A 72,089-nucleotide genomic window follows, 5' to 3' on the forward strand; every position below is an offset into this window, starting at 1 on the left:
TCAACGCTTTTCCAAGGGGCATTTAAACCATCTTATTAAGCTACTGCGACCTGCACGTCTCTTCCAAGGGGCAATTAAACCATCTTGTTAAGCTACTACGACCTGCACGTCTCTTTCAAGGGGCATTTAAACCGTCTTGTTAAGCTACTGCGACCTGGATGTCTCTTCCAATGGGTATTTAAGCCTTCTTGTTAAGCTACTGCGACCTGCACGTCTCTGACAAGTGGCATTTAAACAATCTTGTTAAGCTGCTGTGACCTGCATGTCTGTTCCAAGGGGCATTTAAACAGTCTTGTTAAGCTACTGCGACCTGCACGTCTCTTCCAAGGGGCATTTAAACTGTCTTGTTAAGCTACAGTGACCTCCACCGCTCTTAAAAGGGGCATTTAAACAGTCTAGTTAAGCTACTGTGACCTGCATGTCTCTTCCAAGAGGCATTTAAACTGTCTTGTTAATCTGCTACGACCTCCACCGCTCTTCCAATTGGCATTTAAAACGTCTTGTTAAGCTACTGCGACATGCACGTCTCTTCCAAGGGGCATTTAAACTGTCTTGTTAAGCTAATGCGACCTCCACCGCTCTTCCAAGTGGCATTTAAACCGTCTTGTTTAGCTACTGCGACCTGCACATCTCTTCCAAGGGGCATTTAAACTGTCTTGCTAAGCTACTGCGACCTCCACAGCTCTTCCAAGGTGCATTTAAACCATATTGTTAAGCTACTGCGACTTGCACATCTCTGCCAAGGGGCATTTAAATTGTCTTGTTAAGCTACTGCGACTTGCACTTCTCTTCCAATTGACATTTAAACGGTCTTGTTAAGCTACTGTAACCTCCACCACTTTTCCAAGGGGCATTTAAACCGTCTTGTTAAACTACTGCGACTTGCACGTCTCTTCCAAGGGGCATTTAAACTGTCTTTTTAAGCTACTGCGACCTTCAATGCTCTTCCAAGGGGCATTTAAACCGTCTTATTAAGCTACTGCGACCTGCACATCTCTTCCAAGGGGCAATTAAACCGTCTTGTTAAGCTACTGCGACCTGCACTTCTCTACCAAGGGTCATTTAAACCGTCTTGTTAAGCTACTGCGACCTACACGTGTCTACCAATGGTCATTTAAACCGTCTTGTTAAGCTACTGTGACCTGCATGTCTCTGCTAAGGGGCATTTAAATGGTCTTTTTAAGGTACTGCGACCTGCACTTCTCTTCCAAGGGGCATTTAAACAGTGTTGTTAAGCTGCTGCGACCAGCATGTCTCTTCCAAGGGGCATTTAAACAGTTTTGTTAAGCTACTGCGACCTGCACGTCTCTTCCAAGGGCCATTTAAACCGTCTTGGTAAGCTACTGCGACCTGCAAGCCTCTTCCAAGGCCCATTTATACCGTCTTGTTAAGCTACTGCGACCTGCACGTTTCTTCCAAGGGGGATTTAAAACATCTTGTTAAGCTACTGCGACCTGCACGTCTTTTCCACGGGTCATTTAAACAGTCTTGTTAAGCTACTGTGACCTCCACCGCTCTTCCAAGGGGCATTTAAACCATCTTGTTAAGCTACTGCGAACTGCACGTCTCTTCCAAGGGGCATTTAAACCGTCTTGGTAAGCTACTGCGACATGCAAGCCTTTACTAAGGGGCATTTAAACCCTTTTGTTAAGCTACTGCGACCTGCACGTCTCTTCCAAGGGGCATTTAATCTGTCTTGTTAAGCTACTGCGACCTCCACCTCTCTTCCAAGGGGCATTTCAACCGTCTTGTTAAGCTACTGCGACCTGCACGTCACTTCCAAGGGGCATGTAAACCGTCTTGGTAAGCTACTATGATCTGCATGTCTCTTCAAAGGGGCATTTAAACCGTCTTGTTAAGCTACTGCGACTTGCACGTCTCTTCCAAGGGGCATTAAAACTGTCTTGTTAAGCTACTGCGACCTGCAACGCTCTTCCAAGGGGCATTTAAACCATCTTATTAAGCTACTGCGACCTCCACCGCTCTTCCAAGGGCCATTTCAACTGTCTTGGTAAGCTACTGCGACCTGCAAGCCTTTTCTAAGGGGCATTTAAACCGTCTAATTAAGTTACTGCGACCTGCACGTCTCTTCCAAGGGGCATTTAAACCGTGTTGTTAAGCTACTGTGACCTGAACTTCTCTTCCAAGTGGCATTTAAACCGTCTTATTAAGCTACTGCGACCTGCACGTCTCTTCCAAGGGGCATTTAAACTGTCTTGTCAAACTAATGCGACCTGCACGTCTCTTCCAAGGGGCATTTAAACTGTCTTGTTAATCTACTGCGACCTCCACCGCTCTTCCAATTGGCATTTAAAACGTCTTGTTAAGCTACTGCGACCTGCACGTCTCTTCCAAGGGGCATTTAAACTGTCTTGTTAAGCTACTGCGACCTCCAACGCTCTTCCAAGTGGCATTTAAACCGTCTTGTTAAGCTACTGCGACCTGCACGTCTCTTCCAAGGGGCATTTAAACCGTCTTATTAAGCTACTGCAACCTCCACCGCTCTTCCAAGTGACATTTAAACCGTCTTGTTAAGCTACTGCGACCTGCACGTCTCTTCCAAGGGGCATTTAAACTGTCTTGTTAAGCTAATGCGACCTCCACCGCTCTTCCAAGGGGCATTTAAACCGTCTTGTTAAGCTACTGCGACCTGCACGTCTCTTCCAAGGGCCTTTAAATGTTCTTGTTAAGCTACTGCGACCTGCACTTCTCTTCCAAGGGACATTTAAATGGTCTTGTTAAGCTACTGCGACCTGCACGTCTCTTCAGTGGGGCATTTAAACCATCTTGTTAAGCTACTGCGACCTGCACGTCTCTTCCAAGGGGCATTTCAACTGTCTTTTTAAGCTATTGCGACCTCCACCGCTCTTCCAAGGGGCATTTAAACCGTCTTGTTAAGCTACTGCGACCTGCACGTCTCTTCCAAGGGGCATTTAAATTGTCTTGTTAAGCTACTGCGACTTGCACTTCTCTTCCAAGGGACATTTAAAAGGTCTTGTTAAGCTACTGCGACCTGCACGTCTCTTCAATGGGGCATTTAAACCATCTTGTTAAGCTACTGCGACCTGCATGTCTCTACCAAGGGGCATTTCAACCGTCTTGTTAAGCTACTGCGACCTGCACGTATCTTCCAAGGGCCATTTAAATAGTCTTGTTAAGCTGCTGCGACCTGCATGTCTCTTCCAAAGGGCATTTAAACAGTCTTGTTAAGCTACTGCGACCTACACCGCTCTTCCAAGGGGCATTTAAACCGTCTTGTTAAGCTACTGCGAACTGCACGTCTCTTCCAAGGGTCATTTAAACCGTCTTGTTAAGCTAATGCGACCTGCACGTCTCTTTCAAGGGACATTTAAACTATCTTATTAAGCTACTGCGACCTGTACGTCCCTTCCAAGGGGTATTTAAACTGTCTTGTTAAGCTACTGCGAACTCCACCGCTCTTCCATGGGGCATTTAAACCATCTTGTTAAGCTACTGCGACCTGAACGTCTCTTCCAAGGGGCATTTAAACTGTCTTGTTAAGCTACTGCGACCTCCACCGCTCTTCCATGGGGCATTTAAACCATCTTGTTAAGCTACTGCGACCTGCACATCTCTTACAAGCGGCATTTAAACTGTCTTGTTAAGCTACTGCGACCTCCACCGCTCTTCCAAGGGGCATTTAAACCGTCTTGTTAAGCTACTGCGACCTGCACGTCTCTTCCAAGGGGCATTTAAATTGTCTTGTTAAGCTACTGCGACTTGCACTTCTCTTCCAAGGGACATTTAAACGGTCTTGTTAATCTACTGCGACCTGCATATCTCTACCAAGGGGCATTTAAACCGTCTTGTTAAGCTACTGCGACCTGCACGTATCTTCCAAGGGGCATTTAAATAGTCTTGTTAAGCTGCTGCGACCTGCATGTCTCTTCCAAAGGACATTTAAACTGTCTTGTTAAGCTACTGCGACCTACAAAGCTCTTCCAAGGGGCATTTAAACCGTCTTTTTAAGCTACTGCGACCTGCATGTCTCTGCCAAGGGGCATTTAAACCATCTTTTTAAGCTGCTGCGACCTGCATGTCTCTTCCAAGGGGCATTTAAACAGTCTTGTTAAGCTACTGTGACCTGCACGTCTCTTCCAAGGGGCATTTAAACAGTCTTGTTAAGCTGCTGCGACCTGCATGTCTCTTCCAAGGGGCATTTAAAAAGTCTTGTTAAGCTACTGTGACCTGCACGTCTCTTCCAAGGGCCATTTACACCGTCTTGGTAAGCTACTGTGACCTGCAAGCCTCTTCCAAGGCGCATTTATACCATCTTGTTAAGCTACTGCGACCTGCACGTCTCTTCCAAGGGGGATTTAAAACATCTTATTAAGCTACTGCGACCTGCACGTCTCTTCCAAGGGGGATTTAAAACATCTTGTTAAGCTACTGCGACCTGCACGTCTCTTCCAATGGGTATTTAAGCCTTCTTGTTAAGCTACTGCGACCTGCATGTCTCTACAAAGGGGCATTTAATCTGTCTTGTTAAGCTACTGCGATCTGCACATCTCTTCAAAGGGGCATTTAAACCGTCTTGTTAAGCTACTGCGACCTGCACGTCTCTTCCAAGGGGCATTTAAGCCGTCTTGTTAAGCTACTGCGATCTGCACATCTCTTCAAAGGGGCATTTAAACCGTCTTGTTAAGCTACTGCGACTTGCACGTCTCTTCCAAGGGGCATTTAAACTGTCTTGTTAAGCTGCTGCGACCTTCAACGCTTTTCCAAGGGGCATTTAAACCATCTTATTAAGCTACTGCGACCTGCACGTCTCTTCCAAGGGGAAATTAAACCATCTTGTTAAGCTACTACGACCTGCACGTCTCTTTCAAGGGGCATTTAAACCGTCTTGTTAAGCTACTGCGACCTGCACGTCTCTTTCAATGGGTATTTAAGCCTTCTTCTTAAGCTACTGCAACCTGCATGTCTCTACCAAGGGGCATTTAAACAGTCTTGTTAAGCTACTGCGACCTGCACGTCTCTGACAAGTGGCATTTAAACAGTCTTGTTAAACTGCTGTGACCTGCATTTCTGTTCCAAGGGGCATTTAAACAGTCTTGTTAAGCTACTGCGACCTGCACGTCTCTTCCAAGGGGCATTTAAACTGTCTTGTTAAGCTACAGCGACCTCCACCGCTCTTACAAGGGGCATTTAAACTGTATTCTTAAGCTACTGCGACCTGCACGTCTCTTCCAAGGGCCATTTACACCGTCTTGGTAAGCTACTGCGACCTGCAAGCCTCTTCCAAGGCGCATTCATACCGTCTTGTTAAGCTACTGCGACCTGCACGTCTCTTCCAAGGGGGATTTAAAACATCTTGTTAAGCTACTGCGACCTGCACGTCTTTTCCACGTGGCATTTAAGCAGTCTTGTTAAGCTACTGCGACCTCCACCGCTCTTCCAAGGGGCATTTAAACCATCTTGGTAAGCTACTGCGACATGCAAGCCTTTACTAAGGGGCATTTAAACCCTTTTGTTAAGCTACTGCGACCTGCATGTCTCTTCTAAGGGGCATTTAATCTGTCTTGTTAAGCTACTGCGACCTCCACCTCTCTTCCAAGGGGCATTTCAACCGTCTTGTTAAGCTACTGCGACCTGCACGTCTCTTCCAAGGGGCATTTAAACCGTCTTATTAAGCTACTGCGACCTGCACATCTCTTCCAAGGGGTAATTAAACCGTCTTGTTAAGCCACTGCGACCTGCACGTCTCTTTCAAGGGGCATTTAAACCTTCTTGTTAAGCTACTGCGACCTGCACTTCTCTACCAAGGGTCATTTAAACCGTCTTGTTAAGCTACTGCGACCTGCACGTCTCTACCAATGGTCATTTAAACCGTCTTATTAAGCTACTGTGACCTGCATGTCTCTGCTGAGGGGCATTTAAACCGTCTTTTTAAGCTACTGCGACCTGCACGTCTCTTCCAAGGGGCATTTAAACAGTCTTGTTAAGCTGCTGCGACCAGCATGTCTCTTCCAAGGGGCATTTAAACAGTCTTGTTAAGCTACTGCGACCTGCACGTCTCTTCCAAGGGCCATTTAAACCGTCTTGGTAAGCTACTGCGACCTGCAAGCCTCTTCCAAGGCCCATTTATACCGTCTTGTTAAGCTACTGCGACCTGCACGTCTCTTCCATGGGGGATTTAAAACATCTTGTTAAGCTACTGCGACCTGCACGTCTTTTCCACGGGTCATTTAAACAGTCTTGTTAAGCTACTGCGACCTCCACCGCTCTTCCAAGGGGCATGTAAACCATCTTGTTAAGCTACTGCTAACTGCACGTCTCTTCCAAGGGGCATTTAAACCGTCTTGGTAAGCTACTGCGACATGCAAGCCTTTACTAAGGGGCATTTAAACCCTTTTGTTAAGCTACTGCGACCTGCACGTCTCTTAGAAGGGGCATTTAATCTGTCTTGTTAAGCTACTGCGACCTCCACCTCTCTTCCAAGGGGCATTTCAACCGTCTTGTTAAGCTACTGCGACCTGCACGTCACTTCCAAGGGGCATTTAAACCGTCTTGGTAAGCTACTATGATCTGCATGTCTCTTCAAAGGGGCATTTAACCCGTCTTGTTAAGCTACTGCGACTTGCACGTCTCTTCCAAGGGGCATTAAAACTGTCTTGTTAAGCTACTGCGACCTGCAACGCTCTTCGAAGGGGCATTTAAACCATCTTATTAAGCTACTGCGACCTCCACCGCTCTTCCAAGGGCCATTTCAACTGTCTTGGTAAGCTACTGCGACCTGCAAGCCTCTTCTAAGGGGCATTTAAACAGTCTAGTTAAGTTACTGCGACCTGCACGTCTCTTCCAAGGGGCATTTAAACCGTGTTGTTAAGGTACTGTGACCTGAACTTCTCTTCCAAGTGGCATTTAAAGCGTCTTATTAAGCTACTGCGACCTGCACATCTCTTCCAAGGGGCATTTAAACTGTCTTGTCAAGCTAATGCGACCTGCACGTCTCTTCCAAGGGGCATTTAAACTGTCTTGTTAATCTACTGCGACCTCCACCGCTCTTCCAATTGGCATTTAAAACGTCTTGTTAAGCTACTGCGACCTGCATGTCTCTTAAAAGGGGCATTTAAACTGTCTTGTTAAGCTACTGCGACCTCCACCGCTCTTCCAAGTGGCATTTAAACCGTCTTGTTAAGCTACTGCGACCTGCACGTCTCTTCCAAGGGGCATTTAATCCGTCTTATTAGGCTACTGCAACCTCCACCGCTCTTCCAAGTGGCATTTAAACCGTCTTGTTAAGCTACTGCGACCTGCACGTCTCTTCCAAGGGGCATTTAAACTGTCTTGTTAAGCTAATGCGACCTGCACGTCTCTTCCAAGGGACATTTAAACCATCTTATTAAGCTACTGTGACCTGCACGTCTCTTCCAAGGGGTATTTAAACTGTCTTGTTAAACTTCTGCGACCTCCACCGCTCTTCCATGGGGCATTTAAACCATCTTGTTAAGCTACTGCGACCTGCACGTCTCTTCCAAGGGGCATTTAAACTGTCTTGTTAAGCTACTGCGACCTCCACCGCTCTTCCAAGGGGCATTTAAACCGTCTTGTTAAGCTACTGCGACCTGCACGTCTCTTCCAAGGGGCATTTAAATTGTCTTGTTAAGCTACTGCGACTTGCACTTCTCTTCCAAGGGACATTTAAACGGTCTTGTTAATCTACTGCGACCTGCATATCTCTACCAAGGGGCATTTAAACCGTCTTGTTAAGCTACTGCGACCTGCACGTATCTTCCAAGGGGCATTTAAATAGTCTTGTTAAGCTGCTGCGACCTGCATGTCTCTTCCAAAGGACATTTAAACTGTCTTGTTAAGCTACTGCGACCTACAAAGCTCTTCCAAGGGGCATTTAAACCGTCTTTTTAAGCTACTGCGACCTGCATGTCTCTGCCAAGGGGCATTTAAACCATCTTTTTAAGCTGCTGCGACCTGCATGTCTCTTCCAAGGGGCATTTAAACAGTCTTGTTAAGCTGCTGCGACCTGCATGTCTCTTCCAAGGGGCATTTAAAAAGTCTTGTTAAGCTACTGTGACCTGCACGTCTCTTCCAAGGGCCATTTACACCGTCTTGGTAAGCTACTGCGACCTGCAAGCCTCTTCCAAGGCGCATTTATACCGTCTTGTTAAGCTACTGCGACCTGCACGTCTCTTCCAAGGGGGATTTAAAACATCTTATTAAGCTACTGCGACCTGCACGTCTCTTCCAAGGGGGATTTAAAACATCTTGTTAAGCTACTGCGACCTGCACGTCTCTTCCAATGGGTATTTAAGCCTTCTTGTTAAGCTACTGCGACCTGCATGTCTCTACAAAGGGGCATTTAATCTGTCTTGTTAAGCTACTGCGACCTCCACCTCTCTTCCAAGGGGCATTTCAACCATCTTGTTAAGCTACTGCGACCTGCACGTCTCTTCCAAGGGGCATTTAAGCCGTCTTGTTAAGCTACTGCGATCTGCACATCTCTTCAAAGGGGCATTTAAACCGTCTTGTTAAGCTACTGCGACTTGCACGTCTCTTCCAAGGGGCATTTAAACTGTCTTGTTAAGCTGCTGCGACCTTCAACGCTTTTCCAAGGGGCATTTAAACCATCTTATTAAGCTACTGCGACCTGCACGTCTCTTCCAAGGGGAAATTAAACCATCTTGTTAAGCTACTACGACCTGCACGTCTCTTTCAAGGGGCATTTAAACCGTCTTGTTAAGCTACTGCGACCTGCACGTCTCTTTCAATGGGTATTTAAGCCTTCTTCTTAAGCTACTGCGACCTGCATGTCTCTACCAAGGGGCATTTAAACAGTCTTGTTAAGCTACTGCGACCTGCACGTCTCTGACAAGTGGCATTTAAACAGTCTTGTTAAACTGCTGTGACCTGCATTTCTGTTCCAAGGGGCATTTAAACAGTCTTGTTAAGCTACTGCGACCTGCACGTCTCTTCCAAGGGGCATTTAAACTGTCTTGTTAAGCTACAGCGACCTCCACCGCTCTTACAAGGGGCATTGAAACTGTCTTGTTAAGCTACTGCGACCTGCACGTCTCTTCCAAGGGCCATTTACACCGTCTTGGAAGCTACTGCGACCTGCAAGCCTCTTCCAAGGCGCATTCATACCGTCTTGTTAAGCTACTGCGACCTGCACGTCTCTTCCAAGCGGGATTTAAAACATCTTGTTAAGCTACTGCGACCTGCACGGCTTTTCCACGTGGCATTTAAGCAGTCTTGTTAAGCTACTGCGACCTCCACCGCTCTTCCAAGGGGCATTTAAACCATCTTGTTAAGCTACTGCGACCTGCACGTCTCTTCCAAGGGGCATTTAAACCATCTTGGTAAGCTACTGCGACATGCAAGCCTTTACTAAGGGGCATTTAAACCGTTTTGTTAAGCTACTGCGACCTGCATGTCTCTTCTAAGGGGCATTTAATCTGTCTTGTTAAGCTACTGCGACCTCCACCTCTCTTCCAAGGGGCATTTCAACCGTCTTGTTAAGCTACTGCGACCTGCACGTCTCTTCCAAGGGGCATTTAAACCATCTTATTAAGCTACTGCGACCTGCACATCTCTTCCAAGGGGTAATTAAACCGTCTTGTTAAGCCACTGCGACCTGCACGTCTCTTTCAAGGGGCATTTAAATCTTCTTGTTAAGCTACTGCGACCTGCACTTCTCTACCAAGGGTCATTTAAACCGTCTTGTTAAGCTAATGCGACCTGCACGTCTCTACCAATGGTCATTTAAACCGTCTTATTAAGCTACTGTGACCTGCATGTCTCTGCTGAGGGGCATTTAAACCGTCTTTTTAAGCTACTGCGACCTGCACGTCTCTTCCAAGGGGCATTTAAACAGTCTTGTTAAGCTGCTGCGACCAGCATGTCTCTTCCAAGGGGCATTTAAACAGTCTTGTTAAGCTACTGCGACCTGCACGTCTCTTCCAAGGGCCATTTAAACCGTCTTGGTAAGCTACTGCGACCTGCAAGCCTCTTCCAAGGCCCATTTATACCGTCTTGTTAAGCTACTGCGACCTGCACGTCTCTTCCAAGGGGGATTTAAAACATCTTGTTAAGCTACTGCGACCTGCACGTCTTTTCCACGGGTCATTTAAACAGTCTTGTTAAGCTACTGCGACCTCCACCGCTCTTCCAAGGGGCATGTAAACCATCTTGTTAAGCTACTGCTAACTGCACGTCTCTTCCAAGGGGCATTTAAACCGTCTTGGTAAGCTACTGCGACATGCAAGCCTTTACTAAGGGGCATTTAAACCCTTTTGTTAAGCTACTGCGACCTGCACGTCTCTTAGAAGGGGCATTTAATCTGTCTTGTTAAGCTACTGCGACCTCCACCTCTCTTCCAAGGGGCATTTCAACCGTCTTGTTAAGCTACTGCGACCTGCACGTCACTTCCAAGGGGCATTTAAACCGTCTTGGTAAGCTACTATGATCTGCATGTCTCTTCAAAGGGGCATTTAACCCGTCTTGTTAAGCTACTGCGACTTGCACGTCTCTTCCAAGGGGCATTAATACTGTCTTGTTAAGCTACTGCGACCTGCAACGCTCTTCCAAGGGGCATTTAAACCATCTTATTAAGCTACTGCGACCTCCACCGCTCTTCCAAGGGCCATTTCAACTGTCTTGGTAAGCTACTGCGACCTGCAAGCCTCTTCTAAGGGGCATTTAAACAGTCTAGTTAAGTTACTGCGACCTGCACGTCTCTTCCAAGGGGCATTTAAACCGTGTTGTTAAGGTACTGTGACCTGAACTTCTCTTCCAAGTGGCATTTAAACCGTCTTATTAAGCTACTGCGACCTGCACATCTCTTCCAAGGGGCATTTAAACTGTCTTGTCAAGCTAATGCGACCTGCGCGTCTCTTCCAAGGGGCATTTAAACTGTCTTGTTAATCTACTGCGACCTCCACCGCTCTTCCAATTGGCATTTAAAACGTCTTGTTAAGCTACTGCGACCTGCATGTCTCTTAAAAGGGGCATTTAAACTGTCTTGTTAAGCTACTGCGACCTCCACCGCTCTTCCAAGTGGCATTTAAACCGTCTTGTTAAGCTACTGCGACCTGCACGTCTCTTCCAAGGGGCATTTAAACCGTCTTATTAGGCTACTGCAACCTCCACCGCTCTTCCAAGTGGCATTTAAACCGTCTTGTTAAGCTACTGCGACCTGCACATCTCTTCCAAGGGGCATTTAAACTGTCTTGTTAAGCTAATGCGACCTGCACGTCTCTTCCAAGGGACATTTAAACCATCTTATTAAGCTACTGTGACCTGCACGTCTCTTCCAAGGGGTATTTAAAGTGTCTTGTTAAACTTCTGCGACCTCCACCGCTCTTCCATGGGGCATTTAAACCATCTTGTTAAGCTACTGCGACCTGCACGTCTCTTCCAAGGGGCATTTAAACTGTCTTGTTAAGCTACTGCGACCTCCACCGCTCTTCCAAGGGGCATTTAAACGGTCTTGTTAAGCTACTGCGACCTGCACGTCTCTTCCAAGGGCCTTTAAATGGTCTTGTTAAGCTACTGTGACCTGCACTTCTCTTCCAAGGGACATTTAAACGGTCTTCTTAAGCTACTGTAACCTCCACCGCTCTTCCATGGGGCATTTGAACCATCTTGTTAAGCTACTGCGACCTGCACGTCTCTTCCAAGGGGCATTTCAACTGTCTTTTTAAGCTACTGCGACCTCCACCGCTCTTCCAAGGGGCATTTAAACCGTCTTGTTAAGCTACTGCGACCTGCACGTCTCTTCCAAGGGGCATTTAAATTGTCTTGTTAAGCTACTGCGACTTGCACTTCTCTTCCAAGGGACATTTAAAAGGTCTTGTTAAGCTACTGCGACCTGCACGTCTCTTCAATGGGGCATTTAAACCATCTTGTTAAGCTACTGCGACCTGCATGTCTCTACCAAGGGGCATTTCAACCGTCTTGTTAAGCTACTGCGACCTGCACGTATCTTCCAAGGGCCATTTAAATAGTCTTGTTAAGCTGCTGCAACCTGCATGTCTCTTCCAAAGGGCATTTAAACTGTCTTGTTAAGCTACTGCGACCTACACCGCTCTTCCAAGGGGCATTTAAACCGTCTTGTTAAGCTACTGCGAACTGCACGTCTCTTCCAAGGGTCATTTAAACCGTCTTGTTAAGCTAATGCGACCTGCACGTCTCTTTCAAGGGACATTTAAACTATCTTATTAAGCTACTGCGACCTGCACGTCCCTTCCAAGGGGTATTTAAACTGTCTTGTTAAGCTTCTGCGAACTCCACCGCTCTTCCATGGGGCATTTAAACCATCTTGTTAAGCTACTGCGACCTGCACGTCTCTTCCAAGGGGCATTTAAACTGTCTTGTTAATCTACTGCGACCTCCACCGCTCTTCCAATTGGCATTTAAAACGTCTTGTTAAGCTACTGCGACCTGCATGTCTCTTAAAAGGGGCATTTAAACTGTCTTGTTAAGCTACTGCGACCTCCACCGCTCTTCCAAGTGGCATTTAAACCGTCTTGTTAAGCTACTGCGACCTGCACGTCTCTTCCAAGGGGCATTTAAACCGTCTTATTAGGCTACTGCAACCTCCACCGCTCTTCCAAGTGGCATTTAAACCGTCTTGTTAAGCTACTGCGACCTGCACGTCTCTTCCAAGGGGCATTTAAACTGTCTTGTTAAGCTAATGCGACCTGCACGTCTCTTCCAAGGGACATTTAAACCATCTTATTAAGCTACTGTGACCTGCACGTCTCTTCCAAGGGGTATTTAAACTGTCTTGTTAAACTTCTGCGACCTCCACCGCTCTTCCATGGGGCATTTAAACCATCTTGTTAAGCTACTGCGACCTGCACGTCTCTTCCAAGGGGCATTTAAACTGTCTTGTTAAGCTACTGCGACCTCCACCGCTCTTCCAAGGGGCATTTAAACCGTCTTGTTAAGCTACTGCGACCTGCACGTCTCTTCCAAGGGCCTTAAAATGGTCTTGTTAAGCTACTGCGACTTGCACTTCTCTTCCAAGGGATATTTAAACGGTCTTCTTAAGCTACTGTAACCTCCACCGCTCTTCCATGGGGCATTTGAACCATCTTGTTAAGCTACTGCGACCTGCACGTCTCTTCCAAGGGGCATTTCAACTGTCTTTTTAAGCTACTGCGACCTCCACCGCTCTTCCAAGGGGCATTTAAACCGTCTTGTTAAGCTACTGCGACCTGCACGTCTCTTCCAAGGGGCATTTAAATTGTCTTGTTAAGCTACTGCGACTTGCACTTCTCTTCCAAGGGACATTTAAAAGGTCTTGTTAAGCTACTGCGACCTGCACGTCTCTTCAATGGGGCATTTAAACCATCTTGTTAAGCTACTGCGACCTGCATGTCTCTACCAAGGGGCATTTCAACCGTCTTGTTAAGCTACTGCGACCTGCACGTATCTTCCAAGGGCCATTTAAATAGTCTTGTTAAGCTGCTGCAACCTGCATGTCTCTTCCAAAGGGCATTTAAACTGTCTTGTTAAGCTACTGCGACCTACACCGCTCTTCCAAGGGGCATTTAAACCGTCTTGTTAAGCTTCTGCGAACTGCACGTCTCTTCCAAGGGTCATTTAAACCGTCTTGTTAAGCTAATGCGACCTGCACGTCTCTTTCAAGGGACATTTAAACTATCTTATTAAGCTACTGCGACCTGCACGTCCCTTCCAAGGGGTATTTAAACTGTCTTGTTAAGCTTCTGCGAACTCCACCGCTCTTCCATTGGGCATTTAAACCATCTTGTTAAGCTACTACGACCTGAACGTCTCTTCCAAGGGGCATTTAAACTGTCTTGTTAAGCTACTGCGACCTCCACCGCTCTTCCATGGGGCATTTAAACCATCTTGTTAAGCTACTGCGACCTGCACGTCTCTTACAAGCGGCATTTAAACTGTCTTGTTAAGCTACTGCGACCTCCACCGCTCTTCCAAGGGGCATTTAAACTGTCTTGTTAATCTACTGCGACCTCCACCGCTCTTCCAATTGGCATTTAAAACGTCTTGTTAAGCTACTGCGACCTGCATGTCTCTTAAAAGGGGCATTTAAACTGTCTTGTTAAGCTACTGCGACCTCCACCGCTCTTCCAAGTGGCATTTAAACCGTCTTGTTAAGCTACTGCGACCTGCACGTCTCTTCCAAGGGGCATTTAATCCGTCTTATTAGGCTACTGCAACCTCCACCGCTCTTCCAAGTGGCATTTAAACCGTCTTGTTAAGCTACTGCGACCTGCACGTCTCTTCCAAGGGGCATTTAAACTGTCTTGTTAAGCTAATGCGACCTGCACGTCTCTTCCAAGGGACATTTAAACCATCTTATTAAGCTACTGTGACCTGCACGTCTCTTCCAAGGGGTATTTAAACTGTCTTGTTAAACTTCTGCGACCTCCACCGCTCTTCCATGGGGCATTTAAACCATCTTGTTAAGCTACTGCGACCTGCACGTCTCTTCCAAGGGGCATTTAAACTGTCTTGTTAAGCTACTGCGACCTCCACCGCTCTTCCAAGGGGCATTTAAACCGTCTTGTTAAGCTACTGCGACCTGCACGTCTCTTCCAAGGGGCATTTAAATTGTCTTGTTAAGCTACTGCGACTTGCACTTCTCTTCCAAGGGACATTTAAACGGTCTTGTTAATCTACTGCGACCTGCATATCTCTACCAAGGGGCATTTAAACCGTCTTGTTAAGCTACTGCGACCTGCACGTATCTTCCAAGGGGCATTTAAATAGTCTTGTTAAGCTGCTGCGACCTGCATGTCTCTTCCAAAGGACATTTAAACTGTCTTGTTAAGCTACTGCGACCTACAAAGCTCTTCCAAGGGGCATTTAAACCGTCTTTTTAAGCTACTGCGACCTGCATGTCTCTGCCAAGGGGCATTTAAACCATCTTTTTAAGCTGCTGCGACCTGCATGTCTCTTCCAAGGGGCATTTAAACAGTCTTGTTAAGCTGCTGCGACCTGCATGTCTCTTCCAAGGGGCATTTAAAAAGTCTTGTTAAGCTACTGTGACCTGCACGTCTCTTCCAAGGGCCATTTACACCGTCTTGGTAAGCTACTGCGACCTGCAAGCCTCTTCCAAGGCGCATTTATACCGTCTTGTTAAGCTACTGCGACCTGCACGTCTCTTCCAAGGGGGATTTAAAACATCTTATTAAGCTACTGCGACCTGCACGTCTCTTCCAAGGGGGATTTAAAACATCTTGTTAAGCTACTGCGACCTGCACGTCTCTTCCAATGGGTATTTAAGCCTTCTTGTTAAGCTACTGCGACCTGCATGTCTCTACAAAGGGGCATTTAATCTGTCTTGTTAAGCTACTGCGACCTCCACCTCTCTTCCAAGGGGCATTTCAACCATCTTGTTAAGCTACTGCGACCTGCACGTCTCTTCCAAGGGGCATTTAAGCCGTCTTGTTAAGCTACTGCGATCTGCACATCTCTTCAAAGGGGCATTTAAACCGTCTTGTTAAGCTACTGCGACTTGCACGTCTCTTCCAAGGGGCATTTAAACTGTCTTGTTAAGCTGCTGCGACCTTCAACGCTTTTCCAAGGGGCATTTAAACCATCTTATTAAGCTACTGCGACCTGCACGTCTCTTCCAAGGGGAAATTAAACCATCTTGTTAAGCTACTACGACCTGCACGTCTCTTTCAAGGGGCATTTAAACCGTCTTGTTAAGCTACTGCGACCTGCACGTCTCTTTCAATGGGTATTTAAGCCTTCTTCTTAAGCTACTGCGACCTGCATGTCTCTACCAAGGGGCATTTAAACAGTCTTGTTAAGCTACTGCGACCTGCACGTCTCTGACAAGTGGCATTTAAACAGTCTTGTTAAACTGCTGTGACCTGCATTTCTGTTCCAAGGGGCATTTAAACAGTCTTGTTAAGCTACTGCGACCTGCACGTCTCTTCCAAGGGGCATTTAAACTGTCTTGTTAAGCTACAGCGACCTCCACCGCTCTTACAAGGGGCATTGAAACTGTCTTGTTAAGCTACTGCGACCTGCACGTCTCTTCCAAGGGCCATTTACACCGTCTTGGAAGCTACTGCGACCTGCAAGCCTCTTCCAAGGCGCATTCATACCGTCTTGTTAAGCTACTGCGACCTGCACGTCTCTTCCAAGCGGGATTTAAAACATCTTGTTAAGCTACTGCGACCTGCACGTCTTTTCCACGTGGCATTTAAGCAGTCTTGTTAAGCTACTGCGACCTCCACCGCTCTTCCAAGGGGCATTTAAACCATCTTGTTAAGCTACTGCGACCTGCACGTCTCTTCCAAGGGGCATTTAAACCATCTTGGTAAGCTACTGCGACATGCAAGCCTTTACTAAGGGGCATTTAAACCCTTTTGTTAAGCTACTGCGACCTGCATGTCTCTTCTAAGGGGCATTTAATCTGTCTTGTTAAGCTACTGCGACCTCCACCTCTCTTCCAAGGGGCATTTCAACCGTCTTGTTAAGCTACTGCGACCTGCACGTCTCTTCCAAGGGGCATTTAAACCATCTTATTAAGCTACTGCGACCTGCACATCTCTTCCAAGGGGTAATTAAACCGTCTTGTTAAGCCACTGCGACCTGCACGTCTCTTTCAAGGGGCATTTAAATCTTCTTGTTAAGCTACTGCGACCTGCACTTCTCTACCAAGGGTCATTTAAACCGTCTTGTTAAGCTAATGCGACCTGCACGTCTCTACCAATGGTCATTTAAACCGTCTTATTAAGCTACTGTGACCTGCATGTCTCTGCTGAGGGGCATTTAAACCGTCTTTTTAAGCTACTGCGACCTGCACGTCTCTTCCAAGGGGCATTTAAACAGTCTTGTTAAGCTGCTGCGACCAGCATGTCTCTTCCAAGGGGCATTTAAACAGTCTTGTTAAGCTACTGCGACCTGCACGTCTCTTCCAAGGGCCATTTAAACCGTCTTGGTAAGCTACTGCGACCTGCAAGCCTCTTCCAAGGCCCATTTATACCGTCTTGTTAAGCTACTGCGACCTGCACGTCTCTTCCAAGGGGGATTTAAAACATCTTGTTAAGCTACTGCGACCTGCACGTCTTTTCCACGGGTCATTTAAACAGTCTTGTTAAGCTACTGCGACCTCCACCGCTCTTCCAAGGGGCATGTAAACCATCTTGTTAAGCTACTGCTAACTGCACGTCTCTTCCAAGGGGCATTTAAACCGTCTTGGTAAGCTACTGCGACATGCAAGCCTTTACTAAGGGGCATTTAAACCCTTTTGTTAAGCTACTGCGACCTGCACGTCTCTTAGAAGGGGCATTTAATCTGTCTTGTTAAGCTACTGCGACCTCCACCTCTCTTCCAAGGGGCATTTCAACCGTCTTGTTAAGCTACTGCGACCTGCACGTCACTTCCAAGGGGCATTTAAACCGTCTTGGTAAGCTACTATGATCTGCATGTCTCTTCAAAGGGGCATTTAACCCGTCTTGTTAAGCTACTGCGACTTGCACGTCTCTTCCAAGGGGCATTAATACTGTCTTGTTAAGCTACTGCGACCTGCAACGCTCTTCCAAGGGGCATTTAAACCATCTTATTAAGCTACTGCGACCTCCACCGCTCTTCCAAGGGCCATTTCAACTGTCTTGGTAAGCTACTGCGACCTGCAAGCCTCTTCTAAGGGGCATTTAAACAGTCTAGTTAAGTTACTGCGACCTGCACGTCTCTTCCAAGGGGCATTTAAACCGTGTTGTTAAGGTACTGTGACCTGAACTTCTCTTCCAAGTGGCATTTAAACCGTCTTATTAAGCTACTGCGACCTGCACATCTCTTCCAAGGGGCATTTAAACTGTCTTGTCAAGCTAATGCGACCTGCGCGTCTCTTCCAAGGGGCATTTAAACTGTCTTGTTAATCTACTGCGACCTCCACCGCTCTTCCAATTGGCATTTAAAACGTCTTGTTAAGCTACTGCGACCTGCATGTCTCTTAAAAGGGGCATTTAAACTGTCTTGTTAAGCTACTGCGACCTCCACCGCTCTTCCAAGTGGCATTTAAACCGTCTTGTTAAGCTACTGCGACCTGCACGTCTCTTCCAAGGGGCATTTAAACCGTCTTATTAGGCTACTGCAACCTCCACCGCTCTTCCAAGTGGCATTTAAACCGTCTTGTTAAGCTACTGCGACCTGCACATCTCTTCCAAGGGGCATTTAAACTGTCTTGTTAAGCTAATGCGACCTGCACGTCTCTTCCAAGGGACATTTAAACCATCTTATTAAGCTACTGTGACCTGCACGTCTCTTCCAAGGGGTATTTAAAGTGTCTTGTTAAACTTCTGCGACCTCCACCGCTCTTCCATGGGGCATTTAAACCATCTTGTTAAGCTACTGCGACCTGCACGTCTCTTCCAAGGGGCATTTAAACTGTCTTGTTAAGCTACTGCGACCTCCACCGCTCTTCCAAGGGGCATTTAAACGGTCTTGTTAAGCTACTGCGACCTGCACGTCTCTTCCAAGGGCCTTTAAATGGTCTTGTTAAGCTACTGTGACCTGCACTTCTCTTCCAAGGGACATTTAAACGGTCTTCTTAAGCTACTGTAACCTCCACCGCTCTTCCATGGGGCATTTGAACCATCTTGTTAAGCTACTGCGACCTGCACGTCTCTTCCAAGGGGCATTTCAACTGTCTTTTTAAGCTACTGCGACCTCCACCGCTCTTCCAAGGGGCATTTAAACCGTCTTGTTAAGCTACTGCGACCTGCACGTCTCTTCCAAGGGGCATTTAAATTGTCTTGTTAAGCTACTGCGACTTGCACTTCTCTTCCAAGGGACATTTAAAAGGTCTTGTTAAGCTACTGCGACCTGCACGTCTCTTCAATGGGGCATTTAAACCATCTTGTTAAGCTACTGCGACCTGCATGTCTCTACCAAGGGGCATTTCAACCGTCTTGTTAAGCTACTGCGACCTGCACGTATCTTCCAAGGGCCATTTAAATAGTCTTGTTAAGCTGCTGCAACCTGCATGTCTCTTCCAAAGGGCATTTAAACTGTCTTGTTAAGCTACTGCGACCTACACCGCTCTTCCAAGGGGCATTTAAACCGTCTTGTTAAGCTACTGCGAACTGCACGTCTCTTCCAAGGGTCATTTAAACCGTCTTGTTAAGCTAATGCGACCTGCACGTCTCTTTCAAGGGACATTTAAACTATCTTATTAAGCTACTGCGACCTGCACGTCCCTTCCAAGGGGTATTTAAACTGTCTTGTTAAGCTTCTGCGAACTCCACCGCTCTTCCATGGGGCATTTAAACCATCTTGTTAAGCTACTGCGACCTGCACGTCTCTTCCAAGGGGCATTTAAACTGTCTTGTTAATCTACTGCGACCTCCACCGCTCTTCCAATTGGCATTTAAAACGTCTTGTTAAGCTACTGCGACCTGCATGTCTCTTAAAAGGGGCATTTAAACTGTCTTGTTAAGCTACTGCGACCTCCACCGCTCTTCCAAGTGGCATTTAAACCGTCTTGTTAAGCTACTGCGACCTGCACGTCTCTTCCAAGGGGCATTTAAACCGTCTTATTAGGCTACTGCAACCTCCACCGCTCTTCCAAGTGGCATTTAAACCGTCTTGTTAAGCTACTGCGACCTGCACGTCTCTTCCAAGGGGCATTTAAACTGTCTTGTTAAGCTAATGCGACCTGCACGTCTCTTCCAAGGGACATTTAAACCATCTTATTAAGCTACTGTGACCTGCACGTCTCTTCCAAGGGGTATTTAAACTGTCTTGTTAAACTTCTGCGACCTCCACCGCTCTTCCATGGGGCATTTAAACCATCTTGTTAAGCTACTGCGACCTGCACGTCTCTTCCAAGGGGCATTTAAACTGTCTTGTTAAGCTACTGCGACCTCCACCGCTCTTCCAAGGGGCATTTAAACCGTCTTGTTAAGCTACTGCGACCTGCACGTCTCTTCCAAGGGCCTTAAAATGGTCTTGTTAAGCTACTGCGACTTGCACTTCTCTTCCAAGGGATATTTAAACGGTCTTCTTAAGCTACTGTAACCTCCACCGCTCTTCCATGGGGCATTTGAACCATCTTGTTAAGCTACTGCGACCTGCACGTCTCTTCCAAGGGGCATTTCAACTGTCTTTTTAAGCTACTGCGACCTCCACCGCTCTTCCAAGGGGCATTTAAACCGTCTTGTTAAGCTACTGCGACCTGCACGTCTCTTCCAAGGGGCATTTAAATTGTCTTGTTAAGCTACTGCGACTTGCACTTCTCTTCCAAGGGACATTTAAAAGGTCTTGTTAAGCTACTGCGACCTGCACGTCTCTTCAATGGGGCATTTAAACCATCTTGTTAAGCTACTGCGACCTGCATGTCTCTACCAAGGGGCATTTCAACCGTCTTGTTAAGCTACTGCGACCTGCACGTATCTTCCAAGGGCCATTTAAATAGTCTTGTTAAGCTGCTGCAACCTGCATGTCTCTTCCAAAGGGCATTTAAACTGTCTTGTTAAGCTACTGCGACCTACACCGCTCTTCCAAGGGGCATTTAAACCGTCTTGTTAAGCTTCTGCGAACTGCACGTCTCTTCCAAGGGTCATTTAAACCGTCTTGTTAAGCTAATGCGACCTGCACGTCTCTTTCAAGGGACATTTAAACTATCTTATTAAGCTACTGCGACCTGCACGTCCCTTCCAAGGGGTATTTAAACTGTCTTGTTAAGCTTCTGCGAACTCCACCGCTCTTCCATTGGGCATTTAAACCATCTTGTTAAGCTACTACGACCTGAACGTCTCTTCCAAGGGGCATTTAAACTGTCTTGTTAAGCTACTGCGACCTCCACCGCTCTTCCATGGGGCATTTAAACCATCTTGTTAAGCTACTGCGACCTGCACGTCTCTTACAAGCGGCATTTAAACTGTCTTGTTAAGCTACTGCGACCTCCACCGCTCTTCCAAGGGGCATTTAAACCGTCTTGTTAAGCTACTGCGACCTGCACGTCTCTTCCAAGGGGCATTTCAATTGTTTTGTTAAGCTACTGCGACTTGCACTTCTCTTCCAAGGGACATTTAAACGGTCTTGTTAATCTACTGCGACCTGCATATCTCTACCAAGGGGCATTTAAACCGTCTTGTTAAGCTACTGCGACCTGCACGTATCTTCCAAGGGGCATTTAAATAGTCTTGTTAAGCTGCTGCGACCTGCATGTCTCTTCTAAAGGGCATTTAAACTGTCTTGTTAAGCTACTGCGACCTACAAAGCTCTTCCAAGGGGCATTTAAACCGTCTTTTTAAGCTACTGCGACCTCCACCTCTCTTCCAAGGGGCGTTTAAACCGTCTTGTTAAACTACTGCGACCTGCACGTCTTTTCCAAGGGGCATTTAAACCATCTTGTTAAGCTACTGCGACTTGCACTTCTCTTCCAAGGGTCATTTAAACCGTCTTGTTAAGCTACTGCGACCTGAACGTCTCTACCAATGGTCATTTAAACCGTCTTGTTAAGCTACTGCGACCTGCATGTCTCTGCCAAGGGGCATTTAAACCATCTTTTTAAGCTACTGCGACCTGCACGTCTCTTCCAAGGGGCATTTAAACAGTCTTGTTAAGCTGCTACGACCTGCATGTCTCTTCCAAGGGGCATTTAAACAGTCTTGTTAAGCTACTGTGACCTGCACGTCTCTTCCAAGGGCCATTTACACCGTCTTGGTAAACTACTGCGACCTGCAAGCGGGCATTGATAATGTCTTTTTATTCCACTGTGACCTCTACCACTCTTCCAAGGGGCATTAAAACTGTCTTGTTAAGCTACTATGTACTCCACGTCTCTTCCAGGAGGCATTGATATTGTCTTTTTATTCCACTGCGACCTCCACCACTCTACCAAGGGGCACTGATATTGTCTTTTTATTCCACTGCGACCTCCACCACTGTTCCGAGGGGCATTAAAACCGTCTTGCTAAGATATTGTGACCTCCACGTCTCTTTCATGGGGCATTGATATTGTCTATTTATTCCACTGTAACCTCCACCACTCTTCCAAAGGGCATTAAAACCGTCTTTTTAAGCTACTTTGACCTCCACGTCTCTTCGAAGGGGCCTTAAAACAGTCTTGTTAAACCTCTCTGATTTCCATAACTCTTCCAAGGGGCATAATAACCATCTTGTAAAGCTACTGTGACCTCCACGTTTCTACCACGGGGTATTGGTATTGTCTTTTTATTCCACTGCGACCTCCACCACTCTTCCAAGGGGCATTGATATTGTCTTTTTAATCCATTGCGACCTCCACCACTCTTCCAAGGAGCATTGATATTGTGTTTTTATTCCACTGCGACCTCCACCACTCTTCCAAGGGGCATTAAAACCGTCTAGTAAGCTACTCTGACCTCCAAGTCTCTTCCATGGGGCATTGATATTTTTTTATTCCACTGAAACCTCCACCACTTTTCCTAGGGGCATTAAAACCGTGTTGTTAAGCTACTGTGACCTCCATGTCTCATCCAAGGGCCATTAAAAGCGTCTTGTCAAACTGCTCTGAATTCGACAGCTTTTTCAAGGGGCATTAAAACCGTCTTGTTTTGCTACTGTGACCTCCACGTCTCTTCCACGGGGCATTGATATTGTTTTTTTATTCCACTGCGACCTCCACCACTCTTCCAAGGGTCATTAAAACAGTCTTGTTAAGCTACTGTGACCTCCACGTCTCTTCTATGTGGCACTGATATTGTTTTTTTATTGCACAGTAATCTCCACCGCTTTTCCAATGGCTTTAAAGACGTCTTGTTAAGTTTCTGTGACCTATACGTCTTTTCCACGGGGCATTGATATTGTCTTTTTATTCCACTGCGGCATCCACCACTTTTCCAAGGGGCATTAAGACCGTCTTGTTAAGATACTGTGAGATCCATGTCTCTTCCAGGGGGCATTGATATTGTTTTTTGGTCCAAAGTGACCTCCACCACTCTTCCAAATGGCAATAAAACCATCTTGTTAGGCTACTGTGACCTCCACGTCTCTTCCACGGGGCATTGATATTGTCTTTTTATTCCACTGTGACCTCCACCACTCTTCCAAGGGGCATTAATAATGTCTCTTTATTCCACTGTGACCTCCACCACTCTTCCAAGGGGCATTAAGACCGTGTTGTTAAGCTACTGTGACCTCCACGTCTCTATCATGGGGCATTGATATTGTTTTTTTCTCCACTGTGACCTCTGTCACTCTTCCAAGAGGCATTAAAACCAACTTGTTAAGCTTCTATGACCTCCACGTCTCTTCCACGGGGCACTGATATTGTCTTTTTATTCCACTGCGACCTCCACCACTCTTCCAAGGGGCATTGATATTGTCTTTTTATTCCACTGCAACCTCCACCTCTCTTTCAAGGGGCATTAAAACTGTCTTGTCAAGCTACAGTGACCTTTACGTCTCTTCCACCGGACATTGATATTGTCTTTTTATTCCACTGCGACCTCCACCACTCTTCCAAGGGGAATTAAAACCAACTTGTTAAGCTACTGTGACCTCCACGTCTCTTCCACGGGGCATTGATATTGTCTTTTTATTCCACTGTGACCTCCACCACTCTTCCAAGGGGCATTAATAATGTCTCTTTATTCCACTGTGACCTCCACCACTCTTCCAAGGGGCATTAAGACCGTGTTGTTAAGCTACTGTGACCTCCACGTCTCTATCATGGGGCATTGATATTGTTTTTTTCTCCACTGTGACCTCTGTCACTCTTCCAAGAGGCATTAAAACCAACTTGTTAAGCTTCTATGACCTCCACGTCTCTTCCACGGGGCACTGATATTGTCTTTTTATTCCACTGCGACCTCCACCACTCTTCCAAGGGGCATTGATATTGTCTTTTTATTCCACTGCAACCTCCACCTCTCTTTCAAGGGGCATTAAAACTGTCTTGTCAAGCTACAGTGACCTTTACGTCTCTTCCACCGGACATTGATATTGTCTTTTTATTCCACTGCGACCTCCACCACTCTTCCAAGGGGAATTAAAACCAACTTGTTAAGCTACTGTGACCTCCTCGTCTCTTCCTCGGGGCGTTGATATTGTCTTTTTATTCCACTGCGACCTCCACCACTCTTCCAAGGTGCATAGATTTTGTCTTTTTATTTCACTGCCACCTCCACCACTCTTCCAAGGGCCATTATAACTGTCTTGTTAAGCTACTGTGACATCCACGTCTCTTCCATGGGGCATTGATATTGTCTTTTTATTGCACAGTAACCTCCACCTTTCTTCCAAGGAGCATTAAAACCATCTTGTTAAGCTTCTGTGACCTCCACGTCTCTTCCAAGGGGCATTAATATTGTCTTTTTATTCCACTGCAACCACCACCACTCTTCCATGGGTCATTGATATTGTCTTTTTATTCCACTGCAACCTACACCACTCTTCCAAGGGTCATTAAAACCTACTTGTTAAGCTCCTTTGACCTTCATGTCTCTTCCACGGGGCATTGATATTGTCTTTTTATTTCACTGTAACCTCCACCACTCTTCCAAGGGGCATTAAAACTGTCTTGTTAAGCTACTGTGACCTGCACGTCTCTTCCCCAGGGCATTGATATTGTCTTTTTATTTCAATGAGACCTCCACCACTCTTCCAAGGGGCATTGATATTATCTTTTTATTCCACTGCTACCTCCACCACTCTTCCAAGGGGTATTAAAATGTTCTTGTTAAACTACTGTGACCTTCAAGTCTCTCCCACGGGGAATTTATATTGTCTTTTTATTCTGCTGTGACGTCCACCTCTTTTCCAAGGTGCATTAAAATCATTTTGCTAAGCTACTGTGACCATCACGTCTCTTCCACGGGGCATTAAAATTGTCTTTTTATTCCACTGTATCCTCCACCACTCTTCCAAAGGACTTTAAAACCGTCTTGTTAAACTACTCTGACCTCCACGTCTCTTCCATTGGGCATTGATATTGTCTTTTTATTCCACTGTAACCTCCGCCACTCTTCCAAGGGGCATTAAAACCATCTTGTTAAGCTACTGTGACATCCACGTGTCTTCCACGTGGCACTGATATTGTCTTTTTATTCCACTGTAACCTCCACCACTCTTCCATCGGGCGTTAAAACTGTTTTGTTAAGCTACTGTGACCTCCATGTCTCTTCCAAGGGTCATTGATATTGTCTTTTTATTCAACTGCGAACTCCACGACTCTTCCACGGGTCATTGATATTGTCTTTTTATTCCACTGCAACCTACCCAACTCTTCCAAGGGACATTAAAACCTTCTTTTTAAGCTACTGTGACCTCCATGTCTCTTAAACGGGCCATTGATATTGTCTTTTTATTCCACTGTAACCTCCACCACTGTTCCAAGGTGCATTAAAACTGTCTTGTTAAGCTACTGTGACCTCCACATCTTTTCCACTGGGCATTGATATTGTCTTTTTATTCCTCTGCGACCTCCACCGTTCTTGAAAGGGGCATTGATAATGTCTTTTTATTCCACTGCGACCTCCACCACTCTTGCAAGGTGCATTAAATCCATCTTGTTAATTTACTGTGACTTCCAAGTCTCTTCCACGGGGCATTGATATTGCTTTTTAATTCCACTGCGACATCTACCACTCTATCAAGGGGCATTGATATTGTCTTTTTATTCCACTGTGACCTCCACCACTCTTCCATGAGGCATTAAAACCGTCTTGTTAAGCTACTGTGACCTCCACGTCTCTTCCACGGGGCATTGATATTGTTTTTTAATTCCACTGCGACATCTACCACTCTACCAAGGGGCATTAATATTGTCTTTTTATTCCACTTCGACCACCACCACTCTTCCGAGGGGAATTAAAACCGTCTTGCTAAGATACTGTGACCTCTACGTCTCTTTCAAGGGGTATTGATATTGTCTTTTTGTTCCACTGTAACCTCTATCAGTTTTCCAAAGGGCATTAAAAGAGGCTTGTTAAGCTACTGTGACCTCCACGTCTCTTCCATGGGTCATTGATATTGTCTTTTTATTCCCCAGCGACATCCACCAACCTTCCAAGGGGCATTAAGAATGTCTTGTTAAGCTACTGTGACCTCCACGTCTCTTCCAGGGGGCATTGATATTGTTTTTTTGTTCCAAAGTGACCTCCACCACTCTTCCAAATGGCCTTAAAACCATCTTGTTAGGCTACTGTGACCTCCACGTCTCTTCCACGGGGCATTGATATTGTCTTTTTATTAAACTGCGACCTCCACCACTCTTCCAAGGGGCATTGATAATGTCTTTTTATTCCACTGCGACCTCCACCACTCTTCCAAGGGGCATTAAAACTGTCTTGTTAAGCTACTGTGTACTCCACGTCCCTTCCATGAGGCATTGATATTGTCTTTTTATTCCACTGCGACATCCACCACTCTTCCAAGGGGCACTGATATTGTCTTTTTATTCCACTGCGACCTCCACCACTCTTCCGAGGGGCATTAAAACCGTCTTGCTAAGATATTGTGACCTCCACGTCTCTTTCATAGGGCATTGATATTGTCTATTTATTCCACTGTAAGCTCCACCACTCTTCCAAAGGGCATTAAAACCGTCTTTTTAAGATACTGTGACCTCCACGTCTCTTCGAAGGGGCATTAAAACCGTCTTGCTAAACCTCTGTGAATTCCACAGCTCTTCCAAGGGGCATTAAAACCAGCTTGTAAAGCTACTGTGACCTCCACGTTTCTACCACGGGGTATTGGTATTGTCTTTTTATTCTACTGCGACCTCCACCACTCTTCCAAGGGGCATTGATATTGTCTTTTTAATCCATTGCGACGTCCACCACTCTTCCACGGGGCATTGATATTGTCTTTTTATTCCACTGCGACCTCCACCACTCTTCCAAGGGGCATTAAAACCATCTAGTAAGCTACTCTGACCTCCAAGTCTCTTCCATGGGGCATTGATATTTTTTTATTCCACTGAAACCTCCACCACTTTTCCTAGGGGCATTAAAACCGTGTTGTTAAGCTACTGTGACCTCCATGTCTCATCCAAGGGCCATTAAAAGCGTCTTGTCAAACTGCTCTGAATTCGACAGCTTTTTCAAGGGGCATTAAAACCGTCTTGTTTTGCTACTGTGACCTCCACGTCTCTTCCACGGGGCATTGATATTGTTTTTTTATTCCACTGCGACCTCCACCACTCTTCCAAGGGTCATTAAAACAGTCTTGTTAAGCTACTGTGACCTCCACGTCTCTTCTATGTGGCACTGATATTGTTTTTTTATTGCACAGTAATCTCCACCGCTTTTCCAATGGCATTAAAGACGTCTTGTTAAGTTTCTGTGACCTATACGTCTTTTCCACGGGGCATTGATATTGTCTTTTTATTCCACTGCGACATCCACCACTTTTCCAAGGGGCATTAAGACCGTCTTGTTAAGATACTGTGAGATCCATGTCTCTTCCAGGGGGCATTGATATTGTTTTTTTGTTCCAAAGTGACCCCCACCACTCTTCCAAATGGCATTAAAACCATCTTGTTAGGCTACTGTGACCTCCACGTCTCTTCCACGGGGCATTGATATTGTCTTTTTATTCCACTGTGACCTCCACCACTCTTCCAAGGGGCATTAATAATGTCTCTTTATTCCACTGTGACCTCCACCACTCTTCCAAGGGGTATTAAGACCGTGTTGTTAAGCTACTGTGACCTCCACGTCTCTATCATGGGGCATTGATATTGTTTTTTTCTCCACTGTGACCTCTGTCACTCTTCCAAGAGGCATTAAAACCAACTTGTTAAGCTTCTATGACCTCCACGTCTCTTCCACGGGGCACTGATATTGTCTTTTTATTCCACTGCGACCTCCACCACTCTTCCAAGGGGCATTGATATTGTCTTTTTATTCCACTGCAACCTCCACCTCTCTTTCAAGGGGCATTAAAACTGTCTTGTCAAGCTACAGTGAACTTTACGTCTCTTCCACCGGACATTGATATTGTCTTTTTATTCCACTGCGACCTCCACCACTCTTCCAAGGGGAATTAAAACCAACTTGTTAAGCTACTGTGACCTCCTCGTCTCTTCCTCGGGGCGTTGATATTGTCTTTTTATTCCACTGCGACCTCCACCACTCTTCCAAGGTGCATAGATTTTGTCTTTTTATTTCACTGCCACCTCCACCACTCTTCCAAGGGCCATTATAACTGTCTTGTTAAGCTACTGTGACATCCACGTCTCTTCCATGGGGCATTGATATTGTCTTTTTATTGCACAGTAACCTCCACCTTTCTTCCAAGGAGCATTAAAACCATCTTGTTAAGCTTCTGTGACCTCCACGTCTCTTCCAAGGGGCATTAATATTGTCTTTTTATTCCACTGCAACCACCACCACTCTTCCATGGGTCATTGATATTGTCTTTTTATTCCACTGCAACCTACACCACTCTTCCAACGGTCATTAAAACCTACTTGTTAAGCTCCTTTGACCTTCATGTCTCTTCCACGGGGCATTGATATTGTCTTTTTATTTCACTGTAACCTCCACCACTCTTCCAAGGGGCATTAAAACTGTCTTGTTAAGCTACTGTGAACTGCACGTCTCTTCCCCAGGGCATTGATATTGTCTTTTTATTTCAATGAGACCTCCACCACTCTTCCAAGGGGCATTGATATTATCTTTTTATTCCACTGCTACCTCCACCACTCTTCCAAGGGGTATTAAAATGTTCTTGTTAAACTACTGTGACCTCCAAGTCTCTCCCACGGGGAATTTATATTGTCTTTTTATTCTGCTGTGACGTCCACCTCTTTTCCAAGGTGCATTAAAATCATTTTGCTAAGCTACTGTGACCATCACGTCTCTTCCACGGGGCATTAAAATTGTCTTTTTATTCCACTGTATCCTTCACCACTCTTCCAAAGGACTTTAAAACCGTCTTGTTAAACTACTCTGACCTCCACGTCTCTTCCATGGGGCATTGATATTGTCTTTTTATTCCACTGTAACCTCCGCCACTCTTTCAAGGGGCATTAAAACCATCTTGTTAAGCTACTGTGACATCCACGTGTCTTCCACGTGGCACTGATATTGTCTTTTTATTCCACTGTAACCTCCACCACTCTTCCATTGGGCGTTAAAACTGTTTTGTTAAGCTACTGTGACCTCCATGTCTCTTCCAAGGGTCATTGATATTGTCTTTTTATTCAACTGCGAACTCCACGACTCTTCCACGGGTCATTGATATTGTCTTTTTATTCCACTGCAACCTACCCAACTCTTCCAAGGGACATTAAAACCTTCTTTTTAAGCTACTGTGACCTCCATGTCTCTTAAACGGGCCATTGATATTGTCTTTTTATTCCACTGTAACCTCCACCACTGTTCCAAGGTGCATTAAAACTGTCTTGTTAAGCTACTGTGACCTCCACATCTTTTCCACTGGGCATTGATATTGTCTTTTTATTCCTCTGCGACCTCCACCATTCTTGAAAGGGGCATTGATAATGTCTTTTTATTCCACTGCGACCTCCACCACTCTTGCAAGGTGCATTAAATCCATCTTGTTAATTTACTGTGACTTCCAAGTCTCTTCCACGGGGCATTGATATTGCTTTTTAATTCCACTGCGACATCTACCACTCTATCAAGGGGCATTGATATTGTCTTTTTATTCCACTGTGACCTACACCACTCTTCCATGAGGCATTAAAACCGTCTTGTTAAGCTACTGTGACCTCCACGTCTCTTCCACGGGGCATTGATATTGTTTTTTAATTCCACTGCGACATCTACCACTCTACCAAGGGGCATTAATATTGTCTTTTTATTCCACTTCGACCACCACCACTCTTCCGAGGGGAATTAAAACCGTCTTGCTAAGATACTGTGACCTCTACGTCTCTTTCAAGGGGTATTGATATTGTCTTTTTGTTCCACTGTAACCTCCATCAGTTTTCCAAAGGGCATTAAAAGAGGCTTGTTAAGCTACTGTGACCTCCACGTCTCTTCCACGGGTCATTGATATTGTCTTTTTATTCCCCAGCGACATCCACCAACCTTTCAAGGGGCATTAAGACCGTCTTGTTAAGCTACTGTGACCTCCACGTCTCTTCCAGGGGGCATTGATATTGTTTTTTTGTTCCAAAGTGACCTCCACCACTCTTCCAAATGGCCTTAAAACCATCTTGTTAGGCTACTGTGACCTCCACGTCTCTTCCACTGGGCATTGATATTGTCTTTTTATTAAACTGCGACCTCCACCACTCTTCCAAGGGGCATTGATAATGTCTTTTTATTCCACTGCGACCTCCACCACTCTTCCAAGGGGCATTAAAACTGTCTTGTTAAGCTACTGTGTACTCCACGTCCCTTCCATGAGGCATTGATATTGTCTTTTTATTCCACTGCGACATCCACCACTCTTCCAAGGGGCACTGGTATTGTCTTTTTATTCCACTGCGACCTCCACCACTCTTCCGAGGGGCATTAAAACCGTCTTGCTAAGATATTGTGACCTCCACGTCTCTTTCATGGGGCATTGATATTGTCTATTTATTCCACTGTAAGCTCCAGCACTCTTCCAAAGGGCATTAAAACCGTCTTTTTAAGATACTGTGACCTCCACGTCTCTTCGAAGGGGCATTAAAACCGTCTTGTTAAACCTCTGTGAATTCCACAGCTCTTCCAAGGGGCATTAAAACCAGCTTGTAAAGCTACTGTGACCTCCACGTTTCTACCACGGGGTATTGGTATTGTCTTTTTATTCTACTGCGACCTCCACCACTCTTCCAAGGGGCATTGATATTGTCTTTTTAATCCATTGCGACGTCCACCACTCTTCCAAGGGGCATTGATATTGTCTTTTTATTCCACTGCGACCTCCACCACTCTTCCAAGGGGCATTAAAACCGTCTAGTTAAGCTACTCTGACCTCCAAGTCTCTTCCATGGGGAATTGATATTTTTTTATTCCACTGAAACCTCCACCAATTTTCCAAGGGGCATTAAAACCGTGTTGTTAAGTTACTGTGACCTCCATGTCTCTTCCAAGGGGCATTAAAACCGTCTTGTCAAACCGCTCTGAACTCGACAGCTTTTCCAAGGGGCATTAAAACTGTTTTTTTATGCTACTGTGACCTCCACTTCTCTTCCACGGGGCAGTGATATTGTCTTTTTATTCCACTGCGACCTCCACCACTCTTCCAAGGGTCATTAAAACAGTCTTGTTAAGCTACTGTGAACTCCACGTTTCTTCCACGGGGCATTGATATTGTCTTTTTATTCCACGGCGACGTCCACCACTCTTCCAAGGGTCATTGATATTGTCTTTTTATTCCACTGTGAGCTCCACCACTCTTCCAAGGGGCTTTAAATCCGACTTGTTAAGCTACTGTGACCAGCACGTCTCTTCTATGGGGCACTGATTTTGTTTTTTTATTGCCCAGTAATCTCCACCACTTTTCCAAGGGGCTTTAAAGACGTCTTGTTACGTTTCTGGAACCCATACGTCTTTTCCACAGGGCATTGATATTGTTTTTTTATTCCACTGCGACCTCCACCACTCTTCCAAGGGTCATTAAAACAGTCTTGTTAAGCTACTGTGACCTCCACGTCTCTTCTATGGGGCACTGATATTGTTTTTTTATTGCACAGTAATCTCCACCGCTTTTCCAATGGCATTAAAGACGTCTTGTTAATTTTCTGTGACCTATACGTCTTTTCCACGGGGCATTGATATTGTCTTTTTATTCCACTGCGACATCCACCACTTTTCCAAGGGGCATTAAGACCGTCTTGTTAAGATACTGTGACATCCATGTCTCTTCCAGGGGGCATTGATATTGTTTTTTTGTTCCAAAGTGACCTCCACCACTCTTCCAAGGGGCATTAATAATGTCTCTTTATTCCACTGTGACCTCCACCACTATTCCAAGGGGCATTAAAACCGTGTTGTTAAGCTACTGTGACCTCCACGTCTCTATCAGGGGGCATTGATATTGTTTTTTTCTCCACTGTGACCTCTGTCACTCTTCCAAGAGGCATTAAAACCAACTTGTTAAGCTTCTATGACCTCCACGTCTCTTCCACGGGGCACTGATATTGTCTTTTTATTCCACTGCGACCTCCACCACTCTTTCAAGGGGCATTGATATTGTCTTTTTGTTCCACTGCAACCTCCACCTCTCTTTCAAGGGGCATTAAAACTGTCTTGTCAAGCTACAGTGATCTTTACGTCTCTTCCACCAGACATTGATATTGTCTTTTTATTCCACTGCGACCTCCAACACTCTTCCAAGGGGCATAGATTTTGTCTTTTTATTCCACTGCCACCTCCACCACTCTTCCAAGGGGCATTATAACTGTCTTGTTAAGCTACTGTGACATCCACGTCTCTTCCATGGGGCATTGATATTGTCTTTTTATTGCACAGTAACCTCCACCTTTCTTCCAAGGAGCATTAAAACCATCTTGTTAAGCTTCTGTGACCTCCACGTCTCTTCCAAGGGGCATTAATATTGTCTTTTTATTCCACTGCAACCACCACCACTCTTCCATGGGTCATTGATATTGTCTTTTTATTCCACTGCAACCTACACCACTCTTCCAAGGGTCATAAAAACCTACTTGTTAAGCTCCTTTGACCTTCATGTCTCTTCCACGGGGCATTGATATTGTCTTTTTATTTCACTGTAACCTCCACCACTCTTCCAAGGGGCATTAAAACCGTCTTGTTAAGCTACTGTGACCTCCACGTCTCTTCCCCAGGGCATTGAAATTGTCATTTTATTTCAATGAGACCTCCACCACTCTTCCAAGGGGCATTGATATTATCTTTTTTTTCCACTGCTACCTCCACCACTCTTCCAAGGGGTATTAAAACGTTCTTGTTAAACTCCTGTGACCTCCAAGTCTCTCCCACGGGGAATTTATATTGTCTTTTTATTCTGCTGTGACGTCCACCACTTTTCCAAGGTGCATTAAAATCATCTTGCTAAGCTACTGTGACCATCACGTCTCTTCCACGGGGCATTGAAATTGTCTTTTTATTCCACTGTATCCTCCACCACTCTTCCAAAGGACTTTAAAACCGTCTTGTTAAACTACTCTGACCTCCACGTCTCTTCCTTGGGGCATTGATATTGTCTTTTTATTCCACTGTAACCTCCGCCACTCTTCCAAGGGGCATTAAAACCATCTTGTTAAGCTACTGTGACATCCACGTGTCCTCCACGTGGCACTGATATTGTCTTTTTATTCCACTGTAACCTCCACCACTCTTCCATCTGGCGTTAAAACTGTTTTGTTAAGCTACTGTGACCTCCATGTCTCTTCCAAGGGTCATTGATATTGTCTTTTTATTCAACTGCGAACTCCACGACTCTTCCACGGGTCATAGATATTGTCTTTTTATTCCACTGCAACCTACACAACTCTTCCAAGGGACATTAAAACCTTCTTGTTAAGCTACTGTGACCTCCATGTCTCTTAAACGGGCCATTGATATTGTCTTTTTATTCCACTGTAACCTCCACCACTGTTCCAAGGTGCATTAAAACTGTCTTGTTAAGCTACTGTGACCTCCACATCTTTTCCACTGGGCATTGATATTGTCTTTTTATTCCTCTGCGACCTCCACCATTCTTGAAAGGGGCATTGATAATGTCTTTTTATTCCACTGCGACCTCCACCACTCTTCCAAGGTGCATTAAATCCATCTTGTTAATTTACTATGACTTCCAAGTCTCTTCCACGGGGCATTGATATTGTTTTTTAATTCCACTGCGACATCTACCACTCTACCAAGGGGCATTGATATTGTCTTTTTATTCCACTGTGACCTCCACCACTCTTCCATGAGGCATTAAAACCGTCTTGTTAAGCTACTGTGACCTCCACGTCTCTTCCACGGGGCATTGATATTGTTTTTTAATTCCACTGCGACATCTACCACTCTACCAAGGGGCATTAATATTGTCTTTTTATTCCACTTCGACCTCCACCACTCTTCCGAGGGGAATTAAAACCGTCTTGCTAAGATACTGTGACCTCTATGTCTCTTTCAAGGGGTATTGATATTGTCTTTTTGTTCCACTGTAACCTCCATCAGTCTTCCAAAGGGCATTAAAAGAGGCTTGTTAAGCTACTGTGACCTCCACGTCTCTTCCACGGGTCATTGATATTGTCTTTTTATTCCTCAGTGACATCCACCAACCTTCCAAGGGGCATTAAGACCGTCTTGTTAAGCTACTGTGACCTCCACGTCTCTTCCAGGGGGCATTGGTATTGTTTTTTTGTTCCAAAGTGACCTCCACCACTCTTCCAAATGGCATTAAAACCATCTTGTTAGGCTACTGTGACCTCCACGTCTCTTCCACGGGGCATTGATATTGTCTTTTTATTAAACTGCGACCTCCACCACTCTTAAAAAGGGGCATTGATAATGTCTTTTTATCCCACTGCGACCTCCACCACTCTTCCAAGGGGCATTAAAACTGTCTTGTTAAGCTACTGTGTACTCCACTTCTCTTCCATGAGGCATTGATATTGTCTGTTTATTCCACTGCGTCCTCCACCACTCTTCCAAGTGGCACTGATATTGTCTTTTTATTCCACTGCGACCTCCACCACTCTTCCGAGGGGCATTAAAACCGTCTTGTTAAGATACGGTGACCTCTACGTCTCTTTCACGGGGTATTGATATTGTCTTTTTGTTCCACTGTAACCTCCATCAGTCTTCCAAGGGGCATTAAAACCGTCTTGTTAAGCTACTGTGACCTCCACGTCTCTTCCACGGGGCATTGATATTGTCTATTTATTCCACAGCGACATCCACCACCCTTCCAAGGGGCATTAAGACCGTCTTGTTAAGCTACTGTGACCTCCACGTCTCTTCCAGGGGGCATTGATATTGTTTTTTTGTTCCAAAGTGACCTCCACCACTCTTCCAAATGGCATTAAAACCATCTTGTTAGGCTATTGTGAACTCCACGTGTCTTCCACAGGGCATTGATATTGTCTTTTTATTAAACTGCGACCTCCACCACTCTTCCAAGGGGCATTGATAATGTCTTTTTATTCCACTGCGACCTCCACCACTCTTCCAAGGGGCATTAAAACTGTCTTGTTAAGCTACTGTGTACTCCACATCCCTTCCATGAGGCATTGATATTGTCTTTTTATTCCACTGCGACATCCACCACTCTTCCAAGGGGCACTGATATTGTCTTTTTATTCCACTGCGACCTCCACCACTCTTCCGAGGGGCATTAAAACCATCTTGCTAAGATATTGTGACCTCCACGTCTCTTTCATGGGGCATTGATATTGTCTATTTATTCCACTGTAACCTCCACCACTCTTCCAAAGGGCATTAAAACCGTCTTTTTAAGATACTGTGACCTCCACGTCTCTTCGAAGGGGCATTAAAACCGTCTTGTTAAAACGCTCTGAATTCCACAGCTCTTCCAAGGGGCATTAAAACCAGCTTGTAAAGCTACTGTGACCTCCACGTTTCTACCACGGGGTATTGGTATTATCTTTTTATTCCACTGCGACCTCCACCACTCTTCCAAGGGGCATTGATATTGTCTTTTTAATCCATTGCGACGTCCACCACTCTTCCAAGGGGCATTGATATTGTCTTTTTATTCCACTGCGACCTCCACCACTCTTCCAAGGGGCATTAAAACCGTCTAGTTAAGCTACTCTGACCTCCAAGTCTCTTCCATGGGGAATTGATATTTTTTTATTCCACTGAAACCTCCACCACTTTCCCAAGGGGCATTAAAACCATGTTGTTAAGCTACTGTGACCTCCATGTCTCTTCCAAGGGGCATTAAAACCGTCTTGTCAAACCGCTCTGAACTCGACAGCTTTTCCAAGGGGCATTAAAACCGTTTTGTTATGCTACTGTGACCTCCACTTCTCTTCCACGGGGCATTGATATTGTCTTTTTATTCCACTGCGACCTCCACCACTCTTCCAAGGGTCATCAAAACAGTCTTGTTAAGCTACTGTGACCTCCACGTTTCTTCCACGGGGCACTGATATTGTCTTTTTATTCCACGGCGACGTCCACCACTCTTCCAAGGGTCATTGATATTGTCTTTTTATTCCACTGTGAGCTCCACCACTCTTCCAAGGGGCTTTAAAACCAACTTGTTAAGCTACTGTGACCTCCACGTCTCTTCTATGGGGCACTGATATTGTTTTTTTATTGCCCAGTAATCTCCACCACTTTTCCAAGGGGGTTTAAAGATGTCTTGTTACGTTTCTGGAACCCATACGTCTTTTCCACAAGGCATTGATATTGTCTTTTTATTCCACTGCGACATCCACCACTTTTCCAAGGGGCATTAAGACCGTCTTGTTAAGCTACTGTGACCTCCACGTCTCTTCCAGGGGGAATTGATATTGTTTTTTTTGTTCCAAAGTGACCTACACCACTCTTCCAAATGGCATTAAAACCATCTTATTAGGCTACTGTGACCTCCACGTCTCTTCCACGGGGCATTGATATTGTCTTTAAATTCCACTGCGACCTCCACCACTCTTCCAAGGGGCATTGATAATGTCGTTTTATTCCACTGCGACCTCCACCACTCTTCCAAGGGGCATTAAAACCGTGTTGTTAAGCTACTGTGACCTCCACGTCTCTATCAGGAGGAATTGATAATGTTTTTTTCTCCACTATGACCTCTGTCACTCTTCCAAGAGGCATTAAAACCAACCTGTTAGGCTTTTATGACCTCCACGTCTCTTCCACCGGGCACTGATATTGTCTTTTTATTCCACTGCACCCTCCACCTCTCTTCCAAGGGGCATTAAAACCGTCTTGTCAAGCTACAGTGACCTTTACGTCTCTTCCACCGGACATTGATATTGTCTTTTTATTCCACTGCGACCTCCACCACTCTTCCAAGGGGAATTAAAACCATCTTGTTAAGCTACTGCGACCTCCAAGTTTCTCCCACGGGGAATTTATATTGTCTTTTTATTCTGCTGTGACGTCCACCACTTTTCCAAGGTGCATTAAAATCATCTTGCTAAGCTACTGTGACCATCACGTCTCTTCCACGGGGCATTGAAATTGTCTTTTTATTCCACTGTATCCTCCACCACTCTTCCAAGGTGCATTAAAATCATCTTGTTAAGCTACTGTGAACTCCACGTGTCTTCCACGTTGCACTGATATTGTCTTTTTATTCCACTGTAACTCCACCACACTTCCAAGGGGCGTTAAAACTGTTTTGTTAAGCTACTGTGACCTCCATGTCTCTTCCAAGGGTCATTAATATTGTCTTTTTATTCCACTGCGAACTCCACGACTCTTCCTCGGGTCATTGATATTGGTTTTATATTCCACTGCAACCTACACAACTCTTCCAAGGGACATTAAAACTTTCTTGTTAACCTACTGTGACCTCCATGTCTCTTAAACGGGGCATTGATATTGTCTTTTTATTCCACTGTAACCTCCACCACTCTTCCAAGGGGCATTAAAACTGTCTTGTTAAGCTGCTGTGACCTCCACTTCTTTTCCACGGGGCTTTGATATTGTCTTTTTATTCCTCTGCGACCTACACCACTCTTGAAAGGGTCATTGATAATGTCTTTTTATTCCACTGCGACCTCCACCACTCTTCCAAGGGGCATTAAATCCATCTTGTTAATTTACTGTGACTTCCAAGTCTCTTCCACATGGCATTGATATTGTTTTTTAATTCCACTGCGACATCTACCACTCTACCAAGGGGCATTGATATTGTCTTTTTATTCCACTGTGACCTCCACCACTCTTCCATGAGACATTAAAACCGTCTTGTTAAGCTACTGTGACCTCCATGTCTCTTTCACGGGGCATTGATATTGTCTTTTTGTTCCACTGTAACCTCCATCAGTCTTCCAAGGGGCAATAAAACCGTCTTGTTAAGCTACTGTGACCTCCACGTCTCTTCCACGGGGCATTGATATTGTCTTTTTATTCCACAGCGACATCCACCACCCTTCCAAGGGGCATATAGACCGTCTTCTTAAGCTACTGTGACTTCCATGTCTCTTCCAGGGGGCATTGATATTGTTTTTTTGTTTCAAAGTGACCTCCACCACTCTTCCAAATGGCATTAAAACCATCTTGTTAGGGTACTGTGACCTCCACGTCTCTTCCACGGGGCATTGATATTGTCCTTTTATTCCACTACGACCTCCACCATTCTTCCAAAGGGTCATTGATAATGTCTTTTTATTTCACTGCGACCTCCACCACTCTTCCAAGGGGCATTTAAACCATCTTGTTAAGCTACTGTGTACTCCACGTCTCTTCCACGAGGCATTGATATTGTATTTTTATTCCACAGCGACCTCCACCACTGTTCCAAGGGGCACTGATATTGTCTTTTTATTCCACTTCGACCTCTACCACTCTTCCGAGGGGAAATAAAACCGTCTTGCTAAGATACTGTGACCTCTACGTCTCTTTCACGGGGTATTGATATTGTCTTTTTGTTCCACTGTAACCTCCATCAGTCGTCCAAGGGGCATTAAAACCTTCTTGTTAAACCACTCTGAACTCCACAGCTTTTCCAAGGGGCATTAAAACCGTCTTGTTAAGCTACTGTGACCTCCATGTCTCTACCAAGGGGCATTGATATTGTCTTTTTATTCCACTGCAACCTCCACCACTCTTCCAAGGGGCATTAAAACCATCTTGTTAAGCTACTGCGAACTCCTCGTCTCTTCCAAGGGGAATTAAACCATCTTGTTAAACCACTCTGAACTCCACAGATCTTACAATGGGCATTAAAACCGTCTTGTTAAGCTACTGTGACCTCCACCTCAATTCCATGAGGCATTGATATTGTCTTTTTATTCCACAGCGACATCCACCACCCTTCCAAGGGGCATTAAGACCGTCTTGTTAAGCTACTGTGACCTCCACGTCTCTTCCAGGGGGCATTGATATTGTTTTTCTGTACCAAAGTGACCTCCACCACTCTTCCAAATGGCATTAAAACCATCTTTTTAAGCTACTGTGACCTCCACGTCTTTTACAAGGGGCACTGAAACCATCTTGTTAAACCACTCTGTACTACACATCTCTTCCAAGGGGCATAAAAACCGTCTTGTAAAGCTACTGTGACCTCCATGTCTCTTCCTTGGGGAATTGATATTGTCTTTTTTTTCCACTGCGACTTCCACCACTCTTTCATGGGGCATTAAAACTGTCTTGTTAAGCTACTGGGACTTCCACGTCTCTTCCACGGGGCATTGATATTGCCTTTTTATTCCATAGTGACCTCCACCACTCTTCCAAGGGGTATTAAAACCGTCTTGTTAAGCTACTGTTACCTCCATGTATCTTCCCGTGGGCATTGATATTGTCTTTTTATTCCACTGTAACATCCACCACTTTTCCAAGGGTCATTAAAACCATCTTGTTAAGCTATTGTGACCTTCACGTCTCTTCCACAGGGTATTGATATTGTCTTTTTATTCCACGTCTCTTCCACAGGGCATTAATATTGTCTTTTTATTCCACTGCGACCTCCACCACTCTTCCAAGGGGCATTGATTTTGTCTTTTTATTCCACTGCGACCTCCACCATTCTTCCAAGGGGCATTATAACTGTCTTGTTAAGCTACTGTGACATCCACATATCTTCCATGGGGCATTGATATTGTCTTTGTATTGCACAGTAACCTCCACCTTTCTTCCAAGGGGCATTAAAACCATCTTGTTAAGCTTCTGTGACCTCCACGTCACAGAAGCTTCCAATGCCAAGGGGCATTAATATAGTCTTTTTATTCCACTGCGACCACCACCACTCTTCCATGTGTCATTGATATTGTCTTTTTATTCCAGTGCAACCTACACCACTCTTCCAAGGGGCATTAAAACCTACTTGTTAAGCTATTGTGACCTTCATGTCTCTTCCACGGGGCATTGATATTTGTAACGGGTCTGGGAGGTGGAACCTCTGAGCTACTATACAAGGGGGCGGTCCTTGTAAGGGAGCGGGTGGCGACCAGGGTAGACGGGCAGGCAGTCACAGCAGGTGACTGGGACAGTCTCTGAATGAACGGACAGGAGGTCACGGCAAGTGACCGGGACAGTCTCTGGATGAACGGGCAGGAGGTCACGGCTAGTGACCGGGGCAGTCTCTGGATGAACGGGCAGGAGGTCACGGCAAGTGACCGGGGCAGTCTCTGGATGAACGGGCAGGAGGTCACGGCAAATGACCGGGGCAGTCTCTGGGTAAAGGATTGGTACGACCTGTGGCGGCAGATGATAGACGTGAGCTCCCAGGTGAGCAGGCGAGAGTCTCTGGATAATCGGGTGGTCACAGCATGTGACGGCGGAGCCTCCAGGAAGACCAACAGACAGGTAGCAGATGAGCGCTCCCAGGTGAGCGGGCAGGAGTCTCTGGACAAGCGGGTGGTCACAGCACGTGACGGCAGAGCCTCCTGGTAGGCTAGCAGACAGGCAGCAGATGAGCGCTCCCAGGTGAGCGGGCAAGCTGGTCCTTAGACAGACTGACAGGAGTTGGAAGGCAGACCGTCGGACCTCAGGCAAGCAGGCAGGTAGAAGATGTGTGCTCCCAGGTGAGCGGGCAAGCTGGTCCTTAGACAGACTGACAGAAGTTGGAAGGCAGACCGTCGGACCTCAGGCTAGCAGGCAGGTAGCAGGATATCAGGCAGGAATTAGACAGTAGACTGGCAGGAATCTGGCAGGAATCTGTCAGGTATCTGGCAGGTATCTGGCAGGTAACTGGCAACGGGACCTGAGGGCTGAAGCAGAGCAGTGAACAGTGCTACAACATTGCTCGGGCACCTCCATTTTGGAGGAGGTGCCTTTTATATGGGAGGTCCTCCGGCAATTGGCCAGGGACTCCTTAGGACGGCGCGTGCGGTCCCTTTAAGAGAGGGGGAGCGCGCGCGCGTGCGCCCTAAGCACACTGCCGGGGAAGGAGCGCGTGCCGGAAGCAGCGGGGAGAGAAGCGCTGGAGGATGCCGCGCCAGGAGCGGGGAGGTGAGAGGGACGGCGTCTCTGCCTAGAACGGGGCAGAGACGCCGATGCTACATTACCCCCCCCTTTAGGCCCCCTCTTTTTTTGGCCAGAAAGAAATTTCTCAAGGAGAAGCGGGGCGTTGATGTTCTCCCTGGGTTCCCAAGTTCTCTCCTCAGGACCAAACCCCTTCCAATCAACCAGAAAAAAGGTTTTTCCTCTTACCCTCTTGGAGGCCAGAATACTCTTTACCTCAAAGATGTCATCAGCGGAAACCAGAGCAGGAGGGGCACCTGGATTTTTGGAAAAAAAGTTAAAGACAACGGGTTTGAGGAGAGATACGTGGAAGGAGTTGGGGATCCGTAGGGTGGCCGGGAGTTTTAATTTGTAGGCCACAGGGTTAATTTGCCTGAGGACTTCGAAGGGGCCGATGAATCGAGGACCCAACTTGTAGGAGGGTACTTTGAGCCGCACATGTTTGGATGAGAGCCAAACCTTGTCTCCCGGACGGAATTTGGGCGGATCCAGACGTCTCTTATCAGCATATTTCTTCATCCGCTCAGAGGAGAGAAGAAGAGCGGACCTGGTGCTCTCCCAAATAGTAGAAAATTCGCTGACAAGAGACTCCGCAGCAGGGTTGTCCACAGAAACGGAGACAGGAAGTGGAATCCGGGAATGTTGGCCACCGACTATAAAGAAAGGGGATTTGGAAGAGGACTCGCTCTCATGGTTGTTATAAGAGAACTCGGCCCATGGTAGGAGATCCACCCAGTCCGAGTGGTGAGCATCAACGAAGTGCCGGAGGTAGCTGGACAAGATCTGATTGATCCGCTCCACTTGACCATTGGACTGAGGGTGGTAAGCGGAGGAGAAATCCAGGGTAATGTCCAGCAGCTTACATGTGGCTCTCCAGAAGCGAGAGGTGAACTGAACCCCACGATCCGACACGATGTGGAGGGGCAGACCATGGAGACGGAAGATGTGACGGATAAAGTCTTTAGCCAGCTCGGGTGCAGACGGAAGACCAGGCAGGGGAATGAAGTGGGCCATCTTAGAAAAACGGTCAGCGACAACCCAAATGACAGTACAACCGGCAGAAACTGGAAGGTCGGTGATAAAGTCCATAGCGATGTGTTGCCAAGGAGCAGCAGGTACGGGAAGGGGCAGGAGATGGCCGGCAGGTAGATGTCGGGGAACTTTGTTACGGGCACAGGACGAACAGGCCGCGACGAAGTCTACCACGTCCTTACGCAGGGTAGGCCACCAGTAATGCCGGGTAATTAGTTGGAAGGTCTTCTTTTGGCCAGCATGGCCAGCTAGTTTAGAAGAATGTCCCCAGCGAAAAACCCTCTCCCGATCTGGCACAGCTACGAACGTCTTACCTGGTGGAAGACGAGTCAGATCCAAGGGGGCCACATTCATCACCTTGGAGGAGTCGATGATGTGCGTAGGTTCCTCCTCTTGATCGGAGGACAGGAAGGACCGGGACAAGGCATCAGCTTTGACGTTCTTGTCCGCCGGACGGAAATGAAGAATGAAGTCGAAGCGGGCAAAAAACAACGACCACCGGGCCTGGCGAGGATTGAGTCTCTGGGCATTTTGGAGATATGCCAGGTTTTTGTGATCCGTGTAGATAATTACCGGGTAGAGAGCCCCTTCAAGCAGATAGCGCCACTCTCCCAGTGCCAATTTGATGGCTAGCAATTCCCGGTCTCCAATGGAGTAGTTGCGCTCCGACGAGGAGAAGATTTTGGAGAAGAAGCCGCACGTTACCATTCTCCCGGTAGAAGACTTCTGGGTGAGCACCGCTCCGGCTCCGGAGGAGGAGGCATCAACCTCCAGGTAGAATTGTTTATTACAGTCCGGACGGTGCAGGACGGGAGCAGAGGCGAAGGCTTTCTTTAGGGAAAGGAAGGCCTCCTCGGCTTCAGGCGACCATGTCCTGGGGTTAGCCCCCTTACGGGTAAGTGCAGATATGGGAGCAGTCCGAGACGAGAAGTGTGGGATGAAAAGACGATAATAATTAGCGAAGCCCAGGAATCGCTGTATCGCCTTCAAACCTTCAGGACGAGGCCATTTTAGAACGGAAGAGAGCTTCTCGGGATCCATTTGCAGACCTGTTTGGCAGATCACATAGCCCAAGAACGGAAGGGAGGTCTGATCGAAGAGGCACTTCTCGTATTTGGCGTAAAGGTGGTTCTGCCGAAGCCTAAGCAGGACCTGCCGAACATCCCTCCGGTGTGTGGGGAGATCCGGAGAGAAGACCAAGATATCGTCCAGGTATACCACTACGCAGGAGTACAGGAGGTCACGGAAGATGTCGTTGACTAGTTCCTGAAAGACCGCGGGAGCATTACACAGACCGAAGGGCATCACAAGGTACTCGTAGTGACCGTCCCGGGTATTGAATGCCGTCTTCCACTCGTCTCCTTGACGGATACGGACCAGATTATACGCTCCTCATAGATCCAGCTTGGAGAAGATCCTGGCGCCCTTGAGACGGTCAAACAATTCGGAGATGAGTGGGAGGGGATATTTGTTTTTTACCGTGATGAGATTGAGTCCTCTGTAGTCAATACAGGGACGTAGCGAGCCGTCTTTCTTTTTGACAAAGCAGAATCTGGCTCCAGCCGGGGAGGTAGATTTTCGGATAAATCCCCTAGCCAGATTCTCTTCAATGTACTCAGACATGGCTCGGGTCTCGGCTGCAGACAACGGGTAGATACGCCCACGGGGAGGAGTGGTGCCAGGTACCAGGTCGATCGGGCAATCGTATGGCCTATGGGGTGGCAACGTCTCAGCTTCCTTTTTACCGAAGACGTCCGCATAGGGCCAGTAGGGAGCCGGGAGACCAGGTAAGTTAGCTGGAGTAGGCTGAGGGCGAAGTGGACGGACCGGGACCAGGCAGGTCCTATGGCAGTCAGGACCCCATCGGAGTACTTCACCGGACCGCCAGTTCAATACGGGTTCATGTGTCTGGAGCCAAGGTAGACCTAGAAACAGGGAGTGAGAAAGTCCGGACAGCACATGGAATGAGATCTCCTCAGAGTGCAGCATTCCCACCTGCAGGGTTATGGGTTCGGTGACGAGCAGGATGGTCTCCGAGAGAAGTCTTCCATCCACGGAGGCGACTGACAATGGTTCAGCCAGGGACTTGGTGGGAATATGGTATCTCTCTACCAGAGACTGGGAGATGAGGTTTACAGCAGCTCCAGAATCCAGATGGGCGAGTTCAAAGAGACGGTTTTCTCCCCAAGCAATAGAGACCGGTAAGGTCAGAGACGGAGAGGGCTTACTTTTGTCTAGGACGACCTCTCCGAGTGGTCCTAGACACTGGCGTTTCCCGGCTTTTCCGGGCAGGAACGGATGAAGTGCTTCATACCGCCACAATAGAAACAGCTTCCCTCGGCTCGGTGAGATTCTTGGCGAGAACCGACCATCTTGGTCTGGTCGACCTGCATAGGCTCAGGAGAGTGTAGCTGAGGAGAGACGGAGGGAGTGACGGGTTTCTGAAAAGTAGGAGCTAGACGTGGAAACCTCCTCTCACGGGTGACCTCTTTGGCACGCTCCTGGAACCGCAGGTCACTCCGGGTGGCAAGAGTTATTAGGTCATCGAGAGTGGTAGGAATGTCCCGACCGGCAAGTTCATCTTTAATACGGCCGGACAGACCCTCCCAGAAGACGGAAACCAGAGCGTCATTATCCCAGGCCAGCTCTGAGGCAAGGGTATGGAACCGTATGGCATATTGGCCCACGGTGAGACTTCCCTGACAGAGGCGTAGCAGAGATGATGCGGATGAGGTCTTCCGTCCGGGTTCGTCGAAGACTTTCCGGAAAGCCGTGAGAAAGGCAGGCAAGTCGGACACCAGGGGGTCTCCTCTCTCCCATAGAGGATTTAGCCAGGCCAGGGCCTCTCCGGTGAGATGGGACATGATGAAGGCAATTTTGGCCCGGTCGGAGTTAAACTGGTGAGACAGGAGTTCAAAGTGCAGGGTGCACTGATTTATGAAGCCCCGAGCCTGGGCGGAGTCGCCTCCGAAACGAGGAGGTGCAGAAAGCCGGGGTCCGGGGTAGGATACCATGTTATTAGTGGGCAGTGGAGCTGCCGGATTGCGAGTCATGGCACTGGCGGTGGTTGCAGGCAGAGCAGTCAGAGTGTCCAGGCGAGAATTGACATTCCGCAGGTGACCCAGGATGGACTCCTGTTGGGACCTCTGATGGGACAGTTCATGACACAGGTCCGAGAGCGAGGGAGCTTGGGTGCCACCGGGTTCCATGGCCCGAGCAAACTGTAACGGGTCCGGGAGGCGGAACCTCTGAGCTACTATACAAGGGGGCGGTCCTTGTAAGGGAGCGGGTGGCGACCAGGGTAGACGGGCAGGCAGTCACAGCAGGTGACTGGGACAGTCTCTGAATGAACGGACAGGAGGTCACGGCAAGTGACCGGGGCAGTCTCTGGATGAACGGGCAGGAGGTCACGGCAAGTGACCGGGGCAGTCTCTGGATGAACGGGCAGGAGGTCACGGCAAGTGACCGGGGCAGTCTCTGGATGAACGGGCAGGAGGTCACGGCAAGTGACCGGGGCAGTCTCTGGGTAAAGGATTGGTACGACCTGTGGCGGCAGATGATAGACGTGAGCTCCCAGGTGAGCAGGCGAGAGTCTCTGGATAATCGGGTGGTCACAGCATGTGACGGCGGAGCCTCCAGGAAGACCAACAGACAGGTAGCAGATGAGCGCTCCCAGGTGAGCGGGCAGGAGTCTCTGGACAGGCGGGTGGTCACAGCACGTGACGGCAGAGCCTCCTGGTAGGCTAGCAGACAGGCAGCAGATGAGTGCTCCCAGGTGAGCGGGCAAGCTGGTCCTTAGACAGACTGACAGGAGTTGGAAGGCAGACCGTCGGACCTCAGGCAAGCAGGCAGGTAGAAGATGTGCGCTCCCAGGTGAGCGGGCAAGCTGGTCCTTAGACAGACTGACAGAAGTTGGAAGGCAGACCGTCGGGCTAGCAGGCAGGTAGCAGGATATCAGGCAGGAATTAGACAGTAGACTGGCAGGAATCTGGCAGGAATCTGGCAGGTATCTGGCAGGTAACTGGCAACGGGACCTGAGGGCTGAAGCAGAGTAGTGAACAGTGCTACAACATTGCTCGGGCACCTCCATTTTGGAGGAGGTGCCTTTTATATGGGAGGTCCTCCGGCAATTGGCCGGGGACTCCTTAGGACGGCGCGCGCGGTCCCTTTAAGAGAGGGGGAGCGCGCGCGCGTGCGCCCTAAGCACACTGCCGGGGAAGGAGCGCGTGCCGGAAGCAGCGGGGAGAGAAGCGCTGGAGGACGCCGCGCCAGGAGCGGGGAGGTGAGAGGGACGGCGTCTCTGCCTAGAACGGGGCAGAGACGCCGATGCTGCAATATTGTATTTTTATTAAACTGTAACCTCCACCACTCTTCCAAGGGGCATTAAAACCGTCTTGTTAAGCTATTGTGACCTCCATGTCTATTCCCCGGGGCATTGATATTGTCTTTTTATTCCAATGAGACCTCCAGCACTCTTCCAAGGGGCATTGATATTATCTTTTTATTCCACTGCTACCTCCACCACTCTTCCAAGGGGTATTAAAACCTTCTTGTTAAACTATTGTGACCTCCAAGTATCTCCCACGGGGAATTTATATTGTCTTTTTATTCCAATGAGACCTCCACCACTCTTCCAAGGGGCATTAATATTGTATTTTTATTCCACTGTAACCTTCATCACTTTTGCAAGGGGCATTAAAACCGCTTTGTTAAGCTACTGTGACCTCCACGTCTCATCCAAGAGGCATTAATACCGTCTAGTTAAACCGCTCTGAACTCCACTGCTCTTCCAAGGGGCATTAAAACCGTCTTGTTAAACAACTGTAACTTCCAAATCTTATCCAAGGGGCATTAAAACCGTCTTGTTAAAGCACTCTGAACTCCACAACTCTTACAAGGGGCATTAAATCCGTCTTGTTAAACTGCTTTGACCTCCACGTCTCTTCCACGGGGCATTGATATTGTTCTTTTATTCCACTGCGACCTACATCACTCTTCCAAGTGGCATTAAAACAGTGTTGTTAAGCTACTGTGACCTCTATGTCTCTTCCACGGGACATTGATATTGCCTTTTTATTCCACTGCGACCTCCAACACTTTTCCAAGGGGAATTAAAACCATCTTGTTAATCTAATGTGACCTTAACGTCTCTTCCTCGGGGCATTGATATTGTCTTTTTATTCCACTGCGACCTCCACCACTCTTCCAAGGGGCATTAAAACCGTGTTGTTAAGCTACTGTGACCTTCACGTCTCTTCCACGGGGCATTGATATTGTCTTTTTATTCCACTGTAACCTCCACAACTCTTCAGAGGGGAATTAAAACTGTCTTGTTAAGCTACTTTGAGCTCCATGTCTCTTTCATGGGGCAATAAAACCGTCTTGTTAAACCACTCTGAACTCCACTACTCTTCCAAGTGGCATTAAAACCGTCTTGTTAAGCTACTGTGACTTCCACAGCTCTTCCAAGGGGCATTATTATTGTCTTCACTACTCTTTCAAGAGGCATTGATATTGTCTTTTTATTCCACTGTGACCTACACGACTCATCCCCGGGTCATTGATATTGTCTTTTTATTCCACTGCGACCTCCACCACTCTTCCAAGGTGCATTAAAACCATCTTGCTAAGCTACTGTGACCTCCACGTCTCTTCCAGGGTGCATTGATATTGTCTTTTTGTTCCACTGTAACCTCCAACACTCTTCCAAGGGGCGTTAAAACTGTCTGGTTAAGCTACTGTGACATCTACGCCTCTTCCACAGGCCATTGATATTGTCTTTTTATTCCACTGCGACCTCCACCACTCTTCCACGGTGCATTGATATTGTCTTTTTTTTCCACTGCAACCTCCACCACTCTTCTAAGGGGCATTTAAACTGTCTTGGTAAACTACTGTGACCTCCCAGTTTCTTACAAGTGGCATTAAAACCATCTTGTTAAACCACTTTGTACTCCACAGCTCTACCAAGGGGCATAAAAACAGTCTAATTAAGCTACTGTGAACTCCACTTCTCTTGCAAGGGCCAAAAAAATCGTCTTGTTAAGCTATTGTGACCTTCACCACTCTTCCAAGGCACATTAAAACCGTCTTGTTAAGCTACTGTGACCTCCATCTCTCTTCCACAGGGCATTGATATGGTCCTTTTATTCCACTGTATCCTCCACCTCTCTTCCAAGGGGCATTAAAACCACCTTGTTAAGCTATTGTGACCTCCACGTCTCTTGCAAGGGGCATTAAAACCGACTTGTTAAGCTACTGTGAACTCCACCTCTCATAGGGCATTGATATTGTCTTTTTATCCCACTGTAACCACCAATACTCTTCCAAGGGGCATTAAAACCGTCTTGTTAAGCAACTGTGACCTATACGTCTCTTCCAAGGGGCATTGATATTATCTTTTTACTCTACTGCGACCTCCACCACTCTTCCAAGGGGCATTAAAACACTCTTGTTAAACTACTGTGACCTCTACATCTCTTCCAAGGGGCATTAAAAACGTCTTCTCAAACTACTCTGAACTGCACAGTTCTTACAAGGGGCATTAAAACCATCTTGTTAAGCTATTGTGACCTCCACGTCTTTTCCACGGGGCTTTGATATTGTATTTTTATTCTACAGGGACCTCCATCGCTCTTCCAAGGGGCCTTAAAACCGTCTTGTTTAGCTTCTGTGACCTCCACTTCTCTTCCACGGGGCATTGATATTGTGATTTTATTCCTCTGAGACCTCCACCACTCTTCCAAGGGGCATTAAAACTAACTTGTAGAGGATACTGTGACCTTCTCTTCTCTTCCACGGGACATTGATATTGCCTTTTTATTCCACTGTAACTTCCACCACTGGTCCAAGGGGCATTAAACCGTCTTGTTAAGCTACTGTGACCTCCACATCTCTTCCCTGGGGCATTGATATTGTGTTTTTATTCCACTGCGACCTCCAACACTCTTCCGAGGGGCATTGATATTGTATTTTCATTCCACTGCGACCCCCACCACTCTTCGAAGGGGCATTGATATTGTCTTTTTATTCCACTGCGTTCTTCACCACTCATCCCCGGGTCATTGATATTGTCTTTTTATTCCACTTCGACCTCCACCACTCTTCAAAGGTGCATTAAAACCGTCTTGCTAAGCTACTGTGACCTCCACTTCTCTTCCAGGGGGCATTGATATTGTCTTTTTGTTCCACTGTAACCTCCACCACTCTTCCAAGGGGCATTAAAACAAACTTGTAAGACTACTGTGACCTTCTCTTCTCTTCCACAGGACATTGATATTGCCTTTTCATTCCACTGTAACTTCCACCACTGGTCCAAGGGGCATTAAACTGTTTTGTTAAGATATTGTGACCTCCACGTCTCTTCCACGCGGCATTGATATCGTCTTTTTATTTCACAGCAACCTTCACCACTCTTCCAAGGGGCATAAAAACCATCTTGTTAAGCTTCTGTGACCTCCAAGTCTCTCCCACTGTGCATTGACATTGTCTTTTTATTCCACTGCGACCTCCACCACTCTTCCAAGGGGAATTGAAATCATCTTGTTAAGCTATTGTGACCTCCATGTCTCTTCCACAGGGCATTGTTATTGTCTTTTTATTCCACTGTAACCTCCACCACTCGTCCAAGGAGCATTGATATTGTCTTTTTATTCCACTGCGACCACCATCACTCTTCCAAGCGTTATTAAAACAGTCTTGTTAAGCTACTCTGACCTCCAAGTTTCTTCCACGGGGCACTGATATTGACTTTTTATTGCACTGCGATCTCCACCACTCTTCCAATGTGCATCAAAACCGTCTTCTTAAGCTACTGTGACCTTTACGTCTCTTCCACGGTACATTGATATTGTCTTTTTATTCCACTGCGACCTCCAGCACTCTTCCAATGCCCATTCATATTGTCTTTTTTTCCCACTGCGACTTCCACCACTCTTCCAAGGGGCATTAATACCATCTTGTTACCCTACTGTGACCTCCACGTCTCTGTCACCGGGCATTGATATTGTCTATTTATTCCACTGTAGCCTCCTCCACTATTCCAAGGGGCATTAAAACCGTCTTGTTAAGCAACTGTGACCTCCATATCTCTTGCAAATAGGTTTAAATCCGTCTTGTTAAACCATTCTGAACTCCACAGCTCTTCCAAGGGGCATTAAAACCGTATTGCAAAGCTACTGTGACCTCCACGTCTCTCCCACGGTGCGTTGATATTGTCTTTTTATTCCACTGCGACCTCCACCACTCTTCCAATGGGCATTGATATTGTCTATATATGCCACTGCGACATCCACCACTCTTCCAAGGGGTATTAAAAACAACTTGTTAAGCTAGTGTGACCTCCACGTCTATTCCATGGGGCATTGATATTGTCTTTTTATTGCACTGTAACCTCCACCACTCTTCCAAGGGGCATTAAAGCAGTATTATTAAGCTTCTGTGAACTCCAAGTCTCTTCCACGGGGCATTGATGTTATCTTTTTATTCCACTGCGACCTCCACCACTCTTCCAAAGGGCATTAAAACTGTCTTGTTAAGCTACTGTGACCTCCAAGTCTCTTCCATGGGGCATTGATATTGTCTTTTTATTCCACTGCGACCTCCACCGCTCCTCCAAGGGGCATTATATCCATCTTGTTAAGCTACTGTGACCTCCACGTCTCTTCCACGGGGCATTGATATTGTCTATTTATTCCAATGCGACCTCCACCACTGTTCCAAGGGGCATTGATATTGTCTTTTTATTCCACTGCGACCTCCACCACTCTTCAAAGAGGCATGAAAACCATCTTGTTAAGCTACTGTGACCTCCACGTCTCTTCCACAGGGCATTGCTATTGTCTTTTTATTGCACTGTAACCTTCACCACTCTACCAAGGGGTCATTAAAACAGAATAATTAAGCTACTGTTACCTCCATGTCTGTTACAAGGGGCATTAAAACCGTCTTGTTAAACCACTCTGAACCCCACCACTCTTCCAAGGGGCAGTAAAACCGTCTTCTTAAGTTACTGTTACCTCAACGTCTCTTCCAAGGGGCATTAATATTGTCTTTTTATTCCACTGTGACCTCCACGTCTCTTCCACGGGGCATTGATATTGTCTTTTTATTCCACTGTTACCTCCACCACTCTTCCAAGGGGCAGTAAAACCGTCTTCTTAAGCTACTGTTACCTCCACCACTCTTCCAAGGGGCAGTAAAACCGTCTTCTTAAGCTACTGTTACCTCCACGTCTATTCCAAGGGGCATTAGAATTGTATTTTTATTCCACTGTGACCTCCACGTCTCTTCCACGGGGCATTGATATTGTCTTTTTATTCCACTCTTACCTCCACCACTCTACCAAGGGGCATTAAAACAGTCTTGTTAAGCTACTGTGACCTCCACATCTCTTCCAATGGTTATTAAAACCATCTTGTTAAACCACTCTGTACTCCACCACTCTTCCAAGGGGTGTTAAAACCGTTTTGGTAAGCTACTGTGACCTCCACCACTCTTCCAAGGGGCATAAAAACTGTCTTATTAAGCTACTGTGCTCACCATGTCTCTTACAAGGGGCATTAAAACCATCGTGTTAAACCACTCTGAAATCCACCACTCTTCCAAGGGGTGTTAAAACCATTTTGTTAAGCCACTGTGACTACCACAAATCTTCCAAGGGGCAATATTATTGTCTTTTTATTCCACTGCGACCTGCACCACTCTATCAAGCGGAATTGATATTGTCTTTTATTCCACTGCGACCTCCACCACTCTTCCATGGATCATTGATATTGTCTTTTTATTCCACTGCAAGCTCCACCACTCTTCCAAGGGGCATTAACACCATCTTGTTAAGCTACTGTGACCTCCACGTCTCTTCCACGGGACATTGATATTGTCTTTTTATTCTACTGTAACCTTCACCACTCTTCCAAGGGGCATTAAAACCATCTTGTTATGCTATTGTGACCTCCATGTCTCTTCCAAGGGGCATTAAAACCATCTTCTTAAACCACTCTGAACTCCACAGGTCTACCAATGGGCATTAAAACCATCTGGTTAAGCTACTGTGACCTCCACGTCTCTTCCAAGGGGCATTAATATTGTTTTTTTATTCCACATCGACCTTCACCACTCCTCCAAGGGGAATTAAAACCGTCTTGTAAAGCTACTGTGACCTGCAGGTCGCTCCCACGGGGTATTGATATTGTCTTTACATTCCACTGCGACCTCCACCACTCTTCCAAGGGGCATTAAAATCATCTTGCTAAGCTACTGTGACCCCCACGTCTCTTTGAGGGGCATTGATATTGTTTTTTTATTCCACTGTAACCTCCACCACTCCTCCAAGGGGCATTGATATTGTCTTTTTTTTCCACTGCGATCTCCACCACTTTTCCAAGGGGCTTTAAAACCGTCTTGTTAAGCTACTAAGACCTCCACTTCTCTTCCAAGGAGGTTTAAATACGTCTTATTAAACCACTCTGAACTCCACAGATCTTCCAAGGGGCATTAAAACCATCTGGTTAAGCTACTGTGACCTCCACGTCTCTTCCAAGGGGCATTAATATTGTTTTTTTATTCCACATCGACCTTCACCACTCTTCCAAGGGGAATTAAAACCGTCTTGTAAAGCTACTGTGACCTGCATGTCGCTACCACGGGGTATTGATAATGTCTTTACATTCCACTGCGACCTCCACCACTCTTCCAAGGGGCATTAAAATCATCTTGCTAAGATACTGTGACCTCCACTTCTTTTTGAGGGGCATTTATATTGTTTTTTTATTCCACTGTAACCTCCACCACTCTTCCAAGGGGCATTGATATTGTCTTTTTTTTCCACTGCGACCTCCACCACTTTTCCAAGGGGCTTTAAGACCGTCTTGTTAAGCTACTAAGACCTCCACGTCTCTTCCAAGGAGGTTTAAATACGCCTTGTTAAACCACTCTGAACTCCACAGCTCTTCCAAGGGGCATTAAAACCGGCTTGTAAAGCTACTGTGACCTCCACGTCTCTTCCACGGTGCATTGATGTTGTCTTTTTATTCCACTGCGACCTCCACCACTCTTCCAAGGGGCATTGATATTGTCTACATATTCCACTGCGACCTCCACCACTCTTCCCAGGGGCATTGAAACAGTCTTGTTACGCTACTGTGACCTCCACATCTCTTCCACGGGGCATTGATATTTTCTTTTTATTCCTCTGCGACCTCCACCACTCTTCCAAGAGGCATTGATATTGTCTATTTATCCCACTGCGAACTCAACCACTCTTCCAAGGGGCATTAAAGCCGTCTTGTTAAGCTACTGTGACCTCCATGTCAATTCCACGGGGCATTGATATTGTCTTTTTATTCCACAGCGACATCCACCACCCTTCCAAGGAGCATTAAGACCGTCTTGTTAAGCTACTGTGACCTCCACATCTCTTCCAGGGGGCATTGATATTGTCTTTTTATTCCACAGGACATCCACCACTCTTCCAAGGGGCATTAAACCCGTCTTGTTAAGCTACTGTGACCTCCATGTCTCTACCAAGGGGCATTAAAACCATATTCTTAAACCACTCTGAACACCACAGCACTAAAATGGGCATTAAAACCCTCTGGTTAAGCTACTGTGACCTCCACGTCGCTCCCACGGGGTATTGATATTGTCTTTACATTCCACTGCGACCTCCACCACTCTTCCAAGGGGCATTAAAATCAACTTGCTAAGCTACGGTGACCTCCACGTCTCTTCGAGGGGCATTGATATTGTTTTTTTATTCCACTGTAACCTCCACCACTCTTACAAGGAGAATTAAAACCATCTTGTTAAGCTATTGTGACCTCCACGTCTATTCCAATGGGCATTAAAACCATCTTGCTAAGCTACTCTCACCTGCACGTCTCTTCCACGGGGTATTGATATTGTATTTTTATTCCACTGCGACCTCCACCACTCTTCCAAGGGGCATTGTTATTGTCTTTTTATTCCACTGTTACCTCCGCCACTCTTCCAAGGGGCATTAATACCATCTTGTTAAGCTCCTGTGACCTCAACGTCTCTTCCAAGGGGCATTAAAACCGTCTTGTTAAACCACTCTGAACTCCACAGCTCTTCCAAGGGGTATTAAAACCGTCTTGTTAAGCTACTGTGACCTTCACGTCTCTACCACGTGGCCTTGATATGGTCCTTTTATTCCTCTGCGACCTCCACCACTCTGCCAAGGGGCATTAAAACCGTCTTGTTAAGCTTCTGTGACCTCCACGTCTCTTCCACGGGGCATTGATATTGTGTTTTTATTCCACTGCAACCTCCACCACTCTTCCAAGGGGCATTAAAACCGTCTTGTTAAGCTACTGTGACCTCCACGTCTCGTCCATGGGGCATTAAACCCATCTTGTAAAACAACTCTGAACTCCACAGCTCTTCCAAGGGGCATTAAAACCGTCTTGTTTAGCTACTGTGACCTCCACGTCTCTTCCACGAGGCATTGATATGGTCTTTTTATTCCACAGCGACCTCCACCACTCTTCCATGGGGCATTGATATTGTCTTTTTTTTCCACAGTAACCTCGACCACTCTTTCAAGGGGCATTAAAACCATCTTGTTAAGCTACTGTGACGTCCACGTCTCTTCCAAGGGGCATTAAAACCATCTTGTTAAACCTCTCTGAACTCCACAGCTCTACCAAGGGGCATTAAAACCATCTGGTTAAGCTAATGTGACCTCCTCGTCTCTTCCACGGGACATTGATATTGTCTTTTTATTCCACAGCGACCTTCACCACTCTTCCAAGGTGCGTTAAAACCGTCTTGTAAAGCTACTGTGACCTCCAGGTCTCTCCCACGGGGCATTGATATTGTATTTATATTACACTGCGACCTCCACCACTCTTCCAAGGGGCATTAAAATCATCTTGCTAAGCTGCTGTGACCTCCACGTTTCTTCCAGGGGCTTTGATATATTTTTTTTATTCCTTTGTAACCTCCACCACAATTCCACGGGGCATTAAAACCATCTTCTTAAGCTGTTATGACCTCCACGTCTATTCCAAGCGGCATAAAACCGTCTTCTTAAGCTACTCTGACCTCCACGTCTCTTCCACGGGGTATTGATATTGTCTATTTATTCCACTGTGCTCTCTACCACTCTTCCCAAGGGCATTGATATTGTCTTTTAATTTCACTGCGACCTCCAACACTCTTCCCAGGGGCATTGATATTGTCTTTTTATTCCACTGCGACCTCCACCCCTCTTCCCTGGGGCAAAAAAAATGTCTTGTTAAGCTACTGTGATCTCCACTTCTCTTCCACGGGGCATTGATATTGTCTTTTTATGCCACTGTAATCTCCACCACTCCTCCAAGGGACATTAATACCGTCTTGTTTAGCTACTGTGACCTCCACGTCTCCTCCAAGGGGCATTAAAACCGTTTTGTTAAAGAACTCTGAACTCCACAGATCTTTCGAGGGGCATTGATATTGTCTTTTTGTTCCACTGCGACCTTCACCACTCTTCCAAGGGGCATTAAAACCGTCTTGTTAAGCTACTATGACCTCCACATCTCTTCCACGGGGCATTGATATTGTCTTTTTATTTCACTGCGACCTCCACCACTCTTCCAAGGGGCATTGATATTGTCTATTTATTCCACTGCGACCTCCACCACTTTTCCCAGGGGCTTTGAAACCGTCTTGTTACGCTACTGTGACCTCCACATGTCTTCCACGGGGCATTGATATTGTCTTTTTATTCCTCTGCAACCTCCACCACTCTTCCAAGGGGCATTGATATTGTCTTTTTATTCCACTGCGACCTCCACCACTCTTCCAAGGGGCATTAAAGCTGTCTTGTTAAGCTACTGTGACCTCCACGTCTCTTACACGGTGCATTGATATTGTCTTTTTATTCCACAGCGACATACACCACCCTTCCAAGGGGCATTAAGACCGTCTTGTTAAGCTACTGTGACCTCCACGTCTCTTCCAGGGTGCATTGATATTGTCTTTTTATTCCACTGTAACCTTCACTACTCTTCCAAGGGGCATTAAAACCGTCTTGTTAAGCTACTGTGACCTCCATGTCTCTACCAAGGGGCATTAAAACCATCTTCTTAAACCACTCTGAACTCCACAGCACTAAAATTGGCATTAAAACCATCTGGTTAAACCACTGTGACCTCCACGTCTCTTCCAAGGGGCATTGATATTGTCTTTTTATTCCACAGTGACCTTCACCACTCTTCCAAGGGGAATTAAAACCGTCTTGTAAAGCTACTGTGACCTCCAGGTCGCTCCCACGGGGTATTGATGTTGTCTTTACATTCCACTGCGACCTCCATCACTCTTCCAAGGGGCATTAAAATCATCTTGCTAAGTTACTGTGACCTCCATATCTCTTCGAGGGGCATAGATATTGTTTTCTTATTCCACTGTAACCTCCACCACTCTTACAAGGGGTATTAAAACCATCTTGTTAAGCTATTGTGACCTCCACGTCTATTCCAATGGGCATTGAAGCCATCTTGTTAAGCTACTCTTACCTCCATGTCTCTTCCACGGGGTATTGATATAGTCTATTTATTCCACTGTGCCCTCTACCACTCTTCCCAAGGGCATTGATATTGTCTTTTAATTCCACTGCGACCTCCACCACTCTTCCCAGGGGCATTAATATTGTCTTTCTATTCCACTGCGATCTCCACCCCTCTTCCTTGGCGCAAAAAAAATGTGTTGTTAAGCTACTGTGACCTCCACGTCTCTTCCACGGGGCATTGATATTGTCTTTTTATTCCACTGTAACCTCCACCACTCTTCCAAGGGACATTAATACCGTCTTGTTAAGCTACTGTGACATCCATGTCTCATCCAAGGGGCATTAAAACCGTCTTGTTAAACAACTCTGAACTCCACAGATCTTTCGAGGGGCATTGATATTGTCTTTTTGTTCCACTGCGACCTTCACCACTCTTCCAAGGGGCATTAAAACCGTCTTGTTAAGCTACTATGACCTCCACATCTCTTCCACGGGGCATTGATATTGTCTTTTTATTTCACTGCGACCTCCACCACTCTTCCAAGGGGCATTGATATTGTCTATTTATTCCACTGCGACCTCCACCACTTTTCCCAGGGGCTTTGAAACCGTCTTGTTACGCTACTGTGACCTCCACATGTCTTCCACGGGGCATTGATATTGTCTTTTTATTCCTCTGCAACCTCCACCACTCTTCCAAGGGGCATTGATATTGTCTTTTTATTCCACTGCAACCTCCACCACTCTTCCAAGGGGCATTAAAGCTGTCTTGTTAAGCTACTATGACCTCCACGTCTCTTACACGGTGCATTGATATTGTCTTTTTATTCCACAGCGACATACACCACCCTTCCAAGGGGCATTAAGACCGTCTTGTTAAGCTACTGTGACCTCCACGTCTCTTCCAGGGTGCATTGATATTGTCTTTTTATTCCACTGTAACCTTCACCACTCTTCCAAGGGGCATTAAAACCGTCTTGTTAAGCTACTGTGACCTCCATGTCTCTACCAAGGGGCATTAAAACCATCTTCTTAAACCACTCTGAACTCTACAGCACTAAAATTGGCATTAAAACCATCTGGTTAAACCACTGTGACCTCCACGTCTCTTCCAAGGGGCATTGATATTGTCTTTTTATTCCACAGCGACCTTCACCACTCTTCCAAGGGGAATTAAAACCGTCTTGTAAAGCTACTGTGACCTCCAGGTCGCTCCCACGGGGTATTGATGTTGTCTTTACATTCCACTGCGACCTCCATCACTCTTCCAAGGGGCATTAAAATTATCTTGCTAAGCTACTGTGACCTCCATATCTCTTCGAGGGGCATTGATATTGTTTTCTTATTCCACTGTAACCTCCACCACTCTTACAAGGGGTATTAAAACCATCTTGTTAAGCTATTGTGACCTCCACGTCTATTCCAATGTGCATTAAAACCATCTTGTTAAGCTACTCTTACCTCCATGTCTCTTCCACGGGGTATTGATATTGTCTATTTATTCCACTGTGCCCTCTACCACTCTTCCCAAGGGCATTGATATTGTCTTTTAATTCCACTGCGACCTCCACCACTCTTCCCAGGGGCATTAATATTGTCTTTCTATTCCACTGCGATCTCCACCCCTCTTCCTTGGCGCAAAAAAAATGTCTTGTTAAGCTACTGTGACCTCCACGTCTCTACCACGGGGCATTGATATTGTCTTTTTATTCCACTGTAACCTCCACCACTCTTCCAAGGGACATTAATACCGTCTTGTTAAGCTACTGTGACATCCACGTCTCATCCAAGGGGCATTAATACCGTCTTGTTAAACAACTCTGAACTCCACAGATCTTTCGAGGGGCATTGATATTGTCTTTTTGTTCCACTGCGACCTTCACCACTCTTCCAAGGGGCATTAAAACCGTCTTGTTAAGCTACTATGACCTCCACATCTCTTCCACGGGGCATTGATATTGTCTTTTTATTTCACTGCGACCTCCACCACTCTTCCAAAGGGCATTAAAACCATCTTGTTAAGCTACTGGCACCTCCACGTGTCTTCCACTGGGCATTGATTTTGTCTTTTTTTTCCACTGCGATCTCCACCACTCTTCCAATTCGCATTGACATTGTCTTTTTTTTTCCACTGCGACCTCCACCACTCTTTCAAGGGGCACTAAAACCAGCTTGTTAAGCTACTGTGATCTCCACATCTCTGTCACCGGGCATTGATAATTTCTATTTATTCCACTGTAGCCTCCACCACTTTTCCAAGGGGCATTAAAATCGTCTTGTTAAGCTACTGTGACCTCCATGTCTCTTGCAAGGAGGTTTAAATCTGTCTTGTTAAACCACTCTGAACTCCACAGCTCTTCCAAGGGGCGTTAAAACCGTATTGTAAAGCTACTGTGACCTCCACGTCTCTTCCATGGTGCATTGATATTGTCTTTTTACTCCACTGCGACCTCCAACACTCTTCCAAGGGGCATTGATATTGTCTATTTATTCCACTGCGACCTCCACCACTCTTCCAAGGGGCATCACAACTGTCTTGTTAAGCTAGTGTGACCTCCACGTCTATTCCATGAGGCATTGATATTGTCTTTTTATTGCACTGTAACCTCCACCACTCTTCCAAGGGGCATTTAAGCAGTATTATTAAGCTACTGTGACCTCCACGTCTCTTCCACGGGGCATTGATATTGTCTTTTTATTCCACTGCGACCTACACCACTCTTCCAAGGGGCATTAAATCCATCTTGTTAAGCTACTGTGATCTCCACTTCTCTACCAAGAGGCATTGATATTGTCTTTTAATTCCTCTGCGACCTCCACCACTCTTCCAAGGGGCATTTATATTGTCTTTTTATTCCACTGTGACCTCCACCACTCTTCCAAGGGGCATGAAAACCGTCTTCTTAAGCTACAGTCACCTCCACGTCTCTTCCACAGGGCATTGATATTGTCTTTTTATTCCACTGTTACCTTCACCACTCTTCCAAGGCGCATTAAAACCGTCTAATTAAGCTACTATGACCTCCATGTCTGTTACAAGGGGCATTAAAACCGTCTTGTTAAACCACTCTGAACTCCACGACTCTTCCAAGGGGCAGTAAAACCGTCTTGTTAAGCTACTTTGACCTCCACTTCTCTTCCAAGCAGGTTTAAATACGTCTTGTTAAACAACTCTGAACTCCACAGCTCTTCCAAGGGGCATTAAAACTGGCTTGTAGAGCTACTGTGACCTCCAAGTCTCTTCCACGGTGCATTGATATTGTCTTTTTATTCCACTGCGACCTCCACCACTCTTCCAAGGGGCATTGATATTGTCTATTTATTCCACTACGACCTCCACCACTCTTCCCAGGTGCTTTGAAACTGTCTTGTTACGCTACTGTGACCTCCACATGTCTTCCACGGGGCATTGATATTGTCTTTTTATTCCTCTGCATCCTTCAGCACTCTTCCAAGGGGCATTGATATTGTCCTTTTATTCCACTGCGACCTCCACCACTCTTCCAAGGGGCATTAAAGCTGTCTTGTTAAGCTACTGTGACCTCCACGTCTCTTACACGGTGCATTGATATTGTCTTTTTATTCCACAGCGACATACACCACCCTTCCAAGGGGCATTAAGACCGTCTTGTTAAGCTACTGTGACCTCCACGTCTCTTCCAGGGTGCATTGATATTGTCTTTTTATTCCACTGTAACCTTCACCACTCTTCCAAGGGGCATTAAAAACATCTTGTTAAGCTACTGTGACCTCCATGTCTCTACCAAGGGGCATTAAAACCATCTTCTTAAACCACTCTGAACTCCACAGCTCTTTCGAAGGGCATTGATATTGTCTTTTTGTACCACTGCGACCTTTACCACTCTTCCAAGGGGCATTAAAACCGTCTTGTTAAGCTACTATGACCTCCACATCTCTTCCACGGGGCATTGATATTGTCTTTTTATTTCACTGCGACCTCCACCACTCTTCCAAAGGGCATTAACACTAGAACTACTGATGAAGTCATTTTGACTCCTTTCGTTTTTTATTTCTCTTCTGTGACTACATTTTTCAGAATTCCGGCTTGAAACTCGGTGACTTTTCCTCAAATATGATGTGAAAAAAGATTTTGTGAGAATAAATAATTTTGGTGAAAAATTTGCGCGTTTTTTTCAAAATTTACCAAGAACTACTGAAGGGAGTCATTTTGACTCCCTACTATATTTTGAGGTCCTTTTGTCACTAAATGTTGCTATAAAGTTTTGTGCATAATTTTTTCACTCTGTCTTATTTACCCTGATGTTCATATAGATGTAGTTCAATTTACATGTCAACTTTTCACATTTTCCTTGTGTTTTACCTGCTTGTATTACTGTGTAATGCTGAACAAAATAGCTTGTTTACTCTAGGCTCTTATCTTATGCTAATGAACGGTGGTGTTTTTCTAAGGTCCTAGCAGGAGACAGTATTCTGGATAGTAACTTTACTTTCAGTTCTGCTGAAGAGACAAAGAGAACAGACGCAGACATACGAGCTCTGAAGACTCATACAGGTATGAATTGTTATGAAATAGTTTAGCTGTCTGTCAACTGATTCAGCCCACCTACTTTTGAAGGTGGCAGAACAGTTATTATTTCTTTTAGTTTTCATTTCATTTCTATTTTTCAGCAGGGAACTATATAGAATTATGGAATTTGTGAGGAATATGGAGAGAAGACGTTTGATAAAGCCTCAGGATATTCTGGCTACTTTGCAATCCATACCGGAGGATGAATCGGAATCCGAATTGCAGGAACATGTATTTGATTCTGACAGTGATGAAGATTTCATTCCTCAGAACATATCAAGTGAATCTGAAGACTCAGAAGGAACAAATCCAGAAGGTAAGTAGTTATGTGTATTTATTTGTTCTTCCACACACTGAGTTAGGGCCTGTGCACACTAGCAGAATTCTGGCTGAATAGCCATCTGGATATTCTTGCCGCAATACAGGCCGTACCTGCCCGCTCATGCCTGAAGCTCCGCTCCGAACCCTGGGCTGGAGCCGCTGTCAGGGACAGAGCAGCGCTTACTTAAGCGCGAGCACGGCTCCGTCCCAGACAGCGGCTCCAACCCGGGGTTCGGAGCTTCAGGTATGAAACTCCGCTCTGTACCTGAGCGGGCAGGTACGGGCTGGATTGTGGTGAGAATATCCGGTCGGATATTCCGCCGCTAATCCAGCCAGTGTGCACGGACCCTTACAAAACAAAAATTCTAAATATTCATCAACTTTTTTCCAGATATTCCAAGCACATCAACTGGGGATCGGGCTCATGCAGTTATGTTGCCTCGTGACCATCCTCCTGGTCGTGGACAGAAAAAATCAGCAAAACGTCCCAGAAATGAATGAACAACAGATAACGATGGCGGCGAAGGTAATGCAACAACAAACACCAGAGAAGGCGAATCTGAAGGAATACTAGTTTCAGCGGATGGTATTCAATGGAAACCTGTTGAAATTGGAGAACACTTGCCTGGTAGGCGTGACAGCCAAAATATTCTTCGAGAAGCACCTGGCCCTACAGGATACGCCAGAAGAAATATCATTATCGATAGTCCTTTGAGCGCATGGCGTTTATTTTTTGATTCATATATATTGACACATATAAAGAACTGTACGCTTGCAGAAGCATGCAGGAACAATAATTTACAGTTTACTCTATCTGATGAGGAGCTAGATGCATTCATTGCGATATTCTATGCTCGTGGAATATCTGGCACGAACCGTCACTCGATTAGCAGTATTTGGTGTAATGACTGGGGAATACCGTTTTGCAAAGCGACAATGTCTAGGGACCGCTTTGTTGAAATTATGAGGTTTCTCAGATTTGATGAGAAATCTACTCGATCGGAGAGACTGCAAACGGACAAGTTTGCTCTATTTTCTACTGTGTGGGACAGGTTTATTGAAAATTGTATTGCGTGTTACAAACCTGGCCCATACATAACGGTGAATGAGCAACTTTTCCCAAGCAAAACTAGGTGTCCATTCACGCAGTACATGCCTTCCAAACCAGATAAATATGGCCACAAATATTGGCTAGCTGTTGATAAGAGGAGCAAATATCTGGCAAATGGCTTCCCTTATCTAGGCAAAGATGACACACGCCGTGCTGAGGACCGTTTAGCTGACCATGTGGTAATGAAGTTATTGGACCCGTTTTTGAAAAAAGGTCGCAATGTTACAACCGATAATTATTTTACTTCAGTAAAATTAGCTAAACAGCTAAAAAGCAAAGGAACAACCATCGTGGGAACACTGAACAAGATAAGGCGAGAAGTGCCTAAAGAAATAAAATCCATGAAAGAGGAATTGTACAACACTAAAGTGTTTAGAAATGAAGACAATTTTACACTTACAGTATATCAAGGAAAGCCCAACAAAAATGTTGTCATTTTGAGTTCCGTCCATCCAGATGTTGTTGTTGCGTCTGATTCCGCTAAAAAAACTCCAGAAACGGTAAAGTTTTACAATGAAACAAAATATGGAGTAGATGTAGTGGATCAGATGGCACGAAAATATACCACACGAACATGCACAAGGAGATGGCCTGTTCATGCATTTGAAAATGCCTTAGACTTTGCGGGTATAAATGCATGGATAATATTCAAGGAGATTACCCACCAAAAAATGTCACGCAAGGCATTTTTGCAAACGCTTGTGAGAGAGTTGAGTGGTCCTTATGTCACAGATAGGGAAAAGGGTTCACGTCCCAAGTTTCTACATGCTCAGAAGTGATGGTTCAAACAAAATTTTGCCAGATCAAAGAAAAGTGCAAGAAAAATAGATCTGTCGGAAATTGTAAGACTTGTGGTAAGTCTTTGTGTGGGCAATGTACTGCCATAAATCAAAGGCAATGCCTAAAATGCGAAACACCAAATGTTTAGAAGGTGAATTCTGCGCCATATTTTCAATTTTATGCTCCTCCACCTACATTTTCTCTGCTTTTTGTTCTTCAGTTGTTGTTTATATGTGTGCACTTGAATAAAAAAAAATGTTTGAAAAACGTCTATTATAATTATTGTTATTTTCTGTAGAAAAATAAGAAAAGCAGAAAAAAAACAATCAAAAGCATTACTGTTGGATCTCACAATAATAATACATTACAAAAAATATAATTATTAATAAATAACCACAAATGAAACTCTAAAAATAAACGAAAACAAGCAAGGAGTCAAAATGACTCCTTTCAGTAGTTCTAGGCGGGGTCACGAGTCCAGTAGTCCTAGTGTTAAAACCATCTTGTTAAGCTACTGGCACCTCCACGTGTCTTCCACTGGGCATTGATTTTGTCTTTTTTTTCCACTGCGACCTCCAGCACTCTTCCAATTCGCATTGACATTGTCTTTTTTTTTCCACTGCGACCTCCACCACTCTTCCAAGGGGCACTAAAACCAGCTTGTTAAGCTACTGTGATCTCCACGTCTCTGTCACCGGGCATTGATAATTTCTATTTATTCCACTGTAGCCTCCACCACTTTTCCAAGGGGCATTAAAACCGTCTTGTTAAGCTACTGTGACCTCCATATCTCTTGCAAGGAGGTTTAAATCTGTCTTGTTAAACCACTCTGAACTCCACAGCTCTTCCAAGGGGCGTTAAAACAGTATTGTAAAGCTACTGTGACCTCCACGTCTCTTCCATGGTGCATTGATATTGTCTTTTTACTCCACTGCGACCTCCAACACTCTTCCAAGGGGCATTGATATTGTCTATTTATTCCACTGCGACCTCCACCACTCTTCCAAGGGGCATTACAACTGTCTTGTTAAGCTAGTGTGACCTCCACGTCTATTCCATGAGGCATTGATATTGTCTTTTTATTGCACTGTAACCTCCACCACTCTTCCAAGGGGCATTAAAGCAGTATTATTAAGCTACTGTGACCTCCACGTCTCTTCCACGGGGCATTGATATTGTCTTTTTATTCCACTGCGACCTCCACCACTCTTCCAAGGGGCATTAAATCCATCTTGTTAAGCTACTGTGATCTCCACGTCTCTACCACGAGGCATTGATATTGTCTTTTAATTCCTCTGCGACCTCCACCACTCTTCCAAGGGGCATTGATATTGTCTTTTTATTCTACTGTGACCTCCACCACTCTTCCAAGGGGCATGAAAACCGTCTTCTTAAGCTACAGTCACCTCCACGTCTCTTCCACAGGGCATTGATATTGTCTTTTTATTCCACTGTAACCTTCATCACTCTTCCAAGGCGCATTAAAACCGTCTAATTAAGCTACTATGACCTCCATGTCTGTTACAAGGGGCATTAAAACCGTCTTGTTAAACCACTCTGAACTCCACCACTCTTCCAAGGGGCAGTAAAACCGTCTTGTTAAGCTACTTTGACCTCCACTTCTCTTCCAAGGAGGTTTAAATACGTCTTGTTAAACAACTCTGAACTCCACAGCTCTTCCAAGGGGCATTAAAACTGGCTTGTAGAGGTACTGTGACCTCCACGTCTCTTCCACGGTGCATTGATATTGTCTTTTTATTCCACTGCGACCTCCACCACTCTTCCAAGGGGCATTGATATTGTCTATTTATTCCACTGCGACCTCCACCACTCTTCCCCGGGGCTTTGAAACTGTCCTGTTACGCTACTGTGACCTCCACATGTCTTCCACGGGGCATTGATATTGTCTTTTTATCCCTCTGCATCCTCCACCACTCTTCCAAGGGGCATTGATATTGTCTTTTTATTCCACTGCGACCTCCACCACTCTTCCAAGGGGATTTAAAGCTGTCTTGTTAAGCTACTGTGACCTCCACGTCTCTTACACGATGCATTGATATTGTCTTTTTATTCCACAGCGACATACACCACCCTTCCAAGGGGCATTAAGACCGTCTTGTTAAGCTACTGTGACCTCCACGTCTCTTCCAGGGTGCATTGATATTGTCTTTTTATTCCACTGTAGCCTTCACCACTCTTCCAAGGGGCATTAAAAACGTCTTATTAAGCTACTGTGACCTCCACGTCTCTTCCACGTGGTATTGATATAGTCTTTTTATTCCACTGCGACCTCCACCACTCTTCCTCGGGGCATGGATATTGTCTTTTAATTCCACTGCGACCTCTATCACTCTTCCAAGGGGCATGGATATTGTCTTTTTATTCCAATGTAACTTCCACCACTATTCCAAGGGGCATTAAAACCGTCTTGTTAAGCTACTGAAACCTTTACGTCTCTTCCAAGGGGCATTAAAACCATCTTGTAAAGCTACTGTGACCTCCATGTCTCTACCAAGGGGCATGGATATTGTATTTTATTCCACTGCGACCTCCACCACTCTTCCAAGGGTCATTAAAACCGTCTTGTTAAGCTACTGTGACCTCCACATCTCTTCCACGGGGCATTGGTATTGTCTTTTTATTCCACTGCGACCTCCACCACTCTTCCAAGGGGCATTGATATTGTCTTTTTATTCCACTGTGACCTCCACCACTCTTCCAAGGGGCATGAAAACCGTCTTCTTAAGCTACAGTCACCTCCACGTCTCTTCCACAGGGCATTGATATTGTCTTTTTATTCCACTGTAACCTTCACCACTCTTCCAAGGGGCATTAAAACCGTCTAATTAAGCTACTATGACCTCCATGTCTGTTACAAGGGGCATTAAAACCGTCTTGTTAAACCACTCTGAACTCCACCACTCTTCCAAGGGGCAGTAAAACCGTCTTGTTAAGCTACTTTGACCTCCACTTCTCTTCCAAGGAGGTTTAAATACGTCTTGTTAAACAACTCTGAACTCCACAGCTCTTCCAAGGGGCATTAAAACCGGCTTGTAGAGCTACTGTGACCTCCACGTCTCTTCCACGGTGCATTGATATTGTCTTTTTATTCCACTGCGACCTCCACCACTCTTCCAAGGGGCATTGATATTGTCTATTTATTCCACTGCGACCTCCACCACTCTTCCCCGGGGCTTTGAAACTGTCCTGTTACGCTACTGTGACCTCCACATGTCTTCCACGGGGCATTGATATTGTCTTTTTATCCCTCTGCATCCTCCACCACTCTTCCAAGGGGCATTGATATTGTCTTTTTATTCCACTGCGACCTCCACCACTCTTCCAAGGGGATTTAAAGCTGTCTTGTTAAGCTACTGTGACCTCCACGTCTCTTACACGATGCATTGATATTGTCTTTTTATTCCACAGCGACATACACCACCCTTCCAAGGGGCATTAAGACCGTCTTGTTAAGCTACTGTGACCTCCACGTCTCTTCCAGGGTGCATTGATATTGTCTTTTTATTCCACTGTAACCTCCACCACTCTTCCAAGGGGCATTGATATTGTCTTTTTATTCCACTGCGACCTCCACCACTCATCCAAGGGGCAGAGCCGCGGTGAACCCTGACGGCCAGCCCCCCTCTCCCAATACTGGTGCCTGTCCGCTGGTGGGTCGAGCGAGCCCCCCTGTGGTGGAGGCAGCTCTAAGCTTTTTAATTTAAATTGTCTCTCTAATTTGAATGAATACACTTTAAATCCATTTACAAGGATCTATTGGAGGGCAAGTCTCATGCCAGCAGCCGCGTAATTCCAGCTCCAGTAGCGTCCACTAAAGCTGCTGCAGTTAAAAAGCTTTTATAAGGATCGAGCTCGGCTGTCCACCGCAAGGCATCCTACTGCCAGTCCCAGCCCCTATGCCTTGGGGTGCCTCCTGATGCTCTTCACTGAGTATCTCGTGGTCCCGAAGCATTTCCTTTGAAAAAATTAAGTGTCCAAACTACAGGTGGTGTAGCTTGCTTAACAGCCGGGATAATCCGCTGACTAGCAGACACTGCTACTAGGCACAAAGTATTTCCTGGGCTAGATGCAGTTAAAAATTTGTAATTAGATACTCTCGTTGGATGCTGAGAAAGCATTCCATAGAGTCTCCTGGCACGCCATATATGATTCTCTTAAAAAGCTTGGGGTAGGGGTCTAGGGGACCCTTTTATAGCCAAAATCACGGCCCTGTATCACAATGCGTCACCTAGGCTGAAGATAAATGGAACTGTAGCACCCTGAGGGCTCGGTTGCTACAGAGGTATTGCACCTCACCCAGAGGTGTGATATCTCACTCTCAGGTAAGGATGGAGTGTGGATCAGGACCAAACACCTGCATGCATTACACCACATTGCCGTGGGGCAGGGCGACCAATATGCCCCTGAGATGGGCACGACAGTCCCTGTCCCTGGCTGGAGTGGGGGGAGGGAACACTGAGGAAGGGGAACCCTATAGTGCAGGAGCAGGGAGGAAGCAGTTCCTGGGTGCATTGAGAAGGGAGTATAAAAGGTGGGCACCATCTTAGTTCAGTGCAGAGAAGTCTGAGCAGAAGTGGCAGGGAGCAGGGGCTCTGCATGAGCTCTGCTCCGGAGGCGGGCCTAGTAACAGAGGCCCAGGCCTGGAAGAGGGAGAAGGAAGGAAGAGGAGCGGAGAAGGCTCCAGGAACGAGGAATGAAGGGATTCCAGGGGTGCGGACGGGCGAGTCGCCACCGCACGCCCGAATCCACCTGCATGGAGGGGTCAGGCCAAAGGGGGAGACCGGTCCCCGAAACTAGTGGAGGCAGGAAACGACCCTCAGCTAGAAACCGGAGGCTGTGACATTTTATGTGGCGCAGCCCCTCGCTACACCCACTAGGAGGGCAGCACATAGGGTCAGGGAAATTGGCGCCAAGTTTACCAAGAGGAGGCCCGAGGCAGCCGGACAGAAGGGTTGGTAAGAAAGGCCAGAAAGAGGACACACAAAGGGGGTCCTGTGAAGCGCTCCAAGGTTATCTGGGAGTTGTCTGAGCCCCTCACCTGGTGAGCACAGTACGACGTGGGCAGCCGTTACCTGCAGACGTGGTCTGGATAATAAGAACTGTGAGTAAAGGCCCTGGACTGCATCACTGACTCCGTGTCGTTACTGCTGCTGCCCTGCACCATCACCCCCATCCTCCGCATACACTGCCCTGAGGCTATACTCCTCCCGTGGGGAGTTATGCTACGCTCTGCTGCACCCACAACACCAGCCTCAGCGGTCTGCTCTGCAGCGGCGGTTCACTCTGACCGCAATCCACGGGTGGCGTAGTCGGACATTTAAACATCAAAACCACATAAATAGTTCCGCCACTGGTTTGACCACCCTGAGCCATGGAACCGGGTCGCCGCCACGAAGACTACAACCACCAGCATCCACCAAAAAGGGTCCGGCTCCGGGTGTCCCAAGGCCCAGTGGGTGCATCAGAACATTTTCATCACCTTTCACAATCACCAATGGGACAAGGCAGGGATGTCCTCTGTCCCCTCTCTTATACATCCTAGTGACGGAGCACTTGCTCTCATCAATTCGCCATAACCCCAAAATTAGGTGGATTGAGGTGGGAGGCACCGAGTACAAGTGCTCTCTATTTGCTGATGATGTACTAGTATATATCACTCAATCACATATATCCATCCATGCTGTTATGGCTGAAATAGATCACTTTTGTTACATGGTCAAATTTTAAAATCAATGCAGCGAAGTCTGAGGCCCTCGATGTCTCCCTCCCCAAATCCATATAGGATTCCATCCAGTCCAACTTTCCCTTTGCCTGGCCCTCACAGGGTATCAAATACTTAGGAATTCCTATTCATAGAGACGTCTCCCATCTATGTTATCTTAATTTTGAGCCCTTTATTGAACAACTCCATACAGACCACGGTTGGCAAGTTAGAACTGTAAGATTCACTACGTGAACCACTGGTGTTTTGTGGAAAAGCACATGTACACTGTGTTCCAAATTATTATGCAAAAAGTGTTTAGGAGTGATAAGGGAAGAATTTGTTTGTTTGTCAGTTAAACTCATTGATGGTGATGTGTGTCAGGGCTCTTTATATCACTGTAAGCAATTGCAGACACCTGTGCTAATTAGTTTGGCAGGTGTGTCCAATGAAAGGCAAAACTACTTAAGAAGGCTGTCTCACATTATTAAGCAGCCTACATTTTCTGCCAAAATGGGAAAGAAAAAGGATGTGTCGGCTGCTGAGAAGCAACAAATTGTGGAGTGTTTAGGTCAAGGCATGACTACAATCAACATTGTGCGATGATCAGGATGAAGTGTCTTGGCAATCAAGAAGTATGTAGCTGATTCACAGTACACACGTGTGCGTGCTGATAAGGGCAAATTGAGGACTCTTTCCTACAGGCAATTACGTCAGGTTAAAAGAGCAGCGGCAAAAAAGCCTTGTCATAGCAGCAGACAAGTTTTTGAAGCTGCTGGTGCCTCCAACGTCCCCCGAACAACAAGATGCAGGGTCCTTCAGAGGTTTGCAGCTGTGCATACGCCATCCTGTCGACCTCCTCTATCCACTTCACACAAGCAGAAACGGCTCCAGTGGGCCAAACATTACATGAAGACTGATTTCAAAACTGTTTTGTTCACGGATGAGTGCTGTGCAGCTCTCGATGGTCCAGATGGATGGAGTGGAGGATGGCTGGTTGATGGACACCCCACGCAAACACGGCTACAGCGCCAACAAGGAGGAGGTGGAGTAATGTTTTGGGCTGGAATCATGGGGAGAGAGATTGTCGGCCCCTTTAGGATCCCTGAAGGCGCTAAAGATGAACTCCATAATGTATGTGGATTTTCTCAAACAGCACTTCCTGCCATGGTTCAAGAAGAAGAACCATGTATTTCACAGCAAGATCATTTTTTTGCATGATAATGCACCATCTCATGCTGCACATAAAACATCTGCATCTCTGGCTGATATGGGCATAAAAGGGGACAAACTTATGGTGTGACCCCCATGCTCCCCTGACCTCTACCCCATTCAGAACCTCTGGAGCATCATCAAAAGGAGTGTCTATGATGGCGGGAGGCAGTTCACATCTAAGCAACAGCTCTGGGAGGGTATTCTGTCCTCATGCAAAACAATTGAAGCAGAAACCATCCAAAACCTGACAAATTCAATGGACGAGAGAGTTCAGAAGCTCCTTTCGAACAAGGGGTCCTATGTGAAAATGTAACATCACCTAGAATAAAGTTTTGAGTTGAAAACTGTTTGATTTCAGTTTCTAATAACCTGCTAATGCTTATAATTTCAAAAATGACCATTTTTTTGGTCTTTATTAAAATGAAAAGGTTGATCGAAAAGTTTGGGGGATCTAAGAGTGTGGCAACCCAGTAGTCATGATTACTTCGAATTCTGACAATATGAGGGTCATGTTGCAGGTAGTGCAGCAAGAAGGCACTTATGTGTCTTGCGCATCTCGGAGCCCCAAAATTATTTTCCGGGCTAGATGCAGCTACAAATTATTATTAATTTTAAATCTGGTGGAGCTTAGTATAGATGGGCTAATAGGATCAGTGCTGCACACTGCTACAAAGCCCAAATTATTTTCCAGTCAAGATACAGATAAACATGATTAGTAATTTGAAAGCTTAAAACGGTTGGTAGGGTGATTTTAACCAATCATCAAGCTTTTACTCTCCCCAGGATGACACAGGGGTAGAAAAGTCGTTTCGGATCCATGATTTGTTCATCTTTATGAACGTGAGTCTGTCTACATTATCAGTGGAGAGCCGCGTGCGCTTATCTGTCAGCACACCACCAGCAGCGCTGAACACACGTTCAGACAGAACGCTGGCTGCGGGGCATGACAAGATCTCCAAGGCGTAAGTGGCTAGCTCCGGCCATTTATCCAGATTGGAAGCCCAAAAAGAGCAAGGGTCCAGTGACACAGTCATGGCTTCAATGTTTACTTGGAGATACTCCTGTACCATCGTCTCTAGGCGTTGACTATGTGTCAGACTTCTTGTCTCCTGTGGCCTTGCAAAGGATGGGCTAAAAAAGTGGTGAAATGATTCCGCAAAATTGATGTTACCAGCAGATACTGTGGTTCTGTTACGGTTTGAGTGCTGAACACTTGACGGCCCCACGGTTGGCAAGTTGGAACTGTGAGATTCACTACGTGCACCACTGGTGTTTTGTGGAAAAGCACATGTAAGATTCTGCAACAGTCTCTGCTGATACTCCTGCATGCGTGCATCCCTTTCTATGGCAGGAATAATTTCTGCAAATTTACTTTTGTACCGGGGATCTAACAGTGTGGCAACCCAGTAGTCAGGATTATTTCTAATTCTCACAATTCGAGGGTCATGTTGCAGGTAGTGCAGCAAGAAGGCACTCATGTGTGTTGCGCATCCAGGAGCACCAAGTCCCTGTTGTGTTGGTGGCGAGGTAACAATCATGCTTCCTTCCTCTGTCCTCTCCCCCCAACCTCGCACAACAGAAATGTGATCAAGGTCTCCCTCATCTGATGAGTCTTCCATCAGTTCGTCCTCCACTTCTTCCTGGGCTCCTGCACCTTCCTCACTAGTTTGGCTGCTACCATGCGCCCTGGTAAAACCATCTCCCCCACCCTCACATGCCTGCCGCATTGGTGCTGCCGACCGTCTGGACCTTGCAGATGTTAGCCCTTCCGCATACAACTCCTCCTCCTCTACTTCCTCCACCTCCTCTTGTGCCACCACCTGACTCCGAATTCTGTTTAACATGTGCTCCAGCATGTAAATCACCGGAATAGTCATGCTGAT

Source organism: Phyllobates terribilis, unplaced genomic scaffold (genome assembly GCF_046119375.1).
Source record: "Phyllobates terribilis strain yellow unplaced genomic scaffold, ASM4611937v1 Scaffold_68__1_contigs__length_7421828, whole genome shotgun sequence".
Classification (NCBI taxonomy): Eukaryota; Metazoa; Chordata; class Amphibia; order Anura; family Dendrobatidae; genus Phyllobates; species Phyllobates terribilis.